At 47.0% G+C, this 72,089-nt stretch overlaps 1 protein-coding gene across 1 annotated transcript; it reads left to right on the forward strand.

Annotated features, from left to right (window-relative positions):
- Positions 1-20,462: 20,462 nt before the first annotated feature.
- LOC135367536 (nephrin-like) lies at positions 20,463-56,751 on the forward strand. Its single transcript, XM_064600831.1, has 10 exons — positions 20,463-20,481; positions 31,241-31,567; positions 40,052-40,232; positions 40,992-41,196; positions 42,063-42,285; positions 43,559-43,840; positions 47,003-47,257; positions 50,635-50,922; positions 53,151-53,261; positions 56,624-56,751. The coding sequence occupies exons 1-10, from the start codon at positions 20,463-20,465 to the stop codon at positions 56,749-56,751; spliced, it is 2,019 nt and encodes a 672-aa protein (XP_064456901.1).
- Positions 56,752-72,089: the final 15,338 nt, after the last annotated feature.

Here is a 72,089-nt window from a genome sequence, read left to right on the forward strand (position 1 = left end):
GCTTGATTGAGTTGGGCGCAAATGGTTCTTGATGATCCCCATTGAGCTTGTGTGCCCGCACGCATTTTTGCTCGTATATGTGCGCAATATATGCATTGAACAGTCACTTTCAAATGATTTTGGACAAATGCATGGTGCGATCATCTGCGTGACTGCGGTCCTGCAGCCCAAGTTTGACAGTACAGGATGTAATTCGCTGCGCCGGACTCTCTACCAGAACATGTTGGTGGCCGAGCTGGGTGGGGTCACCTGAGAAATTTCAGGGGGGTTGCAAAAATGCAGGGGGGGGGGTGTAGGGAAATCCCCGCCCCGTACCACGGTAATGACCAGGATTATTGTCGAAGTTACCCCAAGAGATGAGTACGGAAAGTGTCTCGATTATTCAGCGTTTCCTATCCCGCTTTCGTCCCGGATTTTTTAATTTTTTTTTTGTCTCGCTAATCCCAGCTCTACAACCACCACTGACTTCACCGATCACAAGGCAGTACTCGTCACTCTAAAGTGGTTGTGCATATATCAGAAATTAAAAGTGTCAGCATCCACACACAACAGCTTATACCGCTGAAATTCGCGTTACACGATCGTAACCGTCCTGTATTTTTTTTTCTTTCAAAGCTCTACCTGTGCATAACAGTGTAAGTTCTTCAAAGCTGTAAGTTGTGTAAGTGTGCGACAGTGCAATAATAGTGCTGTGTGTAATGCAGTGTAACAGCTTTACCGTTGACAACTTTACCCACGGTAGTGGAGAGTTTCAGAAAAGGGCACCCAGCCGCTTTGGGTCCCCATTGAGTTGCAACTTTTTACTTTGCCCTCCTGTCATGTAAACGATAAATAAACTGAACTGCATTGAATGAAATAGAAGGTCCTCAGTGCGCATGCCCAGAAAGAAATGTCTGCTTTTTGGCTTTGGGAACGCAACCAGTTTTCAGAAAATTACGCTTGCACCCAGACAAGCGCTAATGCGAATTTCCGTCGCCCTCCTGCTAGTCTCGACAGAGCCGCACAACACCCTCACGCAGTGATTTATTCAGACCCCCCTCCAAAATAAAATTTGGGAGACACCCCCTAAAATTTTGTGAGATTATGCAATATTTGGTCAAGGAGCATCAAAAATACATGAAAGTCGCTAGTATCTTGTGACGTCATCTCCCCCCCCCCCCTTCGGAGCCCGACACACCCTCACAACCAACAACCATTCAGAATAACACCGTGTTCTTTCTTTCCTGAATGGTTGAAAATTGACGGTGGATGCACTTTTGTGGCAATTTGGATATGTGCTAATTTCTACGAGGTGGTGCTGGTGGTGGTGGTGGTAGAGCTGTAACAGCTCGCCATTGTCGGCCTCACACAGGTGGACAACGTCACGAATAACGCTCTGGAGGGAATGTGCGTCTTGGGCAGACTTCTAAGGGAACTGCCTGCATATATGTCTGACGGGGTCTGAGGAAAACCCAGGAAAAACCCCAGGAAAATTGACACGAAATTGTGTACCGCCCGCTGTCTCCATCGGTCAGAAGAGATGTGATTGATTGATTGATTATTTAAAAGAAAACCAGGGAGAAATTGAACTTGTCTCCTGACTAGTTCTGCTACTCCCAAAACAAAACAACAACCTACAAACAACCAAAAACAAACAAAGTACATTCCCCATCCCCAACAATTAGTGTGTTAGTACACTAGGTGCAAGTGAATAAATATCACTAGAACATGCAGAGAAACAGATACACACTAGTGCAAAGATACACACTACAAATACACACTACAAAGATACACACTGATACGAGGCACTCGCACAAAATCCTAAAATATGAGTTCCATGCCGCAGCTCACAAGGAAGTTCTCAAGTGCCGCAAAGGCAGTGTCTCGCTTTCTTGGGTCCCACAGAAGAGATGTGTGCCTCATTCGACGCCAGTGTTTCGTGTAGAGCGACTTCGAGCGGAAGTTCTGCGTTTAGAGCGTTGAGATACGGAAAAGAAGAAGAAGCAACACATGTCGTTTAATGGGATTATGGTGAATAGTGGAACATAGAGTGGAACATAGATGGTGAATCCAGTGGAACATAGATGGAACATCCACTACATACATGGTGAACAGTGGAACATAGAGATAACAACGGTAAAAGTTATTTTGGGACCGAAACTCGTATTTTTCAAAAACAGTTAAAGGAGTTTTGTGTACAAAATCAACGTTGTGGTCACCGCTTGGTCGAGCTGCAAGCGCAAGATGCTTCTTTTTGGTTTGTCCCCATGGGGTAACCCTATATTGTCACGAAGCGAAATGGGTCGGCGAGTCGTCGAATCAACAGCGAACGGTTTATTAGACTACTTGGTAGCAAAACACAAGAGTGATAGCTCTCTGAACACAACTGAGTCCAAAGAATGAATGCTCCAGCTTGGAGCGCACAAGCATTTAAGCGTCGCGCCGAAAAGTCTAGAAACAGCACGTGCGTTTGCCAGAGAGCAGGCAATGTGTCTGGAAGCTTCTTGCTTCTTCTTCAGCATGCGCCGGGATGAGATGTACCGTTTCGTGCTTGCCCTGGAAGTTTCGCGATGATGATTCGTGGCAAACTCTAAAACAATCTCCCATTGTCTTCGTTCGCGTGCGCCCCCATTTATTAGAAAAGCTAAAATTACGCCCTCTTACCCTAAACCTCCTTCTTAATTATTTTTGGGCCTCGAAGCACTTGGGTTATACCACGTTCTAGAACTCTCAACAGAAGCTTGGGAAATAAGACCTCCCTGAGCTCGGGCTGCGATGGCATCGCCCTCTTTGCTCTCTTGATTGATTGATTGATTGATTGAAAGAAAGAAAAAAAATGGGGATTGTAGCCCTCATCACGAGGGCCGGCTACCCCGTTTGCTCTCTTCATGCATGATAATCATGCAGGTTGTCTGGAATTCCGCATTAGAAGGAGTGTATCGCAATTCCTGCGCTGAAGCACCACGTCATATCGCCATACGTGTAGCTGTTGTTGTTGTTGTTTTTACAGGATTTGCATGTTCAATTGCACGAATTTTGTTTATCTCAGGTACCAATTTTGAGTACTTGGCGAGGACAAACTTTTACAACGCATGATCATGCTCCCAGTCCTATGCGAACTACGACCAGTCTGACAAGAAATACACTAGAAGGCTAAATGTGTCTCATTTTAGTGACACCCAGAGAAAGGCTTCCCAATGCCAAATTCACCGAATTCCTCGAGTTTCGTGCCATTGGAGTGCACGTATTTGGAGTCGTTCCGCACAGCATTTTGTTCCATGCATGGCTAAACGAATTTGGAGCAAATCGAGCAAAACGAGTATCTCTGGCTCCATAACGAAGGTGCCGGAGCTGTGGACAGAACGTAGGGAAAACACAACAGTGCAGCACCTCCGAGTGCAAAAAGCATGAACGAGTTTCACGAGAGACGTGCCTAACTGCTGCCAATGAAGCTCAAACTCACCGCCTCTTGTTTACGAGACCTGGGGCCGTGTTTGTGCACAAATCGAGCTGAACATAAAAACAAAAAAATCCTTAGCCAGATATTTGAGAGCACACTTCGCAGGCACTATCCGTGTTTACACAGTCACACACAGTCTATAGTTACACAGTTTACACAGTCTAGGCAGTGAAAACAAAGTTTATAGGTACAGCGCACGTGCAAAAAAAGCAGTGCCAAAGTAAGCCCACCATATAAAAGCTTCGCCACGGTTCAACGTGACTCGAAACTGTGTCTCACTCGCCAAGCGGTCCATCAGGAATCACCGTGCAAACTATTTTCGCAGTGAGGCGTATTGTCACGGCGGGGTCAAGTTTAGAATATTCTGTTGGAGAAAGCAGCCACGGAGGTCCAGGGCCGACGAGAGAAATTACGGGTCACGGGGACGACTCAATCCTGCCCGGGCCCCCTCTTTATGTGTCCAGGTGCTAGCAGCCTTGGGTCTAGTCGTGGGTCGAGCGACCCCTGGGCTCCATTCCCGGCTGCCCTCCTCCCTCTCGCCAGCCCCAGCGGACGGCGGACACGAGCGTCGTGTGATGTCGAGAAGTCCCCGGACCTTTCTTCTGTGTTGCCAGCTCACACGCTGCTTCTACCCGCTTCAGCCGGTCTACGTCACGAGTCACGTGATCGCCCCTGCCAAGGGGCATAGGTTACGTCACGAGGTACAGTCCTCCTCGGACACCTTGTTTTCAGGTGTTCTGGGTGTTTGAAAGGTGTGTGGAATAGAACAGATGCTTCCCGCGCGCTCTGCGAGTCACTTACACTTGTCGCTCTTTCGCAGGAGCTCATATTATAAGGGACAGATACAGATACAAACAAAGCCTCAAATTGCCTAAGAAATCAACGATGATTGAAATCATGATATGAAATCATCGTTTATTTCTTAGGCAATTTGAGGCTTTGTTTGTATCTGTCCCTTCTGTGTTGTTCCAGCCTCAGAACATCAGTTTCTCTCTTGTTCAACAGGTGCCGCTTGCGTCGATTTCCGTCGTATGAATGTGTGTATGAGTGAGCAAAAAATGTAAGAGTGAAAGGAGGGTGAGTGAGAGTGAGTGGCTGGTTTGTCGTCCCTTCAGATGACGCACCCCGAAAGTCGCTGGAGAGGCGTGTTAGCTTAGCTCAATTGGTAGAGCCCTGGACGGGAAATCCAGAAGATGTGGGTTCGATCCCTACAGCTCGCTAACCTTTTCAGTGACTTTCACCTTTCATCATATTATTCATTGCAGAACGTGTTGCAACCAAGAACGAGAAAGAAGTCTTGAGGGTTACCTCAGTGCTCCTTTAATGTTGAGATCATAGCACAATTCTGGTGCAAGCGGGTCCCTACTTTACGACGAGAGCTGCAGCGACTGGCTGCACTCTTGCGTTCAACCTTCCGTCATCACTCTTCAAATAGCACTTCACCGCACTCTCCTAGCCATCCCGAATGACAACGTTCTCTCCCTTGATTTTCGCGCAGTTTTTGTGACAATTATGAACTGTATAAGTGTCACAAAAAGGGCGCACGCCTCCCGCTTTCAATAAATAAGCGCTGTCCAATAATTAAGCGCGCTCCGATAACTCATTTCGACGCATCAAGTTAGCTCTACACTGAACGAACTTAGCCTCCCTACACTCTTGAAAATGAACTTCACCACATAGCACGCTCCGTCATTCGGGATGATGTGGTTGGCTCGGAGCGTGCTATGCGGTGAAGTTCACACTCCAGGGAGGACTCCAGTTGCGGATACTGTAATCATCCTGAGACAATTGCGCATATCCTGACAGAATGCCGAGCATACCATACTATACGGGAAACCCATCTTCCCCACGCCAGGCCTGGCATACTGACGGACGTCCTCTTCCCCGAAGGTTCTTGTGCGGAACGACCTAGAAAACCTCGCGGCCTCGTGCGCTTTCTTCAAGAAACGGGCCTAGCGGCGAGACCACTCTAGTGCACCTCTCACCTACAGTGTGCTTCACTACACTACTACATCACTTTGAAGTCCTCAACTCTCCTCTCCCGCTTTCTTTTTTTTTTTTTTTTTTGCTATAGTCGTGACGACGCCCACTTGAGTGCGGCCAACAACGGCAAGCTACCTCGACCCCCCCCCCCCCCCCCCCACTCCAAAATTCGCAGCCCCGTCTGATTTCTCCAGGAACCTGGCCTCGCTCAAAGGCTATGAGTACTGCTCGGACTTCTCGGCAACTCTGCAGTAACTGCCCTAGATTTTAACTTTCGGCCGTCATCATTCCTTCATCCGCTATCACCATCTCATCTCATTGTGGCTACAGTCGTGACGCAGCCCACATACGTGAGGCCAACAACGGCAAGCCGGTTCGTCACCACCACCACCACCTGTGCCGGCTGTGCTGTCTGGGGTTTTTCCTGGGTTTTCCTCAGATGCTTGCAGACATCTGTCGGCACAGTTCCCTTATAGAAGTCGGCCCAGGACGCACATTCCCTCCAGAGCGTTAGTCGTGACGGTGCCCACCACTGTGAGGCAGACAACGCGGAGCTCTTTCAGCATTACTGCCACCACTACCACCACAGCCGCCGCCGCCGATATTAAGAGTGTGGGCGCATGGGAGGATTTCTTTTTTAAAGTTTTATTTATTTATTTATTTATTGATCTTCATCGTTTTCTACTACATACATAGAACAGAACTGGACTCTGAGGGCGAGCCCTGTAAGGATGACGGGAAAAGCATGCATTACGTTTTCATTTTTCTTTAGCATTACGGAATATTTAAATTTTTCGTCGAAATTGCTACTAAAAGCGCGATAAATATGCAAGACCAGCACAAAAAAAAAAAAGACAAATCGAAGGAAGAAGCATAACTATTTTTACCAGTGGCACGGCCGAGCGGGTTAAGGCATATATAGGAGGCTATGGTTAAGGAGTCCCGCTCATTGGTGGTAGCCAAGGTCGTGCTGACAACTGGGAGGTGGTGGGTTCGAATACTACCATCGGCTGTGCTGTCTCAGGTTTTCCATGGGCTTTCCGAAGACGTTCCAGACGAATGTCGGCACAGTTCCCCCTGAAGTCGGCCCAGGACGCACACTAATCCCCCTGTCCCCTATACTCCTTCCTGCTGTCCTCTCTCCATCTGTCCACGTCTGTACGCCGCTCATAGCCACAGTTGCTTCGCGGCGCTGACACGGAACCAAAACGAAACTACTATTTCTGTTGCCGCCTACAGCGGAAGCCAACCATTGAGCAGAACGTTAGCGCAATCACTCCTGATTTGTCGAAAGCTCAGGGTGTGCACTTTTTTTTTGTGACAATAAACATAACTGCGTAAGTGTCACGAAGAGAGGTACGACTCTCGTTTTCGATTAATCGGGAGAGAACGATGTTATTCGGGATGATGATTGACCAGGAAAGGGTTTATGCGGTGAACATTTCTTTGAAGAATGTACTTGTCAGCCATGTACAAAGTTTGTGCATATATATATATATATATATATATATATATTAAGAAACATTTATTACGTTCATCTGTTTGTATATAAAAAACCGTTTGAGCACACATACTCGGCAGCACCTGAAATTAAGATGCGTTAGCGACGGCAGAAACGCCCATATATTTTCCCACCCGTCCATACTGCTGACATGCTTCATCGCGAATTTGAAGTGCGGTCCTTGAATTTTACTGTGACTGGCCATGAACGGCAAATGAGGATGAAAGTTCACTGCCAATGTCATTATCTGGAGTATCGCGCTTATATTCCTCGTCGTGCCGCTAACAGCTTTGTAGGCGCCCTGTAGTCTGTGCAGGATTGTTTTTTCCATCCCACCCTTACAACGTTTTCCTTTCTTTCACGTCATAAAGAGGCAATGTCCTTCTCCCATAGCGTTAAACAGCACGGCCCCGTTGTTTTTACGTTCACCAAATGGTCGCTTTTTCGTAATTTCGCTTAGCTCTTCGAGTATCACAGCGTTATTACCTTTGACAGCAAATGTAGAAGCAGCGATCCCCTTTTTCACGCAGTATGTAATGTTTCTGCTGCCACGTTTAGGAGATAATTCAACCTGATCTCGACACTAAACGAAAGAGCGTCCACATAATGATGGCACAGGCAACGTCGTTAACCTTTTTCTTGCTTATTACGTATACGTGCAAGGATAGACAAAATCATGACAGAAAAAGAAGCCGAAATGAAGTTGTCACTGCTATATACGAAGAAGTGTTATAATATTGAAAGGCTTTTATGAGTGCAATAAAGCGCTTACGAGGTCAATAAAGAAGGTTCAAAACGACGTCTGACGAGACTTTGTACTCCGCATGTCGGGTCCTACACTTACACGATGTTGCCAGTAATTTTTTTTAAGTTTCTATTAAAAAAAACTATGAGAACAATTGCGACGAAAATTGTGACGTAAGACAACTCAGGGCTCAAATTACCCAATAGATAAATTTTAACGGATTGTAACTCTACTGCTTGACGTAACTTTAAATTATTCTGTGAAAGTCTCTGTCTTCGATTGTCCGTTCCTTCTCTAAAAAATTAAAAAAAAAAAGGAAAGAAAACAGGAAGCAGGAAAAACAACCACAAAATATGTGTTTAAAGGTGGTATCCGCGACGAATCCGCAATTCTAAAGTTAATGTGACGCCCACTTGGAGATGCCTTATAATAAGAAAACACCGAAAAAGTTTCGCAAAATTCGTTCGCGCTTTCTTTTTCTTCTTTTTTTTTTTTCATAAAAGATCAAAAACGTTTAATTCGAAACCGACTGCCAGTTTCCGCTTGAAACGACCCTTCCCTGTTTCGCCTCTTCCGGTGACGTAATAGACCTTTTTAGAAAAGCAAGCGCCACCTGTGGCACGCAAGGGTTCATGGGAACTTAGAGCGCCTTGAAACATTATGAGAGGGCCGGAGGCGGAGGTAGAGCAAGAACAACAACATTCCTGGTGTGCGCAGCAGCAGCGCCAGCCGGAGTAAACCATAACCGAAGCAGACGAGAGAGCAGTGTCTCTCAAAGTTCCCATGATGCTTTGCGCCGCGCGCTTGGTGGCGCGCGCATCTTTTTAAAATCGTCTATTGGCATTGCCGGCGAGATTCCCAAACGCTCAGCTGACGGCGTCGCCAGGCTGGTCGCAATCCGATACCACGGAAAGCATGACCGCAGACGTTTCTATAGAGACTGTTCGACAGCAGAATGCGAGTCGGAAGACCTGATTTTGTGACGGACAGCCTGCCTTCATTACCGACTCCAGTGACGTCGGTAGCACAGTGTTGCCTGAATTCAGCCGGGAGCGCGTAGTCAGCTACAAAATCCGATTCAATTCATTCTCTAATGTTCCCGACTGTTTCAAAACGAAATATTCCGCTTACGTGTATTTCAGGCACCCACTATTCAGAACGCGTTTCGCACCTTCAGTTCAACGGAATGATCATCACGTACTTGTTGTTTTCGTTGACGGGTGCACTAACACACGTTGTCTCTGTCGCCTGGTCCACAAGCGAAATTTGGAAACCCAATACGTGGTTCTGCTTCGCCGTTTGAGGCTTTCACTTTGTGGCTCATTATGACCCCAGCAGCGCCCTCGGACATTCCCACCATCACGATGACGTTCAGCATCGCCATCACCGCTCCGATCATTCCCGTCATCTCTCATCGTCATCACTCGTCATTGTCACCACCCATATAAGACCCCCTAGCCATGGGGTAGCGTTCCACTCAGAGAGTGGAAAACCTCTCCACTACATCATCAGAATATATATGTTGTAAGATGAAAGTCACTGAAAAGGTTAGGCAGCTGTAGGGATCGAACCCACATCTACTGGATTGCCGGTCCAGGGCTCTACCAATTGAGCTAAGCTAACACGCCTCTCCAGCGACTTTCGGGGTGCGTCATCTGAAGGGACGACAAACCAGCCACTCACTCTCACTCACCCTCCTTTCACTCTTACATTTTTGCTCACTCATACACACATTCATACGACGGAAATCGACGCAAGCGGCACCTGTTGAACAAGAGATAAACTGATGTTCTGAGGCTGGAACAACACACAAGGGACAGATACAAACAAAGCCTCAAATTGCCTAAGAAATCAACGATGAAAGATGAAAGTCACTGAAAAGGTTAGCCAGCTGTAGGGATCGAACCCACATCTACTGGATTGCCGGTCCAGGGCTCTACCAGTCGCTGGAGAGGCGTGTTAGCTTAGCTCAATTGGTAGAGCCCTGGACCGGCAATCCAGTAGATGTGGGTTCGATCCCTACAGCTGGCTAACCTTTTCAGTGACTTTCATCTTTCATCGTTGATTTCTTAGGCAATTTGAGGCTTTGTTTGTATCTGTCCCTTGTGTGTTGTTCCAGCCTCAGAACATCAGTTTATCTCTTGTATATATGTTGTTGACTTTGTTGCTTATTCCGAGCAATTAAGTCACGAACGCCGAGGTTCCATGATGCTGGACGTTTTCGAGTCAAAATTATGTTGAGATATGCTTTAATAACTGGAATTCCTTTGATCCGTTGAACCATGGTGAAACCTACCTCTTGAACGTCCTGCACTTATAGATATTCTATGATATCCTAAGATTATCTGCAAATAAAGGTATGCACACGGTTGAATATGTAGAGAAAGGTAGATAAAATTTCGATGTATATCGATACTGTTCCCGCGGATAACGATAAATATCGATATCTATTAACATTTTAATCTATCAATATTATTTCAATACTGCATGCTTACCCATATTCGGCTTCGGAAACCTATGGTTATTGATATTCAACAGTTCAAATAGTTTTGAGTATCGAACGTCAAGTCTTGCAAAGTTTCATTCAAGTCACCATAACTTCTGTGGTGCACGTGAACAACCGAACGAGGTTCCAGACATGTACAAGATACTCAAGAATGTATTTAAGATAAGATAATAAATACTGACGTTAGAATGTAATTAAGATAGAGTACAAAATACTTCAAAAAGTATTTCAAATACAATTAAGATACTATTTATCCTTGAACTCAAAAAGTCACCAGTCACTGGTCATTGGGGCAAGTCGCCGCTATGTGACATGAATCACCTAAACCCCGCGTACTACGCAAGCCGTCCCTGTGTGATAGGAATAGGAGTCATCTGAACACAAGTCCCAAAAAGATACCACATAACTCCACTAAGTATGTGTGACCCAGAACAAAGCAAACTTTTAGCAGGTTCCTGCTCGACGAGGTCAGAATTCGGCGTTACCGCGTCAGGGCACACATAATAGAACCCTCACTCGCCAAGGATTAGTAGACACGGGGCAAGATCTCTAAATGGAGACTTCCAAGAAGGGCCAATGCCCGGGTCAAGTCCGAGGGACTCAGGAAATCTCCACTGAACAAGCAAGATAATGGAAAGACGAGACACAGAAAGGTTGACAGGGGGATCCAAAATATGTAATTAGAGTATTGAGTAGAAAATACCATAAAATGTATTTTAAACAGAGTACAAATACACAAAACAAAAAGTATTGAGTAGAGTACCAAAATACCGCATATTGTATTTAAAATACAGTATTTTAAATACAATACTCTAAATACGTACAAGTCTGGGTTCAGATCGTTTTCTTTTTGTTTTGCCGTTATGCCTCCATCCCGCGCTCCGTAGAAAAGGATGCATGCTTTCACGACAGTGTTGAATGTGTTTGATCATAACTGTTGTTCGTGTGTTTCTTCGTGTGAGTTGATAGAAAACTAACCATAACAGGGCAGATGAATCTATCCCATTTGAATGACCTTTGCCCCCTTTTTTTTTCTTTGTTCTAATAAATATAGCCCTGCATCGTACGAAGTGTCTGTTAGTAAAGGGACCAGACGCTCATGTCCGGAATGCCGTGTTTTACGTGAGGTACTACGCAGGATCGCAGGCATCTGTATCGTGCACAAGTCACCGAAACTTCTTGAACTGGAGTTGAAGCCTTGCCATATCCGCGATGGCGGCAGCTGTCCGCGGGGAACGGCGAACGCATGATGTGCGCCGGATGGGTAAAAGAACGCCTTCCAGAGTGAAACGTACAAAAAAAAAAAGAAAGGGGAAAAGATAGGCAAGGAGAGAGGGACTAAAAGAAAGAACGAAATTTTCGCTCAAAATTAGCCTACTGTACGACGTTTCACCATCGACCCACGAGTTTCGATTTCTGCAGCGCGCGCGCTAAGTGGTCACGTCTGTCGAGCTCAGTTCGCATATAGGCAGATCGGGACGAACTGGTATAGCACGAAAGAAAGTAAGAACGAAACATAACTGCTTTTTCTGCTTTCTTTCGCGTCGTGGCCTTCGTATCGTGCCTGTGTCATGTTCATCTGTATAGCGCAGTAGATATGTTTCGTGTGTACATTACACAAACCGTGCATCACACGAGTGACATTCCCCACAATACTAGAGCATAAGATGCGAAAAACGTCATACATTACTGCTGTCACGTGATCGCGAGCGCTCAACGTCGTGTCTTCACCTACACTGCTAACCATGCGGAATCTCCTGTGGCACATAGAGTAGCAGACGACATTCCGTAGCAGACGACAGGAAATGACGCTGACGGTATCGTCTGCTAAGTGTCGTCTGCTAAGTGCGCAGTACGCCACTCCCTATATTCCGGCACCTCAATGCTCAACGTAACACGGGACGAAACTTCGGCTCCGTAAATGCAGTTCCTTTTGTATTGCTGTCAAAGTAAGGTACTCTTCAATTCCGCGAATATAATGTAATTTAAAGCCGCTTCAAAGGGAAGAGCGCGTGGGATATACCGAGGTAACCCGCGACGAATACCGGCCGCCAGTATATATACCCAACAACACCGAATATTCTCTGGATGTACGAATAATGTCCTAACGGATTCGTACGTCCGACGGATATCTCTGAGATATCCATCGAACGTACGAATTAGTTAGGACATTATTCGTACATCAGGAGGATATTCGGTGTTGTTGCGCTAACTATTGAGCGCTGCGCCGGCCACTGAGATGAGGGATGCCGCAACCCGCTATTACATTTAATAGTACCAGACTTCCCAATTATCTGATTTTGAGATTAAAGTTGGATTCGACTGTGAGCAAAATTGAATTCAGCGAAGAGTCGTACTTTTAGGGATAAGTAAAACGATCGCCATGTTTTTAACCAGTTTCGATTTCAAATTGATGCTAGCACGACCTATCGCGTGTTGGCGGACGTCATACGTACGCATCATCAAAATAAAGCTGACAGAGGACTGCCTGGAGAAATATAAACGATAACTTAGGATCTTAGCCACCAGCTCGCTTGCTTTTTAACCATTTTATCTGTAACTTAGCAAGGTTTGCATAGAATGTGATGCTTGATTGTTAAAGGTACAGGTTATGTTGCTGGTGTAGTTTAACAGCTTGTTGCTTGTAAACCCTGCAGAAGAAGTTATACACGTGACCAGGAAAGATAAATAACCTCCCCCCACTTTTTTTTTAGCAGCACTTATCCGTGTTGCCGACCGACCGGCTTGCTGCTCATGATGACAACACGTATAGCCCACACTTGGCCAACCTCTTTTAATGCGTTAGCATTAGGAAATGGAAAAATTGAAAAATCTGCATGCATGTGTGCGTGTCCTTGTATAAGGTGGTGAAGCTTCACCAGGGCATCAACAACAACAACATAGATATTGTGATGATGAAGTGGGCAAAGGTATAAGTGAACATGTAAAGGGGATATAAGAGGGTAAATGTACATAAATGGAGGTAAATGACAACCGAGAGAAACTGAAGTAGTCGAAAGGTAATTAAGAGGAATGTAATGAGAGGTAATTAAACGTAATTAAGGCAGGAAAGTTGAGCTTAAAGGTAGTGAATGGAAGATATATGTAATTAAGAGAAAGATTAAATTAAATTAAAGATTACCGAAGGTTAGCGGAGGGAATTAAATGCAATTTAAAGTAATTACCTCCAATTAAAGGGAATTGAGAGTAATTAAAGTGAGTAAACGCAATTAAAGGCATTAAATGAAATTCAATCTTACCCTAGGTAACATGCGGTTACTTTCGGTAATTAAGGGGAATTGCAGGGGACCTGCAAGTAATTGAGGCTAATTAAAGGTTAATTAAATGGTCATACATATAGTAACTGAAAGTGTCAAACCAGAACTCAAGTATAGACCGGGGATGGACAACCGGAAGTCAGAATAGACCGGAAGTGGAAAATCGAAAGTCGAGTTAGACCGGAAGTGGATAAGTCAAGCATGGACTGGAAAAGGCGCTTACTGCTAACGCATTTCTCTCGCATTTAGCGCTAAATCGCCACTGAATTTTTCTTTTAGACGCAATGCTTTGCGCATGCGATGTAGTTTTGCCTCCGTGCTTGACGAACAATGCGCACTTGGTGGCTACTTCGATACAGCGTTGCTCATACTTCTCAATTTCAATTTTCTAGACACTATGAGCGCAGTTGGGACGTAAGAGTGCTGAGGGCTCAGGTTGAGTGCTCAGCTGAGGGCTCAAGGTGCATTAATAATAATAATAATAATAATAATAATAAAGAATTTTTATTACGTGCTCAAGAACAGCCTCGAGGGCCTTGGTGTTTGCGCACGCTAACGAAGTTCTACATAAGGCGGAAAACGACAGACACCCAGGAAATGAAGAATATGCTCACAACTTGCGTAATACACTCGTAGTTCAGAGAAGATATATACAATATTGTTGTGGATAGATTGCTTATATCTCAAATTACAAGCACGTCTTGAATAACATATTGCACACTACGGATACGTGAAACTATAGGACTAGAAGATCGCAAAAAGATGAGTAAAAGATCACAGAAGTTATATGCAATACTCATCAGAAAAACTGCAGGGTGTCAGAAAAAGAAAAAAAGTGGCGCAAGCAAAATACAATACAAATATACACAATAATGTTTTTCTTTTTTTTTGTATAATGGCTCATATCTAAAATTACAGCCACGTCTTGAATAACATATGACGCGTTAGAGATACGTGAAACTATAGGACTAAAAGATCGCAGAAGTTATACGCAATACAGATCAGAAAAATTGCAGGATTGTAGGAAAAGAAATATTGGCACAAGCAAAATACAACACAAATATATACAATAATGTTGGTAGATAGATGGTTCATATCTAAAATTACAGTCTTGCGTTGAATAACATATTGCACGTTACAGATACCTGAAACTATAGGACTAGTAATTGGGTGTTTTACGTCGCGAGACAACTGAGTCCGTCCAACTCCAACATCTGAGATAGGACTATAGGACTAAAAGATCGCGAAAAGATGAGTAAAAGGTCGCAGAAGTAATATGCAATACTGATCAGAAAAACCGCAGGATGTCAGGAGAAGAAAAATAGGCACAAGCAAAATTGATGAACTTCACAAACGGAACACTTTAGATATACAACCTCACTGCGTAGAATGGGAAGTGTTATACAGAAAATATACCACATGACAGCGAGTCCACGGGGTTTTTGCCTCGCGAGACAGGGTCCCCCTTTACATACATTCGGATAAAAAAAATGTAGGGTGCTTCCGTAGGGACACAAGTGTAATAGCAACGTGCAGAGATCCTAGCAACTGAGGACAACCAATTTGAGATTGAATGCACTCGCATAGGAAAGTGTCATCGGCAGTGTCGCGCTGAGTTGAAAGGGGAATGAGACCAACGTGTCGGAGTAGATCTTCGCAATTGTACGACTGGAGTTCCGGGGTGTGACGAATATATGAGAGTGCAAAATATGAAGCGCTTTCTTTTGGACAGCTTCTAGGCGGCATGTGTGGTGTTGCAACACCCTTATGCAGAACAGAAATCGGAAGCTGCAAACTGTGACGCCACCGCAAATAAACGCATCCTCTAAGACACAATTACGCATAATTGAGTTTCAGTTTATTTTGAATATTTTGCATCGTGATTGTGAGCATCATAATAGACGATTTTTAAAAAATTGCGCGCGTCGCCAAGCGCGCTGCGCAAAGCAGCATGGGAACTTGGAGGGACATTTCTCTGTCGTCCGCTTCAGTGATGGTTTACCTCGGCCGCTGCTGCTGCTGCGCACACCGAGAATATTGTTGTTCTTCTTCTACCTCCGCCTCTGGCCATCACGTAATTTATTTTCGTTTCATTTCACTTACTCATTCCTTCTATTGGTGTTGGCACTCCTCGAGAGTATGATGCTGCACGTCAGTGCGATAACAATGTGGCAATGTTTTAGAACCTGTCTCAGTTGTTGACTCAAGGATAGAAATCGGCAAGATATGGATAACAAGCGGACTAAATGGTTAGGAGACATAGGAAGATGAGTACACAATCTTATGTGGCTCATCTCATAGAGTCAACAATACAGAGTATATGATGAGATGCTGCACTTCAGTGCGATTGCAATGTGGCAATGTTTTAGCACATGTCTCAGTTGTTGACTCAAGGATAGAAATCGGCAAGATATGGATAACAAGCGGGCTAAATGGTTAGGAGACATGGGAAGATGAGTACACAATCTTCTGTGGCTCATCTCATAGAGTCAACAATACAAAAAAAAAGAAAAGAAAAGAAACAGCAGTGTTTGCGGACGTGCACCGTAAAAAGGAGAGAAATACAACGAGAAAGGTCGTTTTGAAGGCATAGGCATGCCACACTCGAGTAAATAGGCGGCGATTAATTTTCATCTGTGACACCCAAGGGCGCGTTAAGCAGGCTCCCGAGCGCCATATCCCGGGTTCTTAGGGGAATGTACCCATGGTGTCTCCACTTAACGGTGTTTGTGAGGCTATCCGGAGGCCGAGCGCCAGAGCCGCTGAGCGCGCGCCACCTGTCCAGCTCAGGGCCCGCTTGCACGAAACCTTCCTAAGTGTAACACTTAACAAGTGTTGCACCAATGCATTAGTGCACTAGGTTTAGGGTTGCACTTAAGTGGCGCACACTTCGACGAACGCCCTAAGTCAAGTGTCCTAAAGTGGATCGTGGTTATACGAGCAGTAGCACAGGGGTGGCATCCAATGTATTTCTCCGTAGACGAAAGCGTGCTGGGCGAACGCAATGCATCCTGGACAGGTCCTGGTCGTACGTCACAGCAAACGTCAAGGCACACGTGACCTTTAAGATGGCGGCGCCCGTGATCGGCGGCCAAACCGTTTGTAAACAATGCGGTTGTTGTTTCTGGACGACGTTTTGGATGTTTTTCGATCACGGTAATTATTTTTATCCGATAATCTCGCAGTAAATCGCTCAGTTTTACACATAAAGCCTCGTATTGTTGACAACTTCCAAAGATGTGATGACGACCGCGCGTTAAGACTTACCGAGCCGATGCGATTAAACTAAGGTGAAATGGGCTACCATGTTGCGGAAGAAGCACCGCATAGTTTACGCTGGCAAAATACGGTCATATCTTGGTGTTACGACGGCGAAAATATGTCAGTAAGCGGAAAAACGACATGTAAACAAGGTCACATGACCTCAAAATGACGTTTTCTATGACGTGCGACCAGGACAAGATATCAGTTTGGCCAAAAGCACCCGCTTGAGGGTAGTTACAACAATGGCGGGTATGTGTCACCCCTGTGAGCAGTAGCAGTTTTCGGAGGGCTCTCATTGGTAGAAAGAGAACTTCCAGAGTTCATCCCAGGAAGTCGTGCGTCACGGCATGTTTGGATTGTGGGAAGTCGTCTGCTTCTGCCGTCGCACGTAAACAATTTGTGGAACCAAAATAAGGTATTGTAATATCATTGTAGCTGCAAGAACGCATTATTAGGTCACTTGTTGCGTACTTTCGTTAAATAAAATAAAGCCTGTGGCCCAAAGTATGTCTCGAATTGCTTGATGATGGAGATATTATGAGAGGCACCTCGCGCGGCGATCATTTTGAGAGATGTTGCCAACGAAAACCACAAAACGTACGGCACCCGCAGCATAAAAAATTAGACGTTGTTAGTATTGCAAGGAAAATGCGTACTGTATTGGGAGATACAGCTGGTGCCGACGACGAATGCTCGCTACACGGTTCATAACGGCTGACATGTTAGTCCTAAGCTTTATAGTGCGGTAGTTTAGGGTGCTCCTAGGACCCTTGGCCAGCGTCCTAATTTGCGCGGAGCTAGCGCCACCACTTTAGTGTTCTAAACGTTTCGTGCAAGCCACTTACAGCGCTCGGGCACTACACTACGTGGGAAACTCGTTGAGTCATACACTAAGTTCTTTTCGTGCAAGCGGGCATAGCTTTCTTCTGTCGCCTGCTTTTAAGTAAACATAGCAGTAAACCATAGCAGTCCTATGGAATCGTATCACTATTCACCGCCGACATCCGACGATTCCGGAAACACACAAAAAAAAGCATGGGCGGTTGCAACGTGTTGAAACGGTTGTGCTATTTCGAAAGACAGTACGCCGGAATATGCGTCACGCTCCGGAACTGGCCCCGCTCTTCCCCAGCGTTCTCAGACTGCGAAAGAAGGGGAGCGCAGGGTGCACCCTGGAACGTGCACCGGAAGTCACTTTGGAGGTGTTAAACGCTCCCGGAGCACGAACCTAACGCGCCCTAAGTAATCACACATTTTCAGAAGTTCGGTGCTAGTTCCGTTTGCCGTGCTGTTCCGGGAAGGCCCTTTCTTGGTTCTATGCTCTGGTCTCCCTTCAAATCCGCGTAAGCGGTTGGGGGAAGCAAAGGAGTGCCGGTCCTTCATATACTGGAGAAGGGCCCACTGATAACGCGGTCCGCCCATAGGTGGACCGTGCCCTCGCTGCCGACAAAAAATGCCGTCGGGGCAGTACCGCTTGCGGTGCTGTTCGGGAAAGATTTGTCTTAAATCTTGCTTGACGACACTACACACTGATGCGAAACAGTCCATCTGACTGGGCTTCCGCTGCTGACGACGGCCCAATAAGGCCGAAACGGCTGTTGCTGTCTCCCGTCGTATCCGCGTTCTTTCATGGTCTCCACGGAGGGGACCAGCCCCGGTGGCGCAGCGGTAACGCGTGCGCTTGGAGACTGGGAGGTCCGCGGTTCGAATCCGCGGGCCGGCTGTGCCGTCTGGGGTTTTTCCTGGGTTTCCCTCAGATGTGTAATAGGCGTATGCCGGCACAGTTCCCCTGAAGTCGGCCCATGGACGCAGCTATCCCCCCCCGAGCGGATTCCGCTCGGTCTTCCACTTCACCCTTTCCTCCTCTCCACCATCTTTCCCTTCCCGAGAAACATGCCGCCTAATCAGGCAGGCAGACCTCTCGGGTTCCTCCCAACGACACTCCTCCTCCTCCTCCTCCTCCACGGAGGGAGACGAAGCAGTAGGTGCCTGCTCTTCGTTTTGAGGGCGAGAGCAGTACTATTTCTGAAGGGTGATGTGGGCAAGACAAAAAGGAAAGAGAAGGACCAACGACCACGTACTAAATTATTGCAAACGAGATAACTGCGTTTTAAAAACCGGAGAAACTGGTGGCGTAAATTTCGATGTCTTCACCGGAGCATGCCCCGTTAAACAAGTGCTGAATACGTAGAATTGGTTTCGAGTGTTTAGGTGAAACACTCACTTCGAACATACGTGCATGTCTTAACCGTCTAGGTCGTACATTAATGCCAATGGCACGCGTTAAACATTCAGCATCGATAATACCATGCACGCACTTATAAAGAAATATTGGATCACGTTTTCTACGTCTAGCATTTTGTGGAATGCTGTAAAGTCCGTAATTGTGTGTAATGCTGTAAGATGCTCTAAGTTCCCATAAGCCCTCGCGTGCCTCAGATGGGGCTTCCCTTTTTAAAAAAGTCTATTCATAAAGGTTCAAATTCATAATTAGCAAAGGGTAAATCGGTGGATATTTCTCAAATATGCGATATATTTATTACGGGTGGATGGTCTAGCAATCCGGTGCAACATTTTCTTCGTGTCCTGCGTCACGCCCATATCTCGCAAATATTACCCGATTAAAATTTTCAACAAAGCACAATCTGCCCAATTCCACGTCTCCGAAAGCACCTAAGCGGGCTACCCGTGAAGGCGAAGCAGGGTAGGGGGTACCCATTTCGGCGAGCTGGGGAAAAATGCAATCGTTTTGTGACGAGCACAGCATATGGTGGACATTGACCTAAGTACGAGAGACCCGATGGAGGCAGCCGACATCATCTGCGGAAGTTCCGCCTGCGTTCGCGCGTATATTCTTTCGCTGGCGTGGCGAATAGCGTTCGTTCAGTTCGTTGAGTAATGGTTCGCTAAAAGATAAAGAGCGTAAACTCCTTACGCGTGAGAAGAACAACACGTGTGTTTGCATATGTCTAACAAGCACTGCTTCAAGAAGGGGATAACTGCGATGACGAAGCCAATGTAACGTTATAAAGCGCGATAATGACAGACGTTTTTACTTCCGCAAGCAGAAGAAGTCTCTCTGTTTGTAAACGAATGACGTCATAGTGTTCGACAGCGCCACCAATTTGGTAGAGTTGAACTACGCTCGAAGCTAGGGGCAGACACGGTCTCGCCCAAAAGCCACGGTCTTGAGGGGATTACGATGGTCCCTGAAAGGGACGCGACCTTCGGTTCTAGTTTTGTTTCAATAAAAGGCAGCGAGCAAGTGCCCATACCGTGGAACCCAGCCCTCCATTTCCGATTCGTTTCGGTTTCAGTCTGTCTACCAACGTCATGATGACGTTTCTCGGGTAGATGTCTGTAAAAGCGGAGCCCGCCTCGTATTGCGCCGCAACAAGTGCAGGGCCGTCGCCCAGAGTCGCAGCATACGTGTGATATTCTCTCTTACCTGGCCGTTACACAAGTATATTGCGGTGCCCTTAGAGGCACGGTTGATGGTGCTAGGTGAAGTAGAGTTCTTGTGCCGCTGGTGTACTCGTTATATTTCTCTGAGAAACGGTCGCGTGCTCGTGCATGTTTACTGGTTGCCTAGGTTTGTCCGGTTGTGAGTGCCTTAGTGTACCGTAATTTCACGCGTATGAGCCGCACCGCAGATATACCGCGGGCAGTACGACGCGACGGACTTGTGCGACGAACGAGACCATATAGGGAAAGTCACAACCCGTGTGGTTCACTCTAGGGTCGGCATGGTGTACAACAAAGAAGGTCAGTTCAGGTGTTCTATACCAAGATCGGATTGTGCCCTTGCTCTGTGTTTTTCATGGTTCGACGGGCCAGTGGCCTTCCACAACACATGAATCACTGTCACCGCTTTCGTTAAACCTGCTTTGGGGAAGGCACCAGGAAGTTCAGTCTACTCCAGAATGTGGACGCGCCCATGTTTAAAAAAACTTTCATGCATTGGTAGGACGGTGCTGTTCCAGATACACTGTCGGTCTTTCGCTAAAACCGGCGTATAGGGAAAATACCAGGGGAAAATAGTCATAAGATAAGCCGCACCGGTGGTTAAGCCGCAGAGCGCCTGTGAGAAAAAAAAAAAAAAGATCGCCCATAAGCCGCGACTATTACGCGTGAAATTACGGGAGTTATGTCTACCTTGTAATATCTACTTGAGTATTTTTTCTAAATTCCGTGTAGCGCCGCGAAGAAACTTTGGCTATGAGCGGCGTATACAGACGTGCACTCATGCAGACAGGACAGCAGCAAGGAGTGGGGGACAGGGGGGTTAGTATGCGTCCTGGGCAGACTTCAGGAGGAACTGTGCCGACATTCGTCTGGAAAGTCTTCGGAAAACCCAGGGAAAACCTCAGACAGCACAGACGGTGACAGGATTCCAACCCGTGTCACCCCCCCAGTCTCGCCGTAGAAAGCGATCATCTTAACTACTACGCCACGGAAGCTGGTATCTACCTGTGTAATAAACAACAACATCCTGACCGAAATTGATAGCAACCGCGTCTGCAGAACGGATGGCATCGTTTGAGGCCAATTGGTCCCGCTCTAGCGTGGAGGTGCTGCGGTATGTGGAGCCCCTCATTAGGCGGCCCATCACCGCAACATTTTTCTTCTGCGGTGGAAGGCCTGAGTCAGCGAGAAAGCGTGGCGTTGAAGACAATGCGCGTTCTAGTAGCTCTCGATTACGGACCATCGGCGCAAGCGTTATCTGCTACTGTTAATGAGCGTGCTGGGGGTAGAGACGAAGTTTCTCTGTTTGTTTGCGAGAAAGACGAGTCGTTAATTGATGCAACGTGAAAGGGACGAATCGCGTTCCTTTTGTATTCCTGTCAAGGTAACGGTAAAATTTATTCAGCCTGGGTAAATCTTCCCATAAATTTTGCATAAATAAATGTTTAATGATAATGCAGAATGACAAAACAGATAACGCATAATGCTAATAAAGATGCGTAATGATATAATAATGCATATTTATAATAGAAATGCATAATGAGAAATTTTGCCAAAATTATGCAAAGATAACTAAATAAATAACATAAATAACGAATGACGCAACAGGTGAGTAACGTTCCTTTAGCACTGCTGTCAAGGTAACGACATCTTCCATTGCGCGGAGATAAATGTTCGCACTATACTACCCCTTCAACAATGTCCGTAATAATAAGTCATGGGAGCTGGTACGGGTTGGGACGAGAGTTTACGGAACACGCGATCGACCTACTTTTTCTTGCGATACCCTAGCGGCTGCCGGAAGAGGGTGAGTTCACTGTTTCCGAGGGATGGAAGGGTCTGCTGTTAGCGACAGTCTGTGGTAGTTCCTGTGTCACTTGAGTATGCGTGGGAAGTGGAAGCTACCGCTGCCTGCCGCTAACAGCGTACCCTACCACCCCTCCGAAATAGTGAACTCTGCTTCCGACGGCCGCTAGGGTGTCGCACCGAAGAAAAAGTACTTTTGTAGTAGACAGAAGAAAAGTAAACTTTTGTCCCAACCTGTACCACGGCTCCCCAGTCGAGCATTCGTTTGCAGCATTGCCCTCTCCATGGCTGTCCCGCTTCGCCGTATCGCCATGAAAGGGCTGATTATCCTCTGCACTTCAGCTACCCGATACCTAACTGCATGCTATCACGCCTTCTCGGATGACTCCTCTCGAAGCGCCTCAAGTGTCAGTTGGCCTTTCCAGTTGCTGGCAAATGATTGCTTCTCACGTGACGGCCCTTTGGTGTTTGCCATCGTAGCTGGGAGTCTCTTGATATTCAGGTCAGAAAAGCAAATCGTCCCCAACAGACGATTCCAAGATATCACCGTGGTCCTCGCGAACGTCCTGCATGCGTGGGAAAGGGAAAATGGCCCTTCACATTCCATCTTCCGCGTTCCACTCTTCGACGATGGTGTCACCCCTGGCTCCATGGCCAATGGACAATTGACTGAGTCGATCCGACGCTCGCTTTCCGGATGCGACGAAACATCTCTCGTTAAGACGCTGCATAAATTTATCGGATGCGACTCGATGTGACTTTTACAGCTCAGTGGCGTTACCCCATGCGACAAGTTGTCTCGTCCAGATGCCATCACTGCGATGATCTGCAAGATCTGGAACACACCCTTCTCCATTGGCCGCACTATCAACCTTCCCGAATCACACTTTTAGGGTCCCTTAATCAGCTGGACTCTCGCCCCACCACTTTGTCAAAATTGTTAGGTCAAAATGGCTAAAAATCCAGCCCACCAACGCTCTCCTCTCAAAGCACTTCAGACTTTTTTGGATACCGTAGGACTTCGTTCCTCACTTTGAGGCGACTCATCATTTCCTTTCCGCACACACGTCACAACCACCAACGGGGGAGGGTGGCGCCCCTGGCGACGAAACTCCCCAATCATCATCATCATCAAATAAAGTTGTTGCTTCACTGCCCTTGACACTTGGGCCCTGAAAGACGCGTGACACTGACCTAGACTATGGGCCCTGAAAGAAGGAGTCAGGGAGTCCGGAGACTCGGAGAGTTTCTGAAGTTGTCCATGGGACATATAGTATGGACATCAAGGAGGAACGCGCTGCGATCAGTTAAACCAGCAGCGCCAGGCCCGAAATCAACGTCTGTTTTTCATTGTGCTGGAACGTTAGATGGCTCCGTAATATTTTCAGACAAGAAATACGTGCACAGTAGCCGTCAATGGACACTAAATTACAAAAATTTCTCCACGCGATATGCAACGTGCTCTTGCCGTGAGAGCCATACAACTTCATCGCTACAGGAAGAAGGGTAGAAAAACCAGAGAACCGGTAAGGAAGTATGAAGGGAAGTGCCTCAGGATGAGAGACTTCGATATTTCGAACAGAAGAGAGAACGAGATTCTTCTGAAGAAGAACAATCTCTGTTCGAAATACCCGCCGCATTGCTGAGGCACTTCCCTTCATTCTCCACAGGAAGACTTGCTGAATACCGATGGAGATGCTGAATACCGATACGAACTGCGATGGAAGACTGATATATCATTTCTGCATGCTGCAGACGCGCTGGAGCTCTTCCGCAGTGTACGCCCAACAGCATGAAGAGGAAGTGACCGTACCAGTGGTTCGGGTCTTCGTAGGCCATGACGGCTGTCTTTAGTTGCTGGTGGAAACGTTCGACCAGAACATTCGAAGCCGGGTGTTTAGGCTGTCGTAAGCAGTCACGTGGCACCGATCGTGTTGAGCATTACCAGTAGAAATAACGGACGATTGGAATTGTCGGCCTACGTCCGTGGCGACCCAACCGAGGACGTCGAAACGCGCAAACCAAGAAGAGAGTAAGGTGTACGCAATATTGTTCTCGCAATGCTGTCTGTCACTGGCAAGGCTTCTGGGCAGCCGCGTACGTCTGGCCACAAGGGAAGACGCGGGTTGTGCGGTCGCCCGCGCATAAACCACGAACGACGCAACGGATGATGACGATAATGATGAAATGAAGAAAAAAAAGAAAAGAAAGAGGACAAATGTCTCCCCCACGAATCCCATTCCTCTAGTATTGCCGTAATAGTAACGGCACCATTCACTCGGTGAGGAGAAATTTTTGCACTTTCGCGAGCGAGGAATTACTGTATTTCTTCGCGCGCAATGTGACGTGAAGCAGTCGTTTGTTTTTGCAGTAAATTACTTTTATCGAATACGTATCCAATGACGGGTCATTAGCGAGTGCTCCAGAGCCACGTACGCGAGCCGACATTTTCCACGAAGACCAAACTATACCGGAACTATACCGCGTAAAAATAGTCATAAAACAAATTTATTCGCTCCTTCGCGGCGCGGCCACGTCGTAAAAATGTGCGTCATGAACCACACGCCCCGTTTAACGCAAGGGGGCGTGCTGTAAGACAGCTCACCACATGTCTGTGCTGCAAGATTCCAGATATGCCGTGCCATACTTAGCAAGATTGGCGCGCAACTTCTTGAAAGAACAAAACGGCGCGCAACATCTTCCAGACTGGAACTTGTATATAGGACGAGAACAAAGAACCACAAGTACGCCAAAAGTTCAACAGTACAAGTCTAGACGCTTCTTACTTTTAGACAGAAGAACTTTTTTATTTTTTTTTTATTTAACTATAATGCCAGCCAACTGAGGTCGGCCAAGGCATGAATGTACATACATCATTCAACGTACAACAACATTTCACTAAGTCGTATATGTAGCATGTAATCTATCACAAAAAGACTGCGACGACTGGGCACATACAACACTGTTTGGAAGAGCATTCCATTCAATAGCGGTGCGGTGAACGAAAGAATACTGGCAACAATTCACCCTCGGTCGAAAAGTGTCTACATGCCGGCAATGGCGAATTCTGCTCTGTTGAGTGGAACTGAGCGAAAACAAATTTCGATAATCAATTTTCAATTCGCCAGCTAAAATCTGAAAAAACATCTTCAGTCTATGCAATTTCCGACGGTGTGCCAACGGCTCAATACTAACCTTCTTCAAATACTTCAACTTCGTCAAATAACACGCTGATTGCACAGAATGATACCCTTATCACTGACTTACTTATTTTTACTTTTCCGTTATTGCTGATGAGTTAACGTTAACGCACGGCGCCTGTTTCCGAAAATTAATTTCGCTACATAGGCTAAGGTGACCTATGTTGAAGACAGTTGAACTATTTTGCTAATAGCAGTCCGAATAATCGCCTAAATTGAACCATAATTTGTTAACTGAATCCCCAAACCTTTGAGAAATGATCCACAAATTACTGTGGTGCTAAACCAGATATTTATTTCGTACGAGCTAAAAATGACAGGCTACATATTTTCATCAACTTACCCAACCCTATGGATAAGTTGGACATCAAAAAATTAATGCCCGGTTTAAATTTTTATTTTGTTTGGGCCAGCCGAAAGGTCAGCCAGGAGTAAAACACATGGAAACACAGGGCAGTGAGACAGCATCGTAACGGCGAGGTCATATTTTATTAGCCGAGGAGCAGAAGTGAGTATATTGGAAGTCAATGCTCGCGAAAGTTACAGATGGGACAAAAAAAAAGGTCCCTCTTACCTCGACCACATCTGCAAAACAGCGTCTCACATGTTTCTAAAAAGCCACGTGCAGAACGTCAACACGTTACTTCAAAGCCTCAGACAACGACTGTGTTCACCCTGGTGTCACAGACGCGAAAAAATTCTTGCTAAGAAAATGTCACGCGGAAAACCCAAACTGTCCTCAACTTGCCTCCGTCTTCAAGTAGCCCCGCTTTACCCTAAGTTTCGCAAAAGGGGGCAACCCTCCCGTTTTTAACAAAACAATGGGGAGAACGATGTAATTCTGGAGGACGGTCGTCTTGAACACTTCAAAAAAAGAAAAAAAAAACGGGGGTAATGGCAAGATCGGCTTAGAAGAACAGAGCTTTACCGCATAGCACGCTCCTAGCCCACCATCACCCCAAATGACAACAATGAGGCGGGGGGGGGGGGAGGCCATTTTTATTGAATTATGAACTGCATAACACCACAAAAGTGGCGTACACCCCCCGTTTACAGTAAATCAGGAGAGAGAACGACGTCACTCGGGATCATGGTTGGTTGGCTAGGTGCGTGCTATGTGGTGAAGCGCCAGCACCACCTCAGACGCTTTCAGACATATGTCGGCACAGTTCCCTTAGAAGTCGGCCCAGGACGCACATTCCCCCAGGGCGTGAGTCGTGACGTTGCCCACATACGTGAGGCCGACAACGGCAAGCCCTATCACCACCACCGCCAGCACCACCTCTTTTTTTTTTTTCAAATTTTTTCTGACGTCACCCAGCATTGTCGTCTGCTTCCAGGCCCGCAGTCTTCCTCCCTTGCCGGATGCCGCATGATGTCACAGTGTGTTGCTTCTAGCACACACTGAAGTGACCGCTTGAGAAGCACTTGCAGAAGTGATCGCGTCGTCTGAGTTTCTTCGTTTGAGTAAAATCTGCGCAGTTTTGGACCGAGATATTTCGTACACATGTTCCTGACATCCCAAAGATTACGGAATATCACAACCTTTGTGGTAGTACCAGGGGTCATTCAGAGCTCTGCCTTGGGCTACGGCACACTTTTTTCGCTTGAAAGAAAGCGAATTAGCAGACCACGCTTCGCGCTAAGTACGCTTCGGAGACTCTGCTGATTGACAATGTCCCGTGTCGTTCACACAGCAGTATATGTAATGTTTACAACCGGAATAATACAGAAAGAAGTGGCCGTCAGCCAGCAAAAGTGTTTTTTGCGTGTCGCTTCTCTGCCATAGGCATCATTGTGGTGAAAAAGTTTCTTTGGGACGCAGACCTCTCGTACGAAGACGAAAAGTTTTTTTTTCTTTAAATTTCTTCATGGAAGCAAGGACAACAAGAGTAGTCTGACACGGAAGTTAGTAGGACAGGTTTATAACTTGATTGCGTTCCATTACAGTTTCTTAAAAAAAAAAAAAGAGACTGGACACGTTGAGACTTCTAGCCGAGACTGGAGAGATGTCTTCGTTGAGACGTGCACAGAATATACGCTGTGCTGCTTCATAAAGCGCTCGGTTATCATATATCTTTTTAGAGGCAGTACGAAACTTTTTTCCCCTCCCAGAAGGGATGGTTCTGAAGACACAACCGAAGTTTTACGTTTCGGCCTCAGTCTTCAATACAGAAGAGATAGAGTGTGCTCTAAATTTTCCCAGGCAGCTCCAGATGTCTTACAAAGCTATAATCAGTTGAAATATGTTGAATTATAGAAGTACGTATCTCTAGCAGACTTGAAAAAATTATAATAAATCATCATCATCAGGATCATATCAATCTAAGACTATAAATCATCAAAGGTGCAAGAAAGTCTCGAAATAAAGTTGTTGTTGCTTTTTAGCTGTGTAAATCCTGTGCCTACTACAAGATGAGTATAAGTTGCTCAGACACGCCGTGTTCCGCGAGGGACTTTAAATACGGTGTGCCGGCTTGTGCTGATATTTTTGCACACGTTGATGAACCGGTGCGGTGGTGGTGGTGGTAAACCGGATGAACCGGTGCAAAGTGTGCAGAGGTAATCCACAGACTAACCACTATGTCGTCGTTCACGATCAGAGTTGTCTCGCGAAGTAAAACCATGGCCAGTGGAACTTCCCCACAAGTAGAGGGTGTTGGTAGTCCGTTTATGACGTCACCGTCAAGTTGCCATTTATGCCGGAACCTGCCACAGTGCCACCTAGATAACAGACGGCCAGCGCAGTCTTTCAATTGACGTCACACAACCTGGCCCCGCTGTCGCTGTTGGCGATAGATAGATGTGACGTCACGGAAAAGGCGAAGAAGAGATGAGCTCGAGCCCGACTGAAAATGTATGGCAGCAGGTCCAGGTGCGTGACGTTTCCTGAAGAGTGTTCAGGCCTTCTGTTATCTAGGCGGCATTGACCAATGGCAGCGTGGATGACTCAGAATCTTATCCATTGATTGGGTGCGATAGATACTGTACTTTGGTAGGGCCTATTGACTAGGATCCATTAACACTCTATCGTGCCAGGCCAAAGGTGTACGCGTCGCACCTTCAACAAATCAGAAGTGATAACGGAAAGTGCCCTCACTAATGAGTGCGAAAGAGGTAGTTATGACAACACAACCTAGACAAAGAAAGCTTGCTTACACGTCGACGTGACGTAACTGCTAAGAGTCAGCCAATCAGGATCGCGTTTTCAACGGCGGTAGCCAATCACGAACGTGCTTTTAGCGGTCGCAGCCATGGAGACGAAGCACCGTCGTCTGCGCGTAGTAATTGAACGTCGCCCCGCGTAATAAATGAGAAAACTTTAAAATAAAGAGCAAAATGGTCCCGTATCTTTCTAGAGACTGATTTTCTGGAAAGCGTGTTGCACTTTTTTGTTTTTATGAGATTCACGTTTACAGGTGCCAAGTCAGCTGCACAATCATTTGCGTGTTCTTGAATTCAAAGAACGGCGAATCGCAGTAGCAGACGAATTCTGACTTTATATGTCCACGTAGCGAAGGAGGGAGAGAAGGCAATAAGCAGGACTTCTGTATGTAGGTGGCGTTGGTTATGAGCAGGACAGAGTGGGGGTATCTACGACACAACTCTACAACGACGCTATTTCGCATTACGATACCCAATAGTCGCACTCCACACAAAGCTGTTGAATGTAACAACAACAACTTTATTTTTTTAAATTCCTTGTTAGCGTGACATTTTAATACAGACGTGGACAGATGGAGAGAGGACAACAGGATGGAGCGGGGGACAGGGGGTTAGTATGCGTCCTGGGCCGACTTCATGAGGAACTGTGCCGACATTCGTCTGGGAAGTCTTCGGGAAAACCCAGGGAAAACCTGACACAGCCCAGCCGGTGACAGGATTCGAACCCGTGTCACCTCCCAGTCTCGGCGTGGAAAGCGATCATCCTAACCACTAAGCCACGGGAGCTGGCAACTTTATTTTGTGATGATGAGTTTCGTTTCCTATGTCATGATCGGAAAAGTGGTTGCTTCCTTCCCCGACGTTACCTTATAGCAGTATTATTAGCGTATAGTAGTAGTCAATTACATTCTATAATAGCATATACGGTTACACTATACTCAAATCTTTCCATATACGTCAGTAAGTGCAACGCATACACCATATCAGAAATACGGGTCCTCTCACCCAAACCCATCTCACAACCTGAAGTGAAATGTTCAACGCACTCATCGTAATATCCCAGCGTTTTGGGTCAGCGACTTTTCCACGAAGCACAAAGCAGGAGCCGACCTCCTCCGTCCTCTTAACTACAGGAAACTTCTACCCTTCATTCCTAATCAAGGCTACAAGATCGAGAACCAAGATAAAAACCAATTAGAACTGAACCTCACCTATCCAGCTCCCGTCTCATTTCGGATGATTTCTCGAGATGGGATCTCCGATATCAGACACCCAAGTTACCTCCCGCCCCCCTCCCCTACCGCCTGGCACAGCGTCCGTCAGATCGATGGTCGAGGGCGCGGCTCTCCCCCCCCCCCCCCCCTGTGTGCGGAAAGGTGCCAATTGCCCCGTCACATAATGAACGATGGGTCGGGATCACACCTAAGGCCCACTTCGCCCTGGCGAGCTCACGCAAGAATGAAGAAGATGGGGGAGTTTCACAGCTCGACGGAGCGCAGCGTCGTTTCAGCGGACGTAACCCTTTTTAAAGTAAGAGCCGATATAAGGGGGGCTCCCACGCTCGCCAGAGGGCGCAAAAACGACGCGTGAAGAGAACTTTCATGACTGGGGGGGATTCGAATTTTTTTTCTTCCCCCTTTCGACTCATGTGTGAATGATTGAAGAGGTCCCCTGATTAAAGCAGCGACGATGGAGAGAGCGAGAAGATGGGATTGAGATGATACGGTGGGGGGGTGATCGGATAGCTTTGCAGGAGTGGGTCTTTAATGTCGTTTAAGCGGAGGATAGATGAGGAGTGAATTGACGGACGTATGGGCTATATTGTGATTGAGCCAACGTTTATTGGGGTAATGATATGATCGAGTGCGACAGCAAATCAAACACTTTGTGGTGAAGGTATGAAGGCTGGCTCGCGGTCTCCTTACGTCGGGAGCAGGAAACAAAAAAGTGTGCGAGCGAATTGGTATTTTGGCGCTCACCGAAGCCTTTGTCAGCATTCTGCCTATGGCCGCGTCATTATTTCCCGCATCGAATAAAGCATCCATGTAAGGATCCATTGCTCGCCAAGAGGTATTGTAGCCATGTTCAAGACCAAAAACAGAATTGCAGAGGTGGGCCTGCACTCTCAGGAAAAAGGGTGTGAAAAGGAGGTAACTTCTATAGTTACCACCTAGGTCCACATAGCGTCTGATAAAGGGTGTAAAAGGGTGGTAAAAGCAATTATTATACATCCAAATTGCTACGAAAGGCCTACGCGCCCTTCGCTCACCGAATCTGGCAACCCTATCATTCGTGGCAGAGAGTGAGGTAGAACTTTTGCAACCTTTTAGGCACAACATATGCGACAACTATTACCCCCTAAAAAGTGTAACTGCTCCACCCTTTTTTCTAAGAGTGTGGTTACTGCCACGACGCATCCCATTGGTATCGATTGACTTAGAATGACATGGAATTGCTAGCTTCCACAATCGAGGAGATAGCTACTCCAAACCACTTTTATGAGCGATATAGAGATTGATTAGCTGCTCGTCCCTCTATAAGGACCGCATGCGTTTTGCTGCTAATCGACGAGTTCAGAAAATCCCAGTGCTCTTTGCGCACGCATTGCATCCTGGGAGCTTACTGAGTGGGGGAACGAAGGATAATCCTTCACATATCGCTTTCGCTCACCTTGACACGTCATGGACAATAGACCGGTAGGGGAGAAATCGGAACAGTTTGGTGCCCCCCCCCCACTCATTTCTTTCGGATTAGTAAACTCCCACAGTTCAAAGTGACGCTAAGAACTCTGGGATTTTCTGAACTCGTCCAATAGTTCCATATCAATTACGTATTCGTACTGCGCACACGCTATATTTCTATATATTTCTCTAACATTTCCTTTTCAGCCGAGAGTGAAGTGGTGGCTCGGGAAGGCTCTCCAGCTGAGCTACCTTGCGACCTGGGCCGGCACCCACTCAGACGTGCAGCGTGGATTCGAAAGGAATCCCCGGAGAGGCCCATCTATGCAGTGCGGCTCGTCTCTGGCCGCGCCACGCAAGCCAACCGTTCTTCCCAACCAGACTGGGGATCCAGAGCGTATTTCTCTCTGGTTGAGCGACCAGCCAAGCTCAAGGTGACGCGGGTTCGAGCGTCCGACGAAGGCACCTACTATTGCGTCTTGGAAACTACGTCAGGGGTGAGGGACATGCAGACGGTGCACCTCAAAGTTGTCGGTAAGAGGCACGTCTGGAGAACACAACAAAACCTCACAGCGAGAACAGCCTCGAATAATTACATCATCTGTATTGGTGTACGGGTCGGGTGGGGGAAAAGGTTAGTCAGGCGTAGGCCAACTTACTAATGCTTTAAAAAACAAAAGAAGAAAAACAAAAGCAAAAAACGCGGGGGCCTTAGAGGCTGGTTGAGATGCCGGAGGCATGAAGAAAGCTCAAGAGGGCAGTCGTAACCGCCCCCTGGTTGTGCAGAACTGGGCCGAGCAGAGTGGCCAAAGGGACGTTGGGGTAACGGAGTTGTCGCAAGTGGCGATGGAGGACGAGTCGTTGAGAGAGATACCGGTTGCAGGATAATAGATTGTGCTCTATGGCGGCTTCCACGCAACAAGTTGTGCAATTCGGGGAGTTCGGCTTGCGCAGTTAATACAGGAGTGACGGTGTGCGTGCAACATTCATTCGTAGACGATGGAGGAATGATTCTCCAGCTCTATTGCAACGGCAGGCAATAATAAAGTCCCGCATGGGGGTCAATGAGGCGTCAATGAGGCGTAAGATATGACCATATGGGTCGAGTCCGCTCGGAACTGCCGGGTACGGACACAGCGCCAACAGGGTTGCCGCTGTTCAGCAGCGCTCTTCGACGTAAATGGTCGATACGATAAGTGTGCTTACTTTCTGTGTCGAGGTGAGCTATACGTTGACCTGTCGACCAACCGTGGCTGCGATGAACTCACACATAACGGGTGTTACCGTAAGTTTATAAGCTAGCGCGCGCCAGACGGCACGCGAAGTCCGTGTAGGTAGACCGGGACGTTGCCACGACGTTGCGGTTGGTCTTCCCGCTCGTGGAGAAACGCTGGGAAACTAACTCAACAACAAACGCAAGCGACGCAGAACGCGAATGTAAACACGCAGAACCGACACTACTGGTCCCCCGCAAACCGCCATATTGTATCCAGACCCATAGACATACCAGTGGCAGATGACATTTAATGTGTGGTGTGGAATTCAAGGAGACCGAATCCCTTTACTACTTACTTTTTTTTTTTTTTTTTTTTCACGTCCGTCTAAACGGGGTAAGGTATGTTGCAGAAATTCTGGAAGACGTTGTCCAAGACTACACTCTTAAAAATGAATTTCATCACATGGCTTGCTCCTAGCCAACCATCATCCCGAGTGACACGGTTCTTACCCCTGATTTGCTGAAAACTGGGGGCGTACGCCATTTCCGTGGCTATGCAGGTCATAATTTCTACAGAAATTGCGTACGCCGCCGTTGTCATCTTATCAACGGAGAGAACGTTGCCATTCGGGATGATGATGGTCGCATAGGGGTGTGCAATGCGGCGGAGCTCTGTTTTTAGAGAGTACCTTTACGAAATGCCCCGAAAAAGAAGAGAGAAAGCCTAGAAAAAGCGGCCGCCACCGATTCGATGAAACGACGTTCGATGAAACGTCTATTTTCCACGAAATGGCGTTCGACGAAACGTCCATTTTCCACGAAATGGCGTTCGACGAAACGTCCATTTTCGACGAAATTGTGTTCGACAAAACGTCCATTTTCGACGAAATGGTGTTCGACAAAACGTCCATTTTCGACGAAATGGTGTTCGACGAAACGTCCATTTTCGACGAAATGGCGTTCGATGAAATGTCACGGAACCTTATCACTGATTTACTGCTGCTGAAGTGACGCACTTTGAACACACATATTATAACCATTTGCACGTGCATTGTTTATTTCCATGCACCAGTTACCCTTCATATGGAGCTCGCCTAGACGAAATGTTGCGTAAAGACAAGGTATTTTAGCTAGGCTGCGGACATCGCGCGACATCTTTCGAACTTGTTTGCCCTTTATTCACGCATGGACCAGTACAAACAGATCATTGTCATCTTTATCTATTTCAATATCAACGGCCCATCGTCGACAGTGCTACACCTATGCTGACAACAAACCTGTCACTTCACCCTACACGGAATATTAGTGACCGCGTTTAGTGCGGTCACTGCGTTAACGGTCCTCAGTTCATGGCCGATGTCGCAAGGATACTCACTACAAAAAGGAAAGTTTTTTCGATGGCGCCAGCTGTTTTACGAATTATTCAGGCGAGAGATTTATGTGAAACACTTGGTATATAGTCAAAAGGACATGTTAAATATGTTTCACGTTTCAAATGTGCCGCTAAGTTTATTACGTTCACTGTTCATAGAGCTAGGTATCCGTTCTCAATACAAAGTGTGAACTCCTGTCACTAATGACTACGTGCACACTGTGTTTTTCACACATTTTGGGTGTAAATATCTTGTCCTTAGAGCACACATCTTACTGGTGTAGATTCCTCATCGTACGGACGGAAGTTTTTGAAATATTTTTTTTTCTACTTGAAGCACCATCTAATATGCCACATTCTAGAAAAACAATAATATCGAAATAAAAACATTTCGGTGGGAATGTATTCTGTCTCGAATGCTACGTTGTGTAAATGGACACTGTCCTTTACTGCGGACACATGTTCCTGGGTTTGAGGATCACAACGAACACACAAAAACACACAACGAACCTGGTCTGAGTTGGTTGTGTTTTTGTTCTCGTTGTGACATCCCCAAACGCGGGAAAATGTGTCTGCAGTCTGTACATCAGCTAGCTTGCCTATACTACTTCTTTCTTCTATACTGTCCTTTAACTTGAGTCAATGAACTAAAGAAGACGTGTGCAAAAACGCCCCTTCAACACGCCGAAAAGCGAAGAAAAGAAGAAGAAACGCGCATGAATACCGGTCATCGACGCGAATCACCGAATGAGCTACACGGCACAACCTGTTTAAGAAGCAGAAGCTAATCTTGCCCGCTTTATACTCACTGCTAACTGCAGTCACAACTGGTAGAGTGGACACATTGCCCTCTGAAGTCATGCCATCGCCGAAGTATTGGAACTTGTCTACGAACAGATCCAGACTGAAAAGTTTTGCGACGCAAGAATAGCACAAGGGCGAAGAGACACACACCACGACGTCGAACTTCCAACTCATTTTTAATAAAAGGAGAAATACATGTACCAATAAGCACTCTTGTGGAACACGTGGCAAGTTACAATCCTACAAAGTGCAGATATGCAATCTCTTCCGCTGTAAGGGCAACGGAGGTGGAGCCAACGCACTTATACGACTCCGTGCGGAAGATATGAAACACTCGTAGTATCTCCCTCTGGGTACGTTCTTTGTAGGCCCCCGGAATCGATGTTTATTCAGATACGGTGTACACGTGGCACCTGTTGACATGAACTGCAAGATACCCACACGGGGAGTTGCATTAGTCGCGTATTGACACACCGCTCCGTTTGACCTATGTATACCGTGTTGGATCTTAGCGGTATCTGGTACACAGCACTGAAGGCTGAACCGCATGGCACGAAAAACTATCCGAAAACTGTCCGAACCGAAATCGGGACCGAACATTTTTTCGTGCATCTCGGCATAGTGCCGTACTGCAAGTCCAAGTTCGGCCGAAGACTTTTGACCTTGAGGCACATCCCCTCTAAACCATTCAGCTCGATCAGATAATCCCTGTATTGATAGTTATAGAAGTCGCACACACGGCAACAGTCGACACGACTGCTACGTCATTGTTGCTATGGTTCTCCTTCCGGCTCAATAGCCATTGGATGCTTGCTACTTTTTCGGTTGGCGTCACTTCCCATTTCGGAGGAGCAATCTGACTTGGCCAGACCGACCCGAAATCGGCTCGGAATTCTGTTCGCCGAAAAAAGTTCGGTCCCGAATTCGGTTCGGAATGAATTCGGACGCTATTCGGGCCACGCGGTTCATGCTTGACACGACACTCCTCAAACTTTGTCCTGACCTACTAGGCACACAGTTCCTCGTGGAAACTGACGTGCAAACATTTTCCATGCACGACAGTGTCTTGTACCGAGATGCCCGCGTATCGAGATGTCCATGTAAAAGACATGTACAAGATACTCAAAAATGTATTTAAGACAAGATAATAAATACTGAGGTTAGAATGTAATTAAGATAGAGTACAAATACATGAAAATTAAAGTAATTAAGATAGATTACAAAATACTTCAAAAAGTATTTGAAATACAATTAAGATACTATTTATCCTTGAACGCAAAATGTCACCAGTCACTGGTCAATGCGGCATGTCGCCGCTATGTGACAGGAATCACCTAACCCCCGTGTACTACTCAAGTCGTCCCTGTGTGATAGGACTCATCTAAACACAAGTCCCCAAAAGATGACAAAGAGACACTACATAACTCCACTAGGTATATGTGACCCAGAACAAAGCAAACTTTAACAGGTCCCACAGGGCACACATAATAGAACCCTCACTTACAAAGGATTAGTACACACGGGCCAAGATCTCTAAATGGAGACTTCCAAGAAGGGCCAATGTCCGGGTCCAGTCCGAGGGACTCAGGAAATTTCCATTCAACAAGCAAGATAATGAAAAGACGAGACACAGCAAGTTTGAGAGGGAGATCCAAAATATGTAATTAGAGTATTGAGTAGAAAATACCATAAAATGTATTTCAAATAGAGTACAAATACACAAAACAAAAAGTATTGAGTAGAGTACCAAAATACCGCAAATTGTATTTAAAATACAGTATTTTAAATACAATACTCCAAATACGTACAAGTCTGCCATGTACCAGGGTGCCCGTTCACCAAAACGTCCGTGTACAGAGACGCCCGTACCAGCATGTCTTGTACCGAAGTGTCATAGAGTCGTTCACGAATCGTTCGCTCTAAAGCTACTCACTAAGACAGTGACATAATCCAGACCCCCCTACAGCCCTAACCCACAAATGTCTGGCGACTTACCCGTACCCCTTTTCATTCCCGTGCACCCCATACAGAGGAGCGACGCATGTCTGCAAGTACAGGGTGCGTGCAGAAAAACATGACCCGCATTTTTACATGTAACTCGTTGTCTACTTAGCCGAGGAACTTCCGGTGGCGCACGACGGCGCATTTATGCGTGCGAAATCTGTAGAAAAATTGTGGAAGCCATACCCAGCTTAAAAAGTAACGGAACAACGAAAACGTCGGCTTCCGTGCATCAGAATAGGGCAACATGGTGGACAATAGGGTGTATGTGAAAGGGCAACGTGGTGCACGTAGGAGAGTTGTGTTCAAGTACCGCTAGGGGAGCTATCGGTGCATAAATCGAAACGATGTCCCACATGGATGCTCATCGGCAGTACCCCTAGCGGTGCCTGCACATAACTCTCATGAGACCGAAATGCACTACCATGCACTGTCATGACCGCCCTATTCTAATGCATGGAAGCCCATGTTTTCGCGCTCTGTTTATTTTTTTACACTGAGTATGGCTTCCAGGATTTTTTTGTAGCTTTCGCACGCATAAATACGCCGTCGTGCGCCACCGGAAGTTCCTCGGCTAAGTAGACAACGAGTTACATGTAAGAATGCGGGTCATGTTTTTCTGCACACACCCTGTATATACGCATAAAGCTGTTACAACGTAAGCGTGACGACTACACCCCCTCCTTAACTTTTTGCAACATTGTCCGTGTTTACGACTCCGAATAAACCACTGCACTAAGTCAACCTCACATCGCCCTCCCGTTACGTTAAGGGCAACATAATTTTCAGTTCGCCTTTGGCATGCTCCTCTAACCGTGCAACGCCTGGTCATTTTCTTTTCCGTCTTGCCTTTCTGTGGTTTTTCCTCCCTTACGGGAGGTCGTGCAGTCTGACCGCACAGGACCTATGCTCCCCTGCGTTTACTTTGACATGGACCAGTTCCCCAATTTAGCCGAGAGCACAACAGGAGACGCTTCAATGCCCACGCATGCTGGTAGGCTGCCTCCTTCGGGCAGAAAATAGAATGAACCTGCGCTATGCCCTCGATGGTCTCGAAATAAATCTGGTTTATATACTTTCTGTCTATATATCCACCGCTGCACGCGAAAAAAACAGCAGAGGGGCTGCCGTACGGAGTTATACCGCAGCGAAGAATCGGCCCCAAGGACGTCAATAATGGTGTAAACGCAGAGAGAAGAAAATCAAAGAACGGGGAAGGTAGGCGGAGGATTTGTAGGGCGGATAGATGATGAACAATGTCTGCCAGCCGAAAACAAAACAAAAAATTAAGGGAAAGAAAGAAGGAAAGGAAAGAAAAAGTGCCGCGGGGCGCGATTGGGACTACACCGCGAGAACTTCCGCTGAGGCGGGACTCGACATTAATTTCAAGTACAAATGAAGAGCTCTAGAAAAAAAATTGTGACGTTCGTACGCAGTCCCAACTTCTGAAAGGGCCAGCGAAGTACAGTCAAGTAGAAGAGGGCAATGCAGCCGGCGATCACCCAGCTCATACCCAGACAACTCATATCAGGGCAACTCATACCACACTCAACTCATACCAGGACAATTCATACCAAGACAACTCATACAAAGCGGACTGATGCCACACCCACCTCCTTTTTTTTTTGCGGGAAGGGGTGTTGACTAAGGGAGTAGCTTTTTTTTCTTTTGTCCTGGTAAGATGAGTGTGGTATAAGATGTCCTGGTATGAGATGTGGTATGAGTTGTCCTGAGTGGGTACCTAAAACCATCATTATAGAGCAACCACCAGTTATGCGACAACGTAAGAGGTCACGTGCTCACAAGAACCAATAGCAGTACTACCTCATGGTGAACCAACTGCCCTAGCTGTCTCCCGGGGTTGATAAAATGGGGCTAATCCTGCGGTATGCAGCAGATGCCAGTTGGTCAGCTGTCCATTAATGCCGACGTGAAAGGGGGTTCATTGCAAGGTTGTGTCCATATCTCTCCACCGATTGATTTGTGTTGGGCACATGCTATTCTGTTGCAGTGCTCTAGTATTGCTCGTGGGATTCGTCACCATTTAGCGCAGACTTGTACAAAATACTGCGCAAAAGTATTTAAAATAAGATACTAAATACTCTACGGAAAAAGTATTTAAAATAGAGTACAAAATACTCAAAACTGAAAGTAATTTGAGTAGAGTACTAAATACTCTAAGAAGTATTTAAGATACCATTTAAAGTACTTTAGTATTAGCAGTAAGTGAAACGCGTACTCTGAACCTGGCCTTACAAATGAAAGGAATAAACTTCATCAGCCATGCATATCTTTCATTTGCAACGTCTTGGTGTCAAGTAATATTTGGTGAACTTTGGTGAACCCAAGTAAATTTTGTTGATATGTTCTGACCCAAAACTTCGTAATCCCTCCTGTATGTCGGTTCGGGTCTTTCAACCTCTGGCACGTGTTTATTGCATTGATGACCAAGGAAATAAATGCCGGGATTATCTTCACCTGGTGATTCACCTGGCAATATGAATAGGAACGGTTTTCTGACGAAGCTGGCTATTGAGAAGCAAGGCCAGGCTTGGGACCAGCCAATTGTACAAGAGGATAAATGACAGATTCCCGAATTCCCGAAAAAAAGAAAACGAAGAAAAAGGGGGTTAAATTCCAGTGAGCTGAAAATCTCGGCACGGCGGGAAGCGTGCTGGATATGGCTTGACGAGGAAGGAAAGTATTTTGAGTACTGAGTAGCAAATACCGAAAAAAGTATTTTAAATACATTAAAAATACTTGTCGTAAAAAAGTATTGAGTAGAGTACCAAAATACCGGGAAAAGTATTTAAAATACTGTATTTTGAGTACGTACTCAAGATACGTACAAGTCTGCATTTAGGGAGTGCTACGTGAGTTCGTGAAGATGACGGCCTCGTGATTCGCTTGACCTGCACCTCAGCTGCTGCACCTAACACTGCCAGGAGCTTAGCGGGTTGTGGTGCATATTGGAAATCGCAATGATTTTCCCTGCCAGGCCACGTTCAAGGATGGTGCGTAGTATCGACGCTAAGGGAGTCGTCTGTCAACACATCAGAGCGTGTAGGCGAAAAGTGTCGCCGATTAAGTTCGCAGCAGCTGCTTTGGCTTTCAGTCAGCTGGACTCGCCTTTCTTTCTTAGCCCCAGCGATATCCAACGAGACATTTGGGCATCAGTATCGCACGCCATGGATGAGTAACAGGTCGCGTAGTGTTAATGCAGGATACATTCTTATAGTTCAGTACGAACCAACGACTCCATAGTTTTCTTACTCGACCTAATCCGGACTATCCTCTTGCTAATGAACTTAAAATAACATTCCCTATGGCCTATCGTAACTTAACCTCACATAACTTCAGTAGAGAACGAAGGCTGAGTTTTTTCCAAAATACGGGTATAGTCACAGTGCCATAATCAGCGTCATAATTAATGATAAAAAGATAGAGCATTGAAGCTAAAGGTGTTTATTATGATACAGGCCCTCATGCAGTGGACTGCATTTCATCGGGTCATAGTTAATCTCAGGAATAGACGACGTCTGTAGTACAATTTCTTGTGACAGCGTATAATGTAACCATCCAGATGCGTCCATGCTGCGATTTCCTTTTCTGTCGCTTTCTTCAGAGCCCCCAGGTGATCCCCGGATGGAAGCTCGTGGCAGCGTTGGATCAGGTGGACCCTCTGGACCTTTTAACGAGGGAGAGCCCTTGCTGCTTGCTTGCGAGGTGTCTGGAGGAAGACCTACGCCACATCTGCAATGGAACAGAGACGGTCGCACCCTGCCCACGAATGAGACGCAGCCCAGGTCTTTATACGAACAATATGTGATCGAATGCTAGATTCGTCTTCTGTGCCCGATTGAGTGCAGCCATTGTGGTTTGGATGAAACGATAAACTCTTTAACGTCACTGAGCCATAGCCCTCAGGTAGTGAGCCATATGTTATATGCACGACCTACTAGATTATAGCCACCATGTCATAATCGGCAAACCTAATGAGGTGCCCGTCCGCACGATCCGCTAGTCGCGCTACCTACCGGCCCGCGAGACCTGTATCGTGATTGGACGATGGAAATTTGAATTTTGAACGCGCATAAGCGCACGGACGATCACCGTAGCAAACTCTACTCAACTCACTCTTAAAAATGAACTTCACCTCATAGCACGCTCCTAGCCAACCATTATCTCGAATGATATCGTTATCTGCTCTGATTTGTTGAAAACGGGGGGGGGGGGGCGTACGCCATTTCTGTGACACTTATGCTGTTCATAATTGTCACAGAAAAGGCGTACGCCCCGTGATTTTAACAAATCAAGGCAGATAACGATATCATTCGAGATAATGGTTGGCTAGGAGCGTGCTATGCGGTGAAGTTCATTTTTAAGAGTGCTCTACCAGACTCGTGGCGCTGTCGAACATTATGACGTCATTTGTTTACAAACGGGTAGAGGTCTATTCGCATAACTCCCATAACCATTGCACATCCACTGCACAGGTTGTGCACTATCGTGTGTATGTATCGTTCTGCACAGCATCCCCGATTGGGCTGATCTCTTGCTTCTAGGAGAGGCGTCGTGCGCTCGACCGTTTTATTGGTTCCCAGACGAGGAGATCTTGGGGCTCGACTGACGTGCATGGCCAGCAACAACGTCTCTGGACCCGGTGAAGTAGGGCTCACGCTGGACCTCAACCTGCGACCCGAATCCGTGCGCATCCAGGGCAGGCGGACGCCCCTTGCAGAGGGACTACCCGCCGAACTGCACTGCGAGGTCAGGGAATGTGGTTGGCTTACTAGATGCACATTAGGAGCTGAGAGGGCGAAGAAGAGTAGATCTTTAGAAAAAATCTTCCCGGAAACAACACCGCAATAATAGATCTTTAGAAAAAATCTTCCCGGAAACAACACCGCAAACGATGTTGCCCCGACGACCGTTTTACGGGCCGCGCATTCCAAGACACGGCCCACCCGGGGGTGGACCGCGTTATCAAGGGGCCCTTCTCGAAATATGAAGGACCGGCTCCCTTTCGCCTCCCTCCACCGCGATAGATCGAAAGATCAATACGCGGATTTGAAGGGAGACCAGAGCATATAAGAGTAGATAGGAATAATTCAGGTGACTTACGCATAACCCAAGTAGCACATCTGTGTTGGACCAATATTAGTTCAATATTGGAAACCAATATTGCCGGTGTCGCAAATCAATATTGCTAATATTGGTGTAGAATGGTAATTGCAACCTGGCCCCATACTGAGGCCCCAAACATTGAGAACCCATATTGGCCAGCCAGTTACGCATGCATGAAACGCGCTTTCTCCCTTGCCCTTAAATGCAACTACTCCCTACCTTGCAACATGTGTTATGTATTCTGGAATTTTGTAACTTTACGTTAGACCCGAAGAACTACAGCCTTCTGCACAAAAGTCTCCTGCCATCAAAATTGAGATGCTCTCAACCGTCTTCCTTCTGCCGTGAATCTCTATCGCCCGATACTTGCACATTGCTCTACGTACTTAATGTTAATGCTTAGAGCTACCCGCAGGGTGTTCCTGTACATCATGAAACGAGGATTGTTTCGTATATGTAGTTAGCGAAACTTTTCCTGCATCATTCATGTCCCACGTTTTGTTCCACAGGTGCGTGGTTCGCGCCCTCGCCCTTGGGTGTCGTGGACGAAAGGAGGTCGGGCCGTGAACGGTTCCTTCGAACACGTCTCTGCCGACGGCGCCCTTCTCACGAGCGTCATGTCGTTCGTACCTGAAAGGGCCGACCACGAAGCCCAAGTCACCTGCAGTGCCTCCAATCCGAAACTGCCCAACGCCGCACCAATACGGGATTCGTGGATATTACAGGTTCTGTGTAAGCGTGCATTCACGACATTGAGACACGATATTTTACTGCGTCACTTTACTTGTTAAAGAGACTGTGAATCGCATTTTAAAGCCATAGGACACAAGCAGCACAACATCTTGGCCCAATATTGGGCCAGTATTGCCAATACAGGACCGACATTGGTCCAGTTGTGGACCAATAGTGGGCCAGTATTGCCAATATTTGACCGATATTGAGCCAAGATGTTGTGGTGCTTGGGAAACTGCACGTTCTCCTGAAAGCTTGTACCGTCGACGCTTCAGAAACGTAGTAGTTGTGTCGTGCATTGACCATTTTCTTAGCAATCGAGCTTGAATGATTGCTGCGCCCAGAAAAACCAGCGTACTCCCTTGATCCGACAACACTGAGGCGACTCGTGCGCCATCTATTGGAAACGCACGCAACTATCTGCTGCGATGTGTGCTCCGCAAGTGTGGCGAAAGAGAAAGTAACGCCTGCCTTCCGGAACTCTAAACATAAACCGGGGATCCGTGGGGATCGGCTGGATGTGAGGCCTTGCACAGAGCAGCCACAGAGAAGCGACATTGACTGCATTCACCTTGAAACTTTTGACCTTTGAACTTTTCACCTTTGACTACGTTCACCTTGCTGAAATGGTTGTTTTTGTGTGCGTTCTTTCGTAATTGATTTGCATTTGGTAAAATGGACCCTTGCGAGCGAAAGTTGTTGTACTTGGAGCTGTTGCTCTTGGGCCTTTTTTTTTGTAAGAGCGGCCATTGCTAAAAACGAAGTAGGATGCTTGACCGGAACCAGAAGTGAATTGCTGCGCCGTGATTGGTTGCTATGGACGCTCGTGAACTAACTGCTGTGTGAAATATCAAACCCGCTCTCATGCAGTGAATCACGCCCTACACTCTTAAAAATGAACTTCACCGCATAGCACACTCCTAGCCAGCCATCATCTCGAATGATATCGTTATCTGCCCTGATTTGTTGAAAACGGGGGGGCGTACGCCTTTTCTGTGACAATTATGAACAGCATAAGTGTCACAGAAAAGGCGTACGCCTCCCGTTTTCAACAAATCAGGGCAGATAACGATATCATTCGAGATGATGGTTGGCTAGGAGCGTGCTATGCGGTGAAGTTCGTTTTTAAGAGTGTACGAGCAGCTCCGACGTACAAAATATCGCGCTAGGCGCGAAAACTCAGCTCTTACGCAAGAAAAGCGCACCACGCGGGCCGGCCCCTAAACTCACTATTGCTTCCTGTAAACCTAACGTTCAGTGCAACGCTTTGCAGACGCACCAAAGATACGCGTTCGCCTGGGGAAAAACTTGAACCCGGACGCAATCCGCGAAGGAGCATCGGTGTACCTGGAGTGCACGGTGGATGCGAATCCAGCTGCACGTGACATCCGGTGGTACTTCGAAAGCTCCGAGGCTCTTCCTTCGGGCATGCACCCACACGGCGACCATCTGGCCATACCACGAGCGCAGAGGAGGCATGCTGGTCGCTACGGTTGCGGGGCACGCAACAGCAGGGGACACGCGATGGCGCCGCCCCTGCGTCTCCGTGTGCAACGTAAGTTATTTTTAAAGCGTCACTACGGACTTAAAGGAGCTATGAACTGTACCAAGCGAGTCCGCCGACCGTGTCGGCTCCAAACGGCGATTTCAAAGTGTTGTCTGTGACATCTTTTGTATAGGTGAATTTGATAGGTGCGTATCTTCAGCACGTAGCATGCTCCTAGCCAACCATCTTCCCGAATGACAACGTTCTCGCCCATGATTTGTTGATTACGAGAGGCGGAGCCTATTATGTATCTATTATGCGCGGCTACAAAATGGGCTACGCCTCCCGTTTTCAACAAATCAGAGACGAAAACGTTGTCATTCGGGATTATGGTTGGTGCTGAGCGTGCCATGTAGTGAAGTTCATCTTGAAGAGGGTACACTCTTAAAACTGAACTTCACCACATAGCACGCTCCTAGCCAACCATCATCTCAAATGATATCGTTATCTGCCCTGATTTGTCGAAAACGGGAGGCGTACGCCCTTTTTGTGACACTTATGCTGTTCATAATTGTCACAAAAAGGCGTACGCCTCTCGTTTTCAACAAATCAGGGCAGATAACGATATCATTTGAGATGATGGTTGGCTAGGAGCGTGCTATGCGGTGAAGTTCATTTTTAAGAGTGTAGAGCAGAACGTTATGTGTACCTCCGCGTTGGCGTCTGATTGGATGCTACAATTCTTTAGATGACGTAACGATGGATAGAGGTATCTGGACGGCGGTGCGTGTACTCGCCCGAATACTTAAGAGTGTGCGTTTTTGTGTTAACGCTGCACAAGTTGCGAAGGAGAGGAATTGAACAATAGATTGCAACTAGAATTACGAGGCGCAGAAGAACAATATTACATCTATTAAAGCCGTAACTAAATACATGCAGATAGGAGTTCTTACCTCCTTTAAAGGAGCTATGAACTCTACCAAGCTAGCCCGCCGACTGTGTCGGCTCCAAACGTCGATTTTAATTTGCTTGCTGGGACACCTTTTGTATGGATGAATCCGATAGGTCCGTATCTTCACCACATATAGCATGCTCCTAGTCAACCATCATCCCGAATGACGACGTTCTCGCCCATGATTTGTTGATAACGAGAGGCGGCGCCTATTATTAAAACCACTATGTACGGATATAAAATAGGCTTCGCCTCCCGTTTTCAACAAATCAGGAACGAGAACGTTGTCGTTCGGCATGATGGTTGGCTAAAGAGCGTGCTATGTGGTGAAGCTCATTTTTAAGAGTGCAGAGCAGAACGCTATGTGTATATCCGCGTTGGCGTCTGATTGGGTGCTACAGTTCTTCAAATGACGTAACAATGGATAAAGATTCCTGGAAGGCGGTATACGTCTACTCGCCCGTATCCGAAAACAAAGTGTGTTTTTGTATTAACGCTGCACACTTTATGAAGGAGAAGCATTGAACAATAGATTGTTAATAGAATTACGAAACGTGGAAGAACATTATTACACCTATTGCACCCGTAGCTATAAACACCTGCCGATAGGAAGTTCGTGTCTGCAGAACCTTAACGAGTTTATGCCATCGTGTCTCACATTGTATTCGCACAAAATAGTGTTGCCCTTGGCGAAACGGAAGTGTCATAAAATTATTTTCTAGTATTGAGAAGTACGACGTCGTTAGGGTCCGCAACCTGGCGTGCGCCCGGTAACATTGCCGAACGTTGATTTCAGCCTTTCACCACAGCTGCTGGTAGACTTGCAACGTTGAGTGGAGAGCGGAGACGCAAAAGCGCCGTTGATAGGAAAGAGACACAAACACTTGATGACGTCACCTACTCGTGGAGAAACCGAATCTCTGCAATTTCGGAGCTTCTCTCGGAAATTCGTGGAATTACGCGCCTTCTCCTTTTTCTTTTATTTTTTTCTTGCCTAAATATATAATTTGACACGTAAGTTTAGTTCGATATCCACACACACACACACACAAATAGAGATACGATGATGAGATGGGGCTGATGCCGGCCAGCAGGCTGGGAGCTGCCCCAGTGCCACTTGTACGTTATGAGAGATGATGATGGATATGATAAGGGGTCCGATATCCAAGTATTTTCATTGATGCGCATTATTAATACATGCCGACTGTGAGCATACAGCATGAAATACAGTCTCCGTTCATTTAGGGCAGTATATTATTCCCGAAAGGGACTAAGAGACCTCTCCCTGTTTATAAACAAATGACGTCATAGTGTTCGACAGCGCCACCAATTTGGTAGAGTTGAACCACGCTCCAAGCTAGGGTCGAACAAGGTCGCGTCCGAAAACCACGGTCTTGAGGGGATTACGGTGGTCCCTGAAAAGGACGCGACCTTCGGTCCTACTTTCCTTTCAATAGGTGGCAGCGAAGAAGTGCCCATTCGTGGAACCCAGCCCTCCCCTTCCAATTTGTTTCGGTTTCAGTCTGTCTACCGACGTCATATGACGTTTCTCGGGTAGAGGTCTATTGGGTTGGCAATGCATGTAGTCTCGAATAAGGTCAAAGTCACTTCCTTTTTTCATATACAGTGTAACTGTTCAGAAACGTAATAACAACAGCTACACTTACAAAAACATAAATATAACTTAATTACACTTACAGTTTGTGACTCACCCTGGCGAGTAATCGAGTTACACCGAATTACATCCATTTCTCTATATAAAATCAATGAATAACTTTTGCGTAACGTTGAAAAGATCGCTAAGAAGCAAGCGAGCTGGTGAAGTTGATTCATAATGTAAAACCCCCGAGACTAGGGAACACGTGACACTTCGTGTTGTGTCTGTCCGTTCGTGCTCCCTAGTCTCGGGGTTTTATATTACGAATAACGTGCTATGTGGTGAAGTTATCTTGTAACGGTGTACGCTCCTAGTCAACCATAATCCCGAACGCCAACGGCAGACTTACGCCCTTCTGTCACACTCACTGTCACGCGGGCAGTCATCAATCATCATTGAAAACAATGACCATTGAACACGCTCGTACCGCCACAGAGCGTGCAAAACATGACAACATGTCAGTGAAGGATGCGAAAAGCCCACTTATTAAACCGGCAATTTCTGAGGAGGTTAATAACGAGAAATTGTGAGAGATAAGGAATACCCTCATCATAAGCTCGAGCGATGAATCTGTACACCTAACGAAGGCAGTATACTGACTGATCCCCACTCCCCCAAACAGATCTTCCTGTGTGTGGACTAAGGGGTGGAGGAGTGGACATCTTGGGTGCTCCTGGTGTCCTTCTGCCTCTCCAGTGCCACGCCGAGGCCGACCCTTCGCCATCTCACTTCACCTGGCGTGGATCACCGCTCACATCGTGGAACGGCAGCGAAGCCGTTGTACGCGTCGCCCAAGAAGCCCGAGATGTGCAATGCTATGCGAAGAACCTGATTGGAACACAGATTCTGCCCTGTGTCTTTCACATACGCCCATTACGTGAGTAGCGTCTTGGTCACGATTGTCGGCAGAGTGGTCGTGTTTTACCTTTTTGCGCATACACAAGACGGAATTTCTAAAGGACCAGTGAAATCCCCTTCCATAAAATTTTTAGTTTGGGGCTATGCGGCAGATTTTTCGACAATAAAAACGAACAGATAGTGGTTGTGGTGGCGCTAGTGAAATCTTTAGCGCAGAGCCGTTCATTAGGAGAGTATGGCCATCGGGAGGAGCCTGTTTAAAAGCGCGTCATTTTACGTCATACGAGGGGCGGCGCGAAGGCCGGTGCCGTCATTTCGGAGCCGAGCTAGACCTTGAAATCTTTTTTTTTGTTCCGTCTTAGCACCGCGAAGCAACTGTGGCTATGAGCGGCGTATAGATGTGGACAGATGGAGAGAGGACAGCAGGAAGGAGTGGAGGACAGAGGGGTTAGTATGCGCCCTGGGCCGACTTCCCGGGGGAACTGTGCCGACATTCGTCTGGAAAGTCTTCGGAAAACCCAGAGAAAACCTCAGACAGCACAGCCGGTGGTAGGATTCGAACCCACCACCTCCCAGTCTTCAGCACGACCTTGAGTACCACCAATGAGCGTGACGCCTTAACCCTCAGCCATGTCGCTGGTCCTTAAAATCTCCACGTGCCGCAGCGGCTCGCCTTTCATTCCGGCCAAGTGGGCGGAGCTATGACGGTTCTGACGTCACTGCGAGCCCCCAACTCCGCGCGGCAAAAGATCAAAGAGTGGCCAAACTCTCCCTATAAACGGCTCTGCGTTGGCGTACACCTAAGCCGACGGGCGAGAGCGCGACCTGCTACATTCTTCTTGTTGATTCGGTTGCAAGCAGAGCTTCCAACATGGGCCATCTTGTTCCTGTTTCCTGTTATTATATGCTGACAATGATATGGGATATCCCACGGCTACAGCTTAGTGCCCAACCAAGTTACACGTGAGACATTAAACGAATGATATGAGAATATTATTTATTTATTTATTTTGGTTATACGTTGAGGGACCACAAGGGTCAAATATATTAGTAAATACCCTGAATATAATCAGTAAAGTATTTCACAGTACAACTGAGGAATCCTTGGGTGGCTGTGCAATGCTAGAGTCACTAAATAAGCTACGCTTCATAGTGGCGACACTGACTTCCACAGGTGAGCACGGAAACCATTTTGTTCCCGCTCCACACCAGCGTCACCGCAATTTGAGGAGCAGAAACAGCTAACGTACCAATACTCGCCGTGGTGGCTTTAGGTTAGGGAAGGGACGCAGCTATCCTCCCCCCGAGCGGATTCCGCTCGGTCTTCCACTTCACCCTTTCCTCTCCTCCTCTCCACCACCTTTCCCTTCCCGAGAAACATGCCGCCTAATCAGGCAGGCAGACCTCTCGGGTTCCTCCCAACGACACTCCTCCTCCTCCTCCTCCAGGTTAGGGAAGCGTGTGATTGTCGTGCGGCATTATCCACGAGAGCGTCCCGACGAGGTCAAGGTGAGCTCAAGGCTGTCAGGGTATCTATACCTTGGTGTAGATAGGTGTAGCTGCTCGCAGCAGGAGCAACATTTCGCAGCACGCTCGCTTGATGACATCGTGAGCGTCGTTAGGTGACGCTAGCATGACGCAGAAACAAAATTGCATCGCCGTGCCGTCTCGAAGCGAAGCTTACTTAGTGCCTTCATGCACTACAAGAACATGGCGAGGACATAATCGAGAAAAGGCAGCGAAGCGGGGAAAAATTGAAAGGCATACCATACCACTAAAGCGTCTAGAACGAACCGGCGGTTTGTTCCAGCAAAATCTATAAGCATTTCAAGATTGTGCAAAAAATAATAATAATAATAACATGCATTCTTGCGCAATGACAATGACCGTTGCACTGTAGCGGACGCGTGAGGCCTTTGATCTACACGCCACAATTCATTAGCGAAAATTAATGACAACAACACTCCATGAGGTCGCTACTGCGGCCACATGATGGTCCACTTAACCAATAATACATCTTCAATTATTCCAATTCGACACAGTCATTCCTCTATATAAAAAATATCTCCACAGTTACTCGAAATGTCGTTGCTATGCAGTAAATCTTAGGTTCATACTTTAGCATCTATTCGCTCCGAGACCGAACGGTGTCGTCGCGCTACGGAGAAACGATGAACTACCGTATGGTGTGGACCACGACTTACTAGATCATAACGACCATGTCATAGGCACCCCTTCCCAGCGCCGCATTTTTGGAAGGTAGCGGTGGCGCTACTCATCGTCCCAGTTATTGCTTCCTCAACTTCTACAATACTTTGTACTTCAGCTTACCTTAGTATTTCTGTACAAGCGGTGGATATTCCACAGATATTTCATTCTGAGGTTGATCATCATCATCATTCTATGCGTTTTTATAGGAGCTATCGCTGTTGTCTGTTACGGTAGTCTTACATACGCTTCTGCGCCTTCAGAATTCATATTTCCATCGTCCAATCGTGATGCAGATCTCGCGTGCCGATGAGTAGCGCCCCTAGCGGATCGTGCGGACGGGCTCCTCATAGGGGTTGCTGATTATGACGTGGTCGTTATAATCTAGTAGGTCGTGGAGTGGACGCGTCGTCTGCTTTTACACGTTTCAGTGCAGTAGGTGGAGCATTGCGGAACCAAACAGCATCGTACCATCGCGGCACAAGTGATATTCCTGTGAACATACATTATACGTTGTTTTCAGCGCAATATCATCCGGCGCGGCCATGACGCACCCACACCGCCTTAATGGCGACCGTGTGACGTCAGGCAAAATGGCTCCTCTCGAGGGAACTGCGCTATTGGTTGCGGCGCATATCAACGGGCGCGGCTATGACGCCCCCACACTGCCGTAATGGTTGCAGCGCATATAACTGGGCGCGGTCATGACGCCCTCACAGTGCTGTAATGGCAACCAGGTGACGTCAAGCAAGATGGCTTCTCTCCAGGAAACTGCCGTATAGAATTACGGAAAAAAAACATCAAATACGAACATCGGCCGGCCATGCTATCCGCACTACACTCTTAAAAATGAACTTCACCACAGAGCACGCTCCTAGCCAACCATCAGCCCGAGTGACATCGTTCTCTCCCCTGATTTGTTGAAAACGGGAGGAGTACGCCTTTTTGTGACACTTATGCAGAAATGTTAATTGTCACAAAAAGGCGTACGCCTCCCGTTTTGAACAAATCAGGGGAGAGAACGATGTCACTCAGGATGATGGTTGGCTAGGAGCGTGCTATGTGGTGACGTTCATTTTTAAGAGTGTAGACAGGTGACGGTGTCGCCCCCTATAGGTCGATCTCGCAGCGAATACACTTTACCGGAACGCGCTTTGAATATAAGTCATTCCAATTTGTAACATGCAGGCATTCCAGAAGCTCCTTCCAACTGCACTCTTGAACCTTCCGGAACCAGTGCCGTGATACGGTGCGCCGCTCCCAGTACGGCAGAGGGTACTCTGCGTTACAGAGCACTCGTGTTCCTTCTTCTAAACTTGGAAGGAAACGAGGCATCGGGCGCGCTGGTGGCCAACCTGTCCAGTGATGTGCCAATGTTCCGCCTACCTCCTCTGACGGATGCTCGATACCGTATTCTTGTAGCAGCGTCCAACTCCCTGGGAAGCGGACCACATGCGGAGCTCCCCTACGTTCAAGGTAAACACTGCAGAGTTGACAATGAAAAAATGGCTATAGGAAGCAAGCGAGCTGGTGAAGATGATGCATAATGTAAAAACCTGCAAATATACCGGATGTTTCAGTTAAATCCCCGGGCTAAATAATTCGCGAACGGGTGCACCAATCCACGAGCTTTCTTTTTTACAAGTACCTGTCCGATACCACCTACAAGCTGCACACCATGTGGATTAGTGGGAGGCGCTCATTATTAAGATAAAAATGCAAATGAGTAAAGTAAAAAAGCGTAACTTCTAAAGCAGGGCGCTGTCGGCATTAAAATGGGTACTACCCCTTTTGGGACCTTCAGTGGACACCTTTTAGAGAAAAATCTGCCACCGAAGCGGGTCATTTGTTGCAGTAATTAATTGGTTTCGGTTTACGTATTTTTGTCGGGGCTTGTCGCTGCGAAGCACAAAAGGACACTCTTTCACTCCCTTATCCATCAATGAATTACGTCCTTACACCAATGAATTACACCAATGAAATACGCCCTTTTGCGCTTCGCCGCGACCAGCCGCGAAAAAAATACGTAAACCGAAACCAATTAATTACTGCAACAAATGACCCGCTTCGGTGGCAGATTTTTCTGTAAAAGGTGTCCACTGAAGGTCCCAAAAGGGGTAGTACCCATTTTAATGCCGACAGCGCCCTGCTTTAGAAGTTACGTTTTTTTACGAAACTCATTTTAATTTTTATTTAAATAATGAGCGGCTCCAATTCGTTCACACGGTGTGCAGCTTGTAGGTGGTATCGGACAGATACTTGTAAAAAAGAAAGCTCGTGGATTGGTGCACCCGTACGCGAATTATTTAGTCCGGGGTTTTAACTGAAACACCCTGTATACTGCAGAGTTTCTCTCTGTACAGTGAACCATCAGTTTATGAACGATTAGCGTTCCTGGAAAAAATCGTTCAAATGTTGAGGGATTCGTAAATATTGAGGTTCACAATGAGGTTTAAAGTAGCACAGAAGTCATTTTTAACACCCTGTTTCCTTCCTATAAAACTGTTAAGTAGGCCAATACGATGCACCATGCGAAGTAATTGTTAATAGAGAGTGGCTAGCATCGAACCGTATCAACCGGAACCAATAGTGGACAAGATTCTGAATCACGCACCACTGCGATTGGTTCCGATAGGCACGATAACCTTATCAACGCTATACTAAAACTCACTATTAAAGCCTCAACTGGTAGCGAGTGTTTTGTCCCGTTTTCCCTGCACTCAGTTTGTTCTCCTTAATATGTTAGACCAACAAGCCGAAAAATCTGCGTTACTTGGATGCCTTCTAAAGCTAGCGGCTCTCTCGACTGCACTCTAAGAAAAAAGGTGTGAAAACTTTGTAACTCCTATAGTTACCACCTACACTGTTAAAACAGAACTTCACCGCATAGCACGTTCCTGGCCAACCACCAATCCGAATGATATCATTATGTGTCCTGGCTTGTTCAAAACAGGGGGAGGCGCCTATATGGGGCATGCATGATGTGTCCCCGATGAACGCCGCCCTCCATTTTCAACAAATCAAGACACGCAATGCTATCATTCGGAATGGTGGTTGGCTCGGGGCGTGCTATATGGTGAAGTTCTCTTTTAACAGTGTAGGTCAACATACACTCTTAAAAATGAACTTCACCGCATAGCACGGTCTTAGCCAACCATCATCTCGAATGATACCGTTATCTGCCCTGATTCGTTGAAAACGGGAGGCATACGCCTTTTTGTGACACTTATGCTGCTCATAATTGTCACAAAAAAGGCGTACGCCTCCCGTTTTTAACAAATCAGGGCAGATAACGATATCATTTGAGATGATGGTTGGGTAAGACCGTGCTATGCGGTGAAGTTCATTTTTAAGAGTGTAGCGTCTGATAAAGGGTGTAAAGAGGTGGTAAAAAAATTATCATATCCAAACTGCTACAAAAAGGCGGACGCCCCCCCCCCCCCCCCCCCTGGCCCACCGAATCAGAAGCGATAACCCTGTCATTCATGGCAATGGTTGGCGAAAAACGTGCTATGGAGTGAAGTTCTGTTTTGAGAGTGAGGTAGCAGGTAGAACTTTGCAACCTTTTAGGCACAACATATGCGACAATATTACATCCTAAATGGTGTAACTGCTCCACACTTTTTCTAAGAGTGTGCACCTCGAGGCAAGCTATGCCTCGTTTCTTCTGATCTTGGCCATATATGTGATTGATGTCTTCGCAGGTGATCTCAGCTCTTGGTCTGTTGAAGCGCTGCGTGCAGTTGCAGTCACGGCAGCTCTTGCGGTGTTGCTGGCTCCGTTCCTGGTACTGCTAGTCCTTCGTGCACGACGAGGTGACCAACCTTTTCATTTTCATCTTATTTCATCATAACGTCCCTTGGTGTTTGCGGCCATTTCATATAGCCACCTCAGTTATGATTCTGCTTGACCTTGCGAGGGGCCCAAATTCCCTGCGACTTCATGCGAGCTTCTTACTGCCCAAAGGTTGGTGACAGGTCCCCCAAACTCACCTGGGAAAAGCGTGCAACGAAGAAGGCCGCCACTAGATACCCCACTGTTGCCGTTCCGGATCACTTCAGCGCGCTAAGTTTAGCGGCAAAATGTTTTTGTTGTTTCTGCGAATGAATCTAGTCTTTATATGTCCAAATAAAACGCGTATAACAACTTTCTTTGTCGTGTTTCACTTCTGGTCCCGTTTTTAAACGTGTTGAGCGATCGGAAAGATCTACTGCACGGCTCCGTGCATCACATAGCGTACCTGTCGTACCAGGCGCCGCAGGCGCTGCAGTCGTCCATTTCTCCTTCGGTGACTTGGCCTGGCTTGGATTGTGTTTCAACTGGATCTTTAGCGCGCTACAATCCACGCAAGCCAACGTCTGGTAACAATGGGGTATCTAAGGGCGGCCTCCGGCATTGCACGCATCGGGATAGGAACAAATACATGGGAAAATGGCGACCTTGGGGGACCTGGTTGGTGACTCAAGCAAGCGGTAACCGCAAGCATAGTGTGCTTTCTCAGCGGATAAACGATGCGTTCCGCGGTCGCGACGTCAGTCTCACGGAAAATCGCTGTGCCCAGCTGCGAACAACGATTTCTCGACGGTACTATACATAGCCATCCTCGAGGTTCGCCCTCCGGACCTGGTATTGTTTATAACGAGCGTGGACCAGACATGCGCGACGACGTGCTGTGTAGAATCTACACTCTTAGAAATGAACTTCACCGCATAGCACGCTTCTAGCCAACCGTCATCTCGAATGATATCGTTATCTGCCCTGATTTGCTGAAAACGGGAGGCGTAAGCCATTTTTGTGACAATTATGAACCGCATAAGTGTCACAGAAAAGGCGTACGCCAACCGTTTTCAACAAATCAGGGCAGATCATTCACATCACATCAGATCACATCATTCGAGATAACAGTTTGCTAAGAGCGTGCTGTGCGGTGAAGTTCATTTTTAAGAGTGTAGAATGACCTACACTCTTAAAAATGAGTTTCACCACATAGCACGCTCCTAGCCAACCAACATTCCAAATGACAACGTTCTCGTCCTTGATTCGTTGAAAACGTGGGGCGGAGCCTATTTTGTGACACTTATGCTGTTCATAATTGTCACAAAAAAGGCGTACGCCTCCCGTTTTCAGCAAATCATGGAAGATAACGCTATCATTCGAGATGATTGTTGGCTAGGCGCGTGCTATGAGGTGAAGTTCATTTTTAAGAGTGTACTGCTTGAATGTAATGTGTCGAGTACGCCCACGAGATCCCAGCGTTCAAAATCCCGGATCGCAAAATCCACAATACCAAAATCCGAAATTGCAAAATAAAAACTTATATCTGCGAGGTCTGAAAACGGCAGTGTTTCGATCGTAGGATATCACTTAACAAGATGCCAGGTTCGCGTGCTTTCGATGTTCATCGAAGTCGTTTTAGAAGGATGAAATGCAGATTTTAGCGACGGTTAGGCTTAGCAGGGCGGACGCGCGGAAGCAACACGTACCAGACGAAGCTACTGCTCGGTTCTTGGCCACGTGAGAGCTGTATTAGTGCTGCAGTGAGAAGTATAGTCAGTGACAACTTAAGTCCTACAATTGGGACCGCCCACTCATCGTGGAAGGCTCCTGCGATTAGATACCAGCCTTTGCACGACGCCCCCGTTTCGCGATGTAGTGCCGGCCTCCCGTCGCTCTGTCCCTAACCCAGTTCCCACTTGGCTGCCCCGCACTACATTCTAGCTCGCGGAGCGATTCTTCTGTGGGGGAGGGGTCAAGTGTATGACTTATGTTGCCACTGACTATAGGTTAATTCTGGTTTGTTGACCACAGGTCCCCGCGCGTGTTGGCGGTGGCCCGTACCGATTTCGGATTTTGAACGTCTGGGATTTTGAGCCTGTGGATTCTTAATTGTGCACTTTTAGAAACGAACTCCATCGCATAGCACGCTCCTAGCCAACCATCATTTCGAATGGTATCATTAGCTGCCCTGATTTGCTGAAAACGGGAGGCGTACGCCTTTTTTTTTGACAATTATGAACAGCATAAGTGTCACAAAAAGGTGTACGCCTCCCGTTTTCAACAAATCAGGGCAGCTAATGATATCATTCGGAATGATGGTTGGCTAGGAGCGTGCTATGCGGTGAAGTTCATTTTTAAGAGTGTGGGATTTCGAGATACCCCAATTTATCCACAGCAGCTACTAAACGCAATACACAAAGACACAACAGCGGTGCACACGGACTGCTTGTCCATACTTCCACTTCCGTTCGCTCTCGATACGCAACTGTGCCGAACCCGCGTAGATAAAAACAACAAGAAAAAAAAAAGCCTGTTCCACGCCTCCTCTTTCTCCTTCGTCACCTGTAGATATTTATATATTTATTATTACCCTCATGGCAAACTACTACAGAACGGAGTGGTGACCATTTAGAATGCAATGTAAAATGTCATAGTTCATGCACAACAACGGTGATGTTGAAGTCCTCACCCGTTTTTACCACGAACGGATTTAAGAATGCATTCTTCTTGCAATGTGGGATGGCTTGATTGTAATGATCACGAGGGACGTACGGTGAGGGATTGATTGATTATAAAAAAAAAAGGAAGACATTGAGAAAATTGGCTCCCTTGGCTGCCGCCCCTTCAACTTGTCGACCATCCTCGGCCCTTGGGACACCGCGGCCGACTCCAGGGCGGCCTTACGTCACGTGGTTGACTTCTTTGAGGCGACAGGCCTAAAGGATTCATTATGACCCCAGCAGCGCCCTCGGACACTCCCACCACCACGATCACGTCAAGCATCGTCATCGCCACTTCGATCATTCCCGTCATCTCTCATCGTCATCACTGATCATTGTCACCACTCATATTAGACCCCTAGCTATGGGGTAGCGTTCCACTCCTAGAGTGGAAAACCTCCCCACTTCATCATCACAATATATATGTTGTTGTTGTTGTTGGCTCCAGAGACGTACGGTGTTGCTGCAGAGTGCAGGAATGTACTATTTTAATGTGGGATTATGAAACAATCGGGATCTTGCGATCAATGCGTCTTGCCCCGCGCATATAATCGGATGCATTAATTTTTCAGTTTAAAGACCGGATAACCAAGAGTGCCCATATTTTGCGTATATCTAGACGAATGGGCAAAGAAATAGGATGTGTATACTTACATTGACAGAATAAGTTGTGTTCTCAGGAAGAAGACGTGAGCAGCGCGGGTCTCAAGTGGCCCCCGTGGAGAGCAATCCACGCCGGGGTAAACTTCGTCCAACTTCACCCGGGGACTGGGCTCACATACAGGACGAGCGTGTCCTTCCATTATGATTCCACAAGCCATCGGACGTCAGCGTTATCAGGTACCGAGTTTTTCGTACTTTCAGTTTTCGTTTGGTAATCATATGAATCGTGTCCCACGTGGAACTATGACAACTATTGTGCACGTAGCAAAGTTCTAAAAAAATGCAGGCGAGCTGGTGGATGAAGTCAATGGGTGCGTTAAGTAGGCGCCCCTCTTTTGGCGCACTCAAATCTGGAGTACGAGCAGAGTTGTACGTAACGCGTTACTAGTAATTGCGTTACTAGTAATCAATTACTTTTTTCAGTAAATTTTAACGTAATCAATTAATTTTGTGAGCAAGTAATTTTCCAAGTAATCTGATTACAATTTTCGGTAATCAATTACTGAGTAATCGATTACTTTTTTAACCTTCTGTCAACACTGGCAACACTTTTCAGCAAGCCCCATCTTCGACTGAAGCAATGACGCAGAGGTTACTGTGACGGCCGTCTCTAGTCCTCACGTGTTCCATGCAGACCACAGTAATACGATAATTCCTTACAACCGCCACCTACTGGAGCAACAGTAACAATAGTAACAAAACGAAGCGGATGTTTCAACGCCTATACGGTCGTCCTCATCTGGGACAGGGGGCGAGACAATTTAAAAGTAACGGGAAAAGTAACGCGTTACATTTTTAATCGGTAACGTATTACATTTTTGATGAAGTAATTTGTAACGGTAAAGAATTACTTTTCGCGCAGTAGTAACAGTAACTGTAATCAATTACTTTTTTCGAGTAACGTGTACAACTCTGAGTACGAGACGCCCGGAGCGCCAACTGTACAGGGAAACGCAATTTTGGAGCGCTATACACTGCTCGCTCGGTCATACACCTTCCTGTTGTCTGTGCACGGTGGGAGGACACGTCGGCTTAGTTTGAACCTATAGTAACGTTGGAAGGGACGACAGCGGTTGTGAAGACCTTTCTTTGTAACAAGCGAATGAAATAGAAAAGATGGGAATTTGTAACAGGCGCCGTATAGGACCTGTTCACCGTGAAGATGACTGTATGGCGTTAAGATGTCCTGTATTTCAGCACTGCCTTTTCCGCGAATAACCTCCGATATCCGTGTTAAAGTTGTCCACTAATTGAAACAAGTATGATAACAGTTATAAAAATATTACAGTTTCCGGAACAACAACAACAACTTTATTTTCAGATGATGAATTTTATGAATTTTTATGAAATATTTTGAATTTTTATGAAATTTTATGAAATATTTTAAATTTTTATGAAATTTTGTGAATTTTTATGAATTTTTATGAAATTTTATGAATTTTTATGAATTTTTATGAAATTTTATGAATTTTTATGAAATTTTATTAAATATGAATTTTTTTAGTTTTAACAATTTTATTTAAGATGATGAATGGGGAGTTTCATCGCCAGGGACGGTATACTGTATACCCCATTGCTGGTGATTATGCGGGGAATGAAATAATGAGCCAGAAATGTGAAGAGAGCTTTGAGGGGCAAAGCGTTGGTGGGCTGGGTGTGGCCAGGGACCAAGCAATATTTTGTGAGAGAGAGGGGTCGAGAGTGCAACTCGTTAAAGGATCCGGAGAGTATATACGGTTCAGGAAAGTTGGTAGTGTGGGCAATGGAGAAGAATGTGCTCTAGATCTTCTACACCACCGCAGTGACTGCATTGTGGGGAGAGCCAACTTGTCTCAAGTGGTAACGCCGCATTTCCGGAAATGTAAGCATTGGGTAACATAAGTGCGTAGTTTCCTTCCGAGCCTACACTTCGAAGATCGTCTGCCGGCACTCCATATAGGAAGTATACGTCGCGGAAACTCTCAAGCACCTGGCCGCTTGTCGTCTGCGTCCATACGCCCAAGTGAGTCTCACTCCCAGGTGCACGAGAGGCGCTTCTGTCGTGTTAAGAGAGTAGAGTGTAAGACACTCGCACTCCGGGGCAGTCTACTTAACGCACCCAATGATGAAGAAGCCTGAGCGTGAAATAATGGTACCGTTACGTTACATGTAAGGTTTGTTTGAGCAGTGTGGCGACATGTTGCACGTGCCACAGGGTAAGGCTGCGGATAATTTCTCCGACAGACGGTGCTGGAAGCAATGTTTACCTCCCCCACTACCGTCATCGGCCGGGATCGAACCCGCGATCTTGAGCTCAGCATGCCAAAACGTTACCGACCGACAAGCCTGAGCGTGAGCTGCACAAAACACAGCTTCTTCGCGAACGCAACACATACACTCTTAACAATGAACTTCACCACATAGCACGCTCCTACACTGTTAAAACAGAACTTCACCACATAGCACGCTCTTAGCCAACCATGATTCCGAATAATATCATTCTGTGTCCTAATTTGTTCAAAACAGGGAGGAGGCGCCTATCTGGGACGAGATAATGTGTCCCAGATAGGCGCCTCCTCCCATTTTCAACAAATCAATACACAGAATGATATCATTCGGAATGATGGTTGGCGATGAGCGTGCTATGTGGTGAAGTTCTGTTTTAACAGTGTAGCTGACCATGATCTCGAATGACATAGTTATCTGCCCCTGACTTGTTGAAAACGGGAGGCGTACGCCTTTTTTTTTTTTGTGGCAATTATGAACAGCATAAGTGTCACAAAAAAGGCGTACGCCTCCCGTTTCCAACGAATCAGGGCAAAACGATACCATTCGAGACGTTGGTTGGCTAGGATCGTGCTATGCGGTGAAGTTCATATCTAAGAATGTGCAGCTCACACAAACACAAGTTCGTGGTTTCGTGATCATAGATCATAAAGCTCCAGATAGCAGCTCTACCGAAACAGAGCTGCCTGAAAAAAAGAAAATGATGAAAGCCATGCTTACTAGCAGTAAGATTTTCCCCTAGTCGATGATGGTAATGACGGGGGAAGGGGTTGGTGTTCGTCGGTGCCTTGACGGCCGTGCATGAAGCAAACGTAGACCAGGAGTACACTATATACAAGTTTATTTACACGGGGAGACCAGTGTCCCACCCGACTGCCAAATCCTGAGTGATAGTAACAATCACATTCACTTTCCGCTACACCTCGGTCCGAGGTCAGCGACAAGGTAGGTTTCGCGTTCCGCGACCTTCATCCATTATGACGAGTCTGGTTGACCTTCCGTGTGTATTACGGAGTCCTTTCTTCCCCACAGCTCCACGGCGGGAGTAGCCTTGAGTCGCCACTTAAACTGGTCACTTCGAGGCTCGGTAAAATTCCACTACAAGCGAAGTTTGATGGAGGCAATAACTTCACACCTCCCCACCAAGAATGTTCCACGCACAGAAGTCTGTCGTGGAACTTCAACAATAAAAAAAAGTTAGTGCCGATCTACGCACACACACACACAGAAAACCTAGGTTTGACACCCTGAGCGGTACGTTCCAGGCTTCACCATGTCTTTGAACAAAACACTGCCATAATGAGGCATGAAATTAACCAAATAATAATAATAACTTAATAACTCGGTAGCGTCGCAATAGCTAATTACACACATCTTACTGATCCCTATCAAGGCGGGATAGCGCGTCTGCGCAATGATTAAGCGCACCCTTAATGTGGCTTATTTCGATGTTGTATTTTTGCAGCGCGAGTGACCAACGTGTCAGTCTGGCACTGCCTCCAGCTGATCGGGCGAGATACACCAAGGGATTGTGGTCTGTCACCACATTTATTTTTGCTCCATATACCCATGTATCTACGCGCCCAAGTGCCCACACGATAGCAAAGGCCTCCCGCTCTATTGCAGACCATTTTGTTTGTGAGGGTGCCAGCTTTTTGCTGAAAAATGCTATTGGGATATTGTCGCCCTCAAAACACTGTGACAGGCAGGCTCCCACTGCCTTTTCTGACGCGTCTGTTGTTAGCGTGAAATCTCTCATTGGGTCAGGCGCATGCAATTTTGGAATTGCCGCCAGCGCCAATTTAACTGTTTCAAACGCGGTTTGGGCTGCCTCGCTCCATGGTATCGCGTTCGGTACCCTTTTACCCGTGAGCTCGGTCAACGGTAGCACTATCTGTGAATAGTTCGGAACATATTCTCTGTAATAATTGAAGAGCCCCAACATGCTCCTCAGGTCCCTTTTAGTCGTTGGAGGTTTGAGACACTTTACCGCTTCAATTCTTTCAGGATCAGCCGAATGGCATCCTGATCCCACTACGTGACCCAAATATTTGATGCTGCCCTGTGCAAACTTGCATTTATTCGCCTTGACAGTTAGGCCAACCTTTACAATTGCCTGAAGTACTTTGCGCAAATGCTCTAAATGTTCTTCCCAGCTGTTGGAGAACACGGCTACATCGTCTATGTATGCACACGCGTATTCCCTGTGCTCGCGTAGCACTTCATTCATCACTCTCTGAAAGGTAGCCGCAGAGTTCTTTAGTCCGTACGGCATGACACGCCACGCATATAGCCCATACGGCGTCTGGAACGCGGTGTACTTTTGGGAATCAGCATCAACCGGAATTTGCCAGTACCCACGCGTCATGTCGAGCACCGAAATGTAGTTTGCGTTAGCCACACTGTACAACAATTCGGACATGTTGCGCATAGGGAAGTTGTCCGTCTCCGACACTGCGTTTAAGTTACGATAGTCCGTGCACATACGGAGCGACCCGTCCTTCTTAGCCACACATACGATCGGGTGTGCAAAACTGCTTTCTATCGGGTAGATCAATCCCCAATTGAGAAGCTCGGAAATTTGCCGTTCGACCTCTTCTCGCAGTGCCACTGGGATGCGATAGTTACAAGGCTTGACATACTTTGCGCCTTCCACAATGCGGATGGCATGCGACCCCACTTTGCACTGTCCCGGTACTTCAGTGAATACCGCCTTAAAGGAGTTGATGACCTGAATAAGTTTCTCCTTTTTCGCTTCGTCTAGGAACTCGCATCCCTCTAGCATTTGTGAGAGGTTCGTCGGCTCTGGCTTCTGTCTCTTTGGTATGCTCTCCACGTCACCGAACTCTGCGTCACTTTCGAAGATGACACCTACCGCATTAGCCCTTGATACATAAGGCCGCAATCTGTTTGCGTGGACCCACTTTTGCTTTTCCCCATTTAGCTTTACAATGTAGCTGTCTGGCCTTTTTCTCTCCTGCACAATGGCCGGCCCTTTCCATTTTGCCTGCAGCTTTCCCGACGTTTCTCCTTCCAGAATTAGGACCTGATCCCCAACGTCGAAGCTTTTCGGTCGCGCGCGGAGATTGTACTGGTTAGCGTACGACCTCTGCCGTTCATTCGCGCTGGCCCGAGCTCTGTCCGCTGCCTCTGCCATTTTTGATCTTAAGTCGGTCAAGTATTCTACGGCTGGCTTATTTAGCCCTGCCGGCGGGGTCCATTCTCCTGTCCATGTACGTTGAAGTATACATAATGGTCCCATCGGAGCTCTGCCGTACATCAGCTCGAAGGGTGACACCCCCGTCGTGTCATTAGGAACCTCGCGATAGGCCCATAATAAACACGGCACGTATTGGTCCCAGCTTCGGCTATGTTCATTCACTACATGTCGCAACATTCCTTTAAATGTCGCATTCCACCTTTCCACCAAGCCGTTGCTTTGGGGGTGGTCAGGTGTCGAGAATCTAATCGTCACCCCTAGTTTGTCAGTTAGTTCCCGCGTTAGTCCGGAAGTGAAGTTGGTGCCTTGGTCACAGCAGATTTCTTCCGGCGTCCCGAATCGCGCAAATATGTCTATCAACGCCTGACACGTTGCTTTTGCCGTGAGGGATCGCAACGGAACTACTTCTGGCCACCGCGTACACAAGTCTACGACGCACAGCGCGTATCGGTAACCACGGGAAGAAGGCGGTTCTAACGGTCCAATGCAATCTAGAAACACCGTCTGAAACGGTTTCTCCGGGCGCGTTAACGGAGTGATCGGCACCTGATCGCTCGCCCGCGGTTTTGAAAAAATCTGGCAACTGTGACATGATTGACAGTGCGCCTTTATGTCACTCGCAACTGTAGGCCAATAAAATGCACTCTGCACGCGTTGTTTAGTTTTCTTTTGGGAAAAGTGCCCGCCCCACGGAGAGTCATGAGCGAGCTTTAGTACTTCAGCTCGTCGCGATATCGGCAGTACAAGTTGGCGGCATTTTCTTCTGGCAACTAGGTCGGTATGATAAAGCAAACCCCCATCTATAGTCATGCCATGCGTTCCTTCTCTTGCCTGCTTCCACGCGTCAGCTAGCGTAGTGTCTTCCTTTTGCTCCACCCGGAAGGATACTGACTCTTCACATGTGTCGGGCGTCGCGCTAGTCCCAGATTCTACTTCCACGGCGCGTACAACCACACCTTCCTCCGCGTTCACGGCATTTTCATCGGGCTCGAACACTAGTTTTTCTGTCCGATGTGTTATCATTTGTGTTGTCCTCTTTTCGTGAGCTTCCGCTTCTAACACGTCCTTCGCGTGAGCCTCGAGCTCCTCCTGCGCCCGAACCAAGCTTTCGTGGTCAACGGGATTCAACAGTACGTCTACTCCGTCTGCCATGCGATCCACTACCGCGCATAACAGCAGCATCTGCTGACACCGTTCTCCCTTTCTAGTGACCAAACCCAACGGCACGTACATAAGCTTTGCAGGCTCAATATCCCCGAATGCGCTCTTTAACTTCATGTCACTAGAGCTTTCTTTTTCACACTCGGGCGGAATGCAGCTTCTCCTGACAACCGTGATGTCAGCTCCTGTGTCAAGCCGTGCTCTTAGTGTCTTTTCACACGACTGAACATTGAATCCAAGCATCTCACTGTCTGTTGGAACTTTGAACCCTGCGTTTCCCGCGGCATCACCAACGTCCTTACTCGCTAGTAACGTGACTCTCGCAACGAGCTTACTTTCCTGCTCTGTTTCATCGCGTTTAGGCACTGCGCGCTTAGTTTGCGATTCCGGGCAATCGTATTTGTAGTGTCCATATTTGTGGCACACGTGACACTTTCCTCTACGTCTAGGCCCCGAAACCTTAGATTCCGCTCCCTTAGTTTCCGCAACACGGATTGCCTCCTGTTTCGGTGTCTTCGCCTCCCCAACTTCTGCGCTAGCTCCCTTAGTTTGTCGTTTTACCCGACCTGCGTTGCTGTCCTCGTAATTGGACGCCAATTGAGCTACCTGCTGCGGCTTCAGCCACTCTGCTGTCTCATTTAGAATGACATACGATCTGATATCATCAGGTAGTCCCTGCTTCAGGCGGTCCGACACTACGAGCAGTTTAAGGTCCTCTAGAGTTTTGATCTCCCGACTTTCTAAGTAGTGCTCAAACAGAGTTTGCAAGTTAGAGGCGAACTGGTTCCACGATTCCCCATCAGCTTTACGAGCTGCGTAGAATAATCGCTTGTACTCGTTTGCCGTCAGCTTTAGCTCGGTTAGTACCTTTTCTTTGAGCTCACTAAACGCGAGGATTTTCCCCTCTCCATACCGTGTCGCAACAGCACGCATTTTCTCGGTTAGGTACGGCAGAATCACCGCTCCCTGAAGGTCATCCGGGACACTGAGATTTATGAAGATCGTCTCAACACTCTTAAACCATGCGGGCACCAGCGGTTCAGATACAGGCATGGGCGCGATGGCTCCCCTCAATTCCTTCGCATATTCACCCACCCTGCTTCTTGGCTTAGCTACCGAACTGACACTCAGTGAACCCGCCTGCGTTTGTGCTAGTTTCACACGCTCTAGCTCAAGCTGCAATTTCAGTTTCTCAAGCTCGAATTTCTGAGCTTCCATTTGAGATTTCAAGTTACTATCTATTGCGCCACCATCCGAATCCTTCCCTGGAACTTCATTGCATTCCTCATCTACATCCCCATTCTGCGTTTTCTGCGATCGCGTAACGATAGACATGGTAAAGCCGGAGGAAACCGATCAGAGAGTCTCACCTTCGGTTCTGATGGCTTCCGTGCAGAGAAGTTCCTGGATCCGGGCCCGTAGCTCGCAGCCTTTACACAGCGCCAGCTTCCTCGACGCACTCGAATCGCCGTACTGGTCGCCTGTTCCTGACCTCCTTCAGTGAACTTTACAGGCCGCTGCTCGCAGCTTTTCCGCTCCAACCTCGGTGACTTGTTCCGACGAGGTTTCCTTGACTCAGGACGGCCCAACTTGCGAAGCTGCACCGCTGTCCAACGTTGTTCCAAGTTAGTCGACGACGAACATCCTGTCGACTGCGCCAGTAAGATTTTCCCCTAGTCGATGATGGTAATGACGGGGGAAGGGGTTGGTGTTCGTCGGTGCCTTGACGGCCGTGCATGAAGCAAACGTAGACCAGGAGTACACTATATACAAGTTTATTTACACGGGGAGACCAGTGTCCCACCCGACTGCCAAATCCTGAGTGATAGTAACAATCACATTCACTTTCCGCTACACCTCGGTCCGAGGTCAGCGACAAGGTAGGTTTCGCGTTCCGCGACCTTCATCCATTATGACGAGTCTGGTTGACCTTCCGTGTGTATTACGGAGTCCTTTCTTCCCCACAGCTCCACGGCGGGAGTAGCCTTGAGTCGCCACTTAAACTGGTCACTTCGAGGCTCGGTAAAATTCCACTACAAGCGAAGTTTGATGGAGGCAATAACTTCACACTAGCGTTTTAATAAACTGCCACAGTCCTGACTCTCTGCGCGGGATTCATTTCAGTATTAAACAAAAAGAGATGAATACAAAGAGCCGTGAACTGGTCGACTCCAGAAAACAAAAAAAAGGCATTAATTATCGCGCAGGAATATGTGAAGAGGACGGCAGAGGAGTATTATATCGATCACCATTCACCTGGTTTTACAATCGAAGCTTGAAGCCGATTAAAAGGGGACTGTCTGGATCCCTCGATTGATTTTGAGATTAGACTTTCTTCGACTGTATGGGGCTCAAATTTTCGAATGTGACTTTCCTTCCAGCTGCTTTCGTTCTATTCCTTAGAAACTCACAATACTTTCGTTAGAAGGTGACTTTCTTTAGCTGGAGACAGGTTTGCACGCCGCTTATGCTTTCCAATGACAAAAGGGAATCTCATTTTTACCAGCAGCGAACAGTATCCTACCATAAGCACACCGTATCGACTTAACCATGTCCCAGAAGGCAAGCTACCGTCCTTTATGTTGAACCTAAATATGTTTTAGATTTATACAACACGGGCTCCAAAAGGGAGGATTGGACAGAATAGTTCAAGAAAATCCCCCAGCGGCTGCCTGCTACAGGTTGGGACAAAAGTTTACGGAAACACGCGAGGGGCGAACTTTTTCTTCGGTGCGACACCCTAGCGGCCGCCGGAAGCGGGTGGGTTCACTGATTCGGAGGGGTGGAAGGGCGCGCTGTTAGCGACACCCAGCGGTAGCTTCCGATACTTGTTGAAAACGGGAGGCGTACGCCCTTTTTGTGACACTTATGCTGTTCATAATTGTCACAAAAAAGGCGTACGCCTACCGTTTTCAACAAATCAGGGCAGATAACGATATCATTCGAGATTATGGTTGGCTAGGAGCGTGCTATGCGGTGAAGTTCATTTTTAAGAGTGTGCTCGGCGCAATTCCGCAGGACACGCTGCGCCGTCCGCACTTCACGTTCGTGATCCAGATCAGTGATCATTTCGTGAAGCGGCCGCCCGGCGGAAGCTTTGCACAATACCCACTGAAGTTTCAAATTAAAAGAAAACATTGGTCCAGGATGTCTGCCCGAAAGAAATTCGCAATAATCCAAATGCTATTTCAGCTATTTCGCCGTTTGTCGATGTTGTTTTCTTCGTGTGGGCCGCTGCCATCGTCGCCATCTTTGCCAGCACGGAACAGACATTACGAGTAGCCAGAGGACGAGGTTGAAAGGAAGCTACTGCGCCTGCGCCAACCTTCCTTGGAGTGTTTAATCATGTTCGGGAACGGGGGACAAGTGCCTGCGTTGTTGATCTCTTTCGGCGAGATTCGCTTTGTCCACACCTGAGGACGATCACAATCGCTGCCTAACCACGAAGTGGATCCTGCGTCAGGGCGTTTTGAGAAATAACTCTCTTCGCTGTAAAAGTTGGATTGCAGCTTCACATCGGTCTTTTAGGACCGTCTTTTACGTTTTTCTGGGACAACCTGGGATGACGTGTCGCAACCCCTTTTATGGGCACATAGAAGAAAGTACCTGAATGACGCGAATGCGTAATCATGAACTTTTGTGTGCAATATATGACGTCGATGCCCAGCAGAACAAAGAGCCCACATCACTGAGCATTAACAAACAACAATACTTTCTTTTGATGACGACGACGATGACGACTGGAATCGTGGTGGTTGTGGTGTCGAGCAGGCGATATACCCTACCCATAGAAAAGTGAGCAGAACTGGTAGGGCGTGGCTTTGCTGAGTGAATTTGACCATGGACCAAGTAACTTTGCCAAGGTGAGAGGTCGAACATTTGCATTAACTTTAGTTTAGGCTCTTGCTATAAAGGAGCATGGAAGGCGCTTCCTAAACCTTTTTTTTTTCTTTTACCGTGTGGTATGAACTACCTTCAGGGAGTGTCACGCAAAATAATTGCACTGGGATGGACGGATTTCCAAACCCAGCCCTAGCGCTCATGCATAACTGCCCTAACTCATTTTCCTGTGCGCGCAGCGGCGCTGATCTGTCCCACCTACTCCTCGCGTGTGGTGGCTTCAGGTCGGCGGAACACCCTTTATTTGGTGTCTAGAATCGTCGCGCCTCGCTATTGGGCAGATGAGATGACGTCACAGACTGAAAGCAGTCTGGCGCGCAAGGATTGCTCGCAGCACTCGGAGGTTTTGTGCTAATATATATCCCAAGGCTCGTAATCGTAGCTTCTACTCCTCGTGACATATTCTGTTCTAATCCTTCCATCCTGCTTTAAAGAAGGACAAGCTACCGAACGCGCGTCCGGTCCTCTTTCTGGGTCAAACCTCGTCAAGACATTTTGCAGCACTTCTCCATATTTTTAGTTTCCTACTAAACGAAAGTAAACCTGCTGCACAGCCATTTGTATTTTTCCGCTGGTCAAGGATCTAAGTATCTAAGCACCTAAGGTTTTAACAATATCACATTACAGAGGCCTTGTATTCGTTGACAGATCAAGGTATCTGAGATCGGTGGCCCCGCTACGGCGAGCCCATGATAGGCTCTTTACTGAATTCAATCTTCGTACGTATTGCTTTCGTTTGTCGTTTTTTACCCGTACTACCTGAGAGTGGAACCAGTTACCACTGTGTGTGATATAGGCTGTTCTAGTGTTGACACCTTTATGTTAGCTTTGGAATGTCCTCTTCAGTAGATCTATTTTCTTTTCCGGTTCTACCACTCCTATTGTACCCCTGGGTCTCACAGTATGTCTTAAACAAAAATAAAATAAATAATAAAAATAATATCCAACCAGAACCACATTACTCGGAGCAATTTCACCGCGTATAGCAATCGTTGCCGGCAAACGCGAACTGACGCCAATGCCACCAATCCTGCAAAACTTCTACTCAGTCCTGACCACAACATTCACGCCACGTCCTCCGTCCCGTCCAATCCTATATCTCTAGGTGCGTAAAAAATTCAGCGCCACGTCCTCACACACGCGGATTCCTGCCCTTCTCCTCAATAACGCTCTTATGAAATCAATAACGGGCTCGAATAAGGAGGTGATTTATATCTGTCTTCGCGCTCCGACGGGGAAAAATTCCGGGGCGCAAAAACGTCATGCGAGGGAATTGCCCACGGAGGAGAGGTTCCGGGGCGAATGTTGATGCCCTATTTGCTCATATTTCTGAGGTGATAATCACCGACAAGCGCCGTCGAGACCCCCGCTTCCGGGCGAGTGGCTTCTTTTCTGGAAGATATCGCTCTTCGGAGACGCCGGCTTAATTCGCGTGTGCGACTATACGGTGAGTCGCCGTCGCTGCGATAATTTACATAACTGCGGCGATATACCTAAGATTGACGGCAGCGCTGCGCCGGGCCGTGTTCATCCGAATTAGTGGTGGTTTTTTTATTTGAATGGAGTCGACTGTTTCTGAGTCGATATCTTTTTCTCCAACGCGCACGTACTCTAGGTGGTGTCCGGGAGGAATCCCGAATGGACGTTTTCCACAATTGCCTATGCGCATGCGTATGATTTTGAGGCGCGGAGAAGGTTAGCTCTGTCTTCACTAGATGGCGCAGTATGGGTGACGACCGAAGTGGGGTCCACTGGGGAGACCGCGCGAATGGCGCGTTGGTTGTCGGCCCTACTCCGGACCAGTTTGTGGTCTTTTGTGCTATCCACGTGGATTTGTTTTCATGCGTTCCGAGCACGGAGAGTCGGAGAGTCGCTAGGATAGGCCGTGCACTCTTAAAAATGAACTTCACCACATAGCACGCTCCTAGCCAACCATCATCCCGGGTGATATCGTTCCCTTCCTTGATTTGTTGAAAACGGGAGGCGTACGCCTTTTTGTGACACTTATGTATAAATGTTAATTGTCACAAAAAGGCGTACGCCTCCCGTTTTCCACAAATCATGTGAGAGAACGATGTCACTCGGGATGATGGTTGGCTTGGGGCGTGCTATGTGGTGAAGTTCATTTTTAAGAGTGTGATGTGAAAAAGGTCCATTATAAAGTTAATGTGATATCCAGTTGGAGATGCGTTCCAAGAAGAAAACACCAGAAAGTCTCAAAAAATTTGTGCGTGTTCTCTTTTTTTTTTTTTTTTCGTAAAACATCGAAAACATTGAATTCGAAACCAACTGCCAGTTTCCGGTTTAAACGGCCCTTCCCCCTCTTCGCCTCTTCCGGTGACGTAATTGGCACTGCCGGCGAGATTCGCAATCACTCAGCTGTGAGGGCGTCGCCTGGCATATAGTTGCAATCCGATACCACCGAAAGCATGAACGAAAGATGTTTGTATAGCGACCGTTCAGCAGCAGGTTGCGTGTCGGAAAACCGCAATTTTGTGACGGACAGCCTGTCTTGACAACCGGCTCCAGTGACATCGGTCCGCACACTGTTGCATGAAGTCAGCTGGGAGCGTGATGACGGCTGCAAAATCCCATTAAAATCATTTTCTATAATGTTTCCGACTCTTTGGAAACAAAATATTCCCGTTACATGTACTTCAGGCACCCACTGTTCCGATCGCGCTTTCAGTTCAACTGGGTTTCAACAGGGTTCAACTGGGTTTGTCCGGACACCACCTTTAACGGTGGATGGGGCACTTTGCCTCAAGATTTTTTCGGATAAATGTAAAATGCGATTGTTCGCATCGCTGTGGACCTGTATTCAAAGATTTACGACAAAGGTGGCGGTGATGGTGACGGTGAAAGGGTTCGCAGGCAAAGGGGGTAATTGAGGCGTAGAAAAACCGGCAACGCGAATCCCGAAACTCGCGCGGCTCTGACGTCACGGAAGGCGTCTTCACCAATGAGGAAGCGCGAGCGAGGTCACGTGCTTACGACTGCCAATGGGAATGGACGGAGCTTTGATGTCTGAATTTGAGGAGCACGCGTCTTCAAGGGTGTTTTCGTCGCCAAGTACACTCTTAGAAATGAACTTGACCGTAATTGAACTTCATTCAGAATTGAACTTCACCAACTTGTTCGTAATTGTCACAAAAAAAGGTGTACGCCTCCCCTTTTCAACAAATCTGGGCAGATAACGATATCATTCGAGACGATCGTTGGCTACACTCTAAAAACTGAACTTCACCGCATAGCACGTCCTGCGCCAACCATTGCGACGAATGATAGGATTATCGCTTCTGATTCGAGGAGAGAGGGAGACGTACACCTTTTTGTGTCAATTATCATATATGCAAATTGACACAAAAAGGCGTACGCCCCCCTCTGTCTTCGAATCAGGAGCGAAAACCCTATCATACGTTGCAATGGTTGGCGCAGAGCGTGCTATGCGGTGAAGTTCAGTTTTTAGAGTGTAGGAGCGTGCTATGCGGCGAAGTTCATTTCTAAGAGTGCAACCAGTGGCATGCGGCGTTTATTATGCACTGAAGCTCTGTTTCATGAGTGTTGGGGCTCACATGCGGAGCGACGCGAATTTGCCTTCCATTCCAACAAAGAGAAGGCAGAGCGCTAACGCCGTGCATGCCAATGTTTGAAACTATATAAGTTAACTATATAGTTAACAAAACTATTTTGGACAGAATAAATATATTATTCTGAGCACCGGTTCACCGTGTGCGAGTTATACCGTGAGATTTAAGGTACAACTGTTTTAGAGTGAAACTTGGACATCGTTAATCATTCCGTTAGACAGGAGCGCAGCTTCTCCACTGCGTCTGTCGCGCAAGTCAGTTCTTCACTTGTCGTCTGCTCTCGCATGCATTCCCCCCTGCAACCCATGTCTCTCCTCGTTGACAGATGCCTCGAAGTTAGAGCGTACGTATACTACGATATCAAAACTGAAAGTTTACAGCATGACGCGCTCTTCGCCAGACATTATTCCGAATGGCATCTCTCTCTATCGGTCTGCATGGAAGAGTATCTTGGCAGACGGCCTAACGGAAGCAGAACAGTATTGCCAGCAGTGCTGTTCATCGAAAGATTTGTTGAAAATGGGAGGCATATGCTCTTTCGTCACACTTTATAGCCTGCGCTCATTCTATGTGTTCCTGACGTCTACTAAGACTTGATCCGGTACCCTTCTTCAAGGATGACTTGCTCTTTCGTCACACTTTATAGCCTGCGCTCATTCTATGTGTTCCTGACGTCTTCTAACCTGCTTGAACTCCTGTGACATCAGAGCTGTTGCCATGAATGCGGAGATGTGTTCTTCACAGCATTTCATCTCCGGTAGCCGACCGGATGAACTACTATTCCATCAGTTACGTACCGTAACTACTATTCCGTTACTACTATTCCGTCAGTTACGTACCAGTACCGTGCGCACCCAGGAGCCATCATGATATACCGTCGAAACGTTCCTGGCGAAGATGTGGTACAGAAAAAAAAAAGATAATAATAATCCTTATCGATATACACACAGTTAAATTGGACCATTGTAGGTAACGATGATAATTGTAGGCAGGGAAGGGTAACGGTAATGGTAACGGAAACAGAAACGGTATATTACCGAAATTGGAGATGGTAACGATAACGGAAACGGAAACGCGTACCACAGTGCTCCATTACCGGAAACAGAAATGGAAACGAAAATTATCGTCCGGTATTGAATTCGGGTAATGGCTTTTCCAGTTGTGCGATTGTTATTTGCGTGACGTTTCGTTTTATTTTGGTATTTTGATAACTCCATTACCTGTAATGCTCTAAATACTGCACGGGAGCATGGAAACAAAGCGCAATATTGGATCGCGAGGGTGCATCCTTCGCTTAGCTCGTCCCAGTCCTCATAACTCCATGCGACATCGACACTTGAGAATACT

This window comes from Ornithodoros turicata, chromosome 8 (assembly GCF_037126465.1).
Source record: "Ornithodoros turicata isolate Travis chromosome 8, ASM3712646v1, whole genome shotgun sequence".
NCBI lineage: Eukaryota > Metazoa > Arthropoda > Arachnida > Ixodida > Argasidae > Ornithodoros > Ornithodoros turicata.

What these genes read in the sequence shown, in the direction of transcription:
- LOC135367536 (XM_064600831.1), top strand. An exon ending in CCGCCGAACTGCACTGCGAG is followed by an intron (nt 41,197 to 42,062) that starts GTCAGGGAATGT and finishes TTTGTTCCACAG; the next exon opens with GTGCGTGGTTCGCGCCCTCG. An exon ending in GTGGATATTACAGGTTCTGT is followed by an intron (nt 42,286 to 43,558) that starts GTAAGCGTGCAT and finishes AACGCTTTGCAG; the next exon opens with ACGCACCAAAGATACGCGTT.